At 31.9% G+C, this 62288-nt stretch overlaps 6 protein-coding genes across 8 annotated transcripts; 3 read left to right on the forward strand and 3 right to left on the reverse strand.

Moving 5' to 3' along the window:
• Window positions 1-751: 751 nt before the first annotated feature.
• On the reverse strand, window positions 752-8100 carry LOC108330742 (long chain acyl-CoA synthetase 9, chloroplastic). The gene is made up of 11 exons (XM_017565268.2): window positions 7369-8100; window positions 7216-7296; window positions 4629-4892; window positions 4331-4462; window positions 4046-4219; window positions 3687-3916; window positions 3218-3335; window positions 2997-3128; window positions 2430-2564; window positions 2161-2370; window positions 752-1107 (listed from the first exon to the last, which is right to left on the reverse strand). The coding sequence occupies exons 1-11, from the start codon at window positions 7807-7809 to the stop codon at window positions 937-939; spliced, it is 2088 nt and encodes a 695-aa protein (XP_017420757.1). The 5' UTR covers window positions 7810-8100; the 3' UTR covers window positions 752-936.
• Window positions 8101-19496: 11396 nt separating this feature from the next.
• Window positions 19497-24325, forward strand: LOC108331836 (UDP-galactose transporter 1). The gene is made up of 5 exons (XM_017566801.2): window positions 19497-19820; window positions 20997-21246; window positions 21355-21562; window positions 23224-23455; window positions 23937-24325. Exons 1-5 carry the CDS (start codon window positions 19710-19712, stop codon window positions 24171-24173), a joined length of 1038 nt encoding a protein of 345 aa, XP_017422290.1. The 5' UTR covers window positions 19497-19709; the 3' UTR covers window positions 24174-24325.
• Window positions 24326-24860: 535 nt separating this feature from the next.
• LOC108331009 (uncharacterized) lies at window positions 24861-26384 on the reverse strand. The gene is made up of 3 exons (XM_017565616.2): window positions 25813-26384; window positions 25302-25423; window positions 24861-25205 (listed from the first exon to the last, which is right to left on the reverse strand). The coding sequence occupies exons 1-3, from the start codon at window positions 26056-26058 to the stop codon at window positions 25046-25048; spliced, it is 528 nt and encodes a 175-aa protein (XP_017421105.1). The 5' UTR covers window positions 26059-26384; the 3' UTR covers window positions 24861-25045.
• A 5089-nt stretch (window positions 26385-31473) lies between these two features.
• Window positions 31474-41461, reverse strand: LOC108330450 (uncharacterized). 3 transcript variants are annotated; one of them, XM_052876647.1, is made up of 16 exons: window positions 40977-41461; window positions 40634-40765; window positions 40229-40396; window positions 39831-40076; window positions 39560-39657; window positions 38334-38418; window positions 38027-38254; window positions 37001-37060; window positions 36445-36521; window positions 34897-35198; window positions 34715-34806; window positions 34505-34634; window positions 32699-33849; window positions 32319-32611; window positions 32037-32204; window positions 31474-31947 (listed from the first exon to the last, which is right to left on the reverse strand). In XM_052876647.1, the coding sequence occupies exons 1-16, from the start codon at window positions 41277-41279 to the stop codon at window positions 31833-31835; spliced, it is 3648 nt and encodes a 1215-aa protein (XP_052732607.1). In that variant the 5' UTR covers window positions 41280-41461; the 3' UTR covers window positions 31474-31832. The 3 variants fall into 3 exon arrangements, with proteins under 3 accessions (XP_052732607.1, XP_052732606.1, XP_052732608.1); XM_052876646.1 differs by having other exon boundaries at window positions 40634-40768; XM_052876648.1 differs by lacking the exon at window positions 38027-38254 and having other exon boundaries at window positions 40634-40768.
• Window positions 41462-50037: 8576 nt separating this feature from the next.
• On the forward strand, window positions 50038-52627 carry LOC108329912 (lysM domain-containing GPI-anchored protein 1). Its single transcript, XM_017564293.2, has 5 exons — window positions 50038-50964; window positions 51080-51197; window positions 51366-51527; window positions 51640-51671; window positions 52205-52627. Exons 1-5 carry the CDS (start codon window positions 50313-50315, stop codon window positions 52486-52488), a joined length of 1248 nt encoding a protein of 415 aa, XP_017419782.1. The 5' UTR covers window positions 50038-50312; the 3' UTR covers window positions 52489-52627.
• An 887-nt stretch (window positions 52628-53514) lies between these two features.
• On the forward strand, window positions 53515-58873 carry LOC108332154 (general transcription and DNA repair factor IIH subunit TFB4). The gene is made up of 11 exons (XM_017567317.2): window positions 53515-53624; window positions 53689-53777; window positions 53851-54121; window positions 54240-54286; window positions 54769-54806; window positions 54891-54936; window positions 55118-55171; window positions 55270-55338; window positions 56847-56923; window positions 57424-57519; window positions 58567-58873. Exons 1-11 carry the CDS (start codon window positions 53594-53596, stop codon window positions 58625-58627), a joined length of 879 nt encoding a protein of 292 aa, XP_017422806.1. The 5' UTR covers window positions 53515-53593; the 3' UTR covers window positions 58628-58873.
• Window positions 58874-62288: the final 3415 nt, after the last annotated feature.

The following is a 62288-nucleotide window of genomic DNA, read 5'->3' on the forward strand; positions in this document are numbered from 1 at the left end:
GTATAGGAATATAAATGTAATATTCAAAATACGGAAACAATTTTAGGTTTTATGAAAAACACTAGTCAATTATTACAAAGTTTAATTAATTTAATCAAACCTACCTGCTACAAAAGTATAAATTAATTCAATTAAGCAAGGTTTTCATATATCATTAAAGAACCTAAATACAGTATAATAATTTACCGTCAAAGAAAAATTATTCATATTAATTGAGTAATTGAATTCATTAATTATCACTGTGATTATTGGCATTGATTTCCCAACCACGACTGTATACTTTTAAGTTTTCCACGTCCATCGGTAAGTACGATTTAGGTGTATCTCACAATTATGAGTATTAACTTTGTTTGCGTTTATCAATTATCATAAGATTATTGAAATATCAAATAATTATCAGGTTTGTATATCGTAATTATAAATAAATAAACATGATTATATCCAATTACAAGTATATAACTAATAATACAATATGATTGTTAAAATGTCAAATAATAATTAGCTCTAACTCGTACATTTCCAATGCAGAGATAATCATTATACTCAACTGGTTTAATCATGTGTGTAAGGTGTACAATTTTTTGTTTGCGATAATCTGTATTCGTGGGAGAATTAAGGCACATAGCCGGCTGGCCACCCAAAGAACAGGGATAACTCTGGTTTTGTCCAGATTTAAGAAATAGGGACGGCTATTGGCAAAAAATGAAGATTTTAAATTCTTAGCAGATAAATTAGAAAATTTTGTAAAATACAAGGTTTGATAAATTTCATCATTCGCTAAATTCATACTATTCAACTCGTGATAAGCCTCGCTATGCATGAGAAATATAATTTAAAATGGACATATGATTATAAATAAAAATATATATAAAGCCCTCCCTACAAAAGTGTTTCTAATTACTTTTATTGAGACTGGTAACCAGATCCAATTTTGGTCTAGACGGAGGCATATAACTTTGAAAGCTCCTCTTGAAAAGCCTTTCTAATTATCTCTCTCTTCAGCTTAAGAGCTGCAGTGACTAGGCCAGTTTCAGGAGTCCATGGGTCAGAAAGGCAAGTAATTTTTGCAGGAATCTCAAACTTTTCCAGACGACCCTTCTTTGCTTCCTGGAAATGGTTTATGATAGGAAGAAAGTGGAATGATACAGAATTAGCAACAATAAAGGCAATGAATATGATGTAAGTTGTACTCAATTAAATTACCCGATGATCTTTCTTTCATATAAATTCTGATTTACCACTTCCTTTTCTACATAATAGTGAAAATACATACGCATGTCTTTATTTTTTTTATGATAATAAAAAGTAATGAGATAATAATTAAATAAATAAATATAAATAATTTTTATAATTTAATTGTAGATAATTTTTATTTATTTTATAAATGATTTTATTTACTTAATTTAAAAAATCATTAAATTTAAGAAATGGTTAAATTTTATAAAAAAAAGTCTTGAAGAGTTCAAATGAAAAAAAAATGTGGGCACTTAAAAATAATCCTCTTTAACAATTTTTTATTGTAATATTATAATAGCAATATTTGATTTATTCAAATAATGTTTTGACAAGCTTAAAAATAAGTAGTTATTAACTAATTATATTACTAAAACAATAGATCAATATATGGATGCTCCTTTCTTAATGACCAAGAAAAAAAAAATCAATACAACAAGAAGCATACTTCATCATTTGTGTTACATTGGAGGGCACAAAATATTAGTTACTCACATGCAAAATACCTATTTCCCTATTCTTCCCCCATGCATGCCAAAAATTTGTATCAGAAAATAGGAAAAGTAGAAAATAGGCAGGGGAGAGAACTGGGATGGAAGAGTGCCAGGTTGGTAAAAAAATCACCTTCGGAATTGTTACTTAATTCATACTAAAATGGAAATGACTAGCATTTGTTGTACAAAGCAAATATGAAATCATTTCATTCCAACTTTCCCATCTCCCTATTGTCCAAATTCCAACTGCTCAAACAAGCATATTTTGGGACAATATTAGGTGAAAGAGCGCTGTTGACCTCAAAGCTAACTCAGTTAACCTTAATTGCAGATTTTACCGTTGATTTAGATAAATGTACTTTCTAAAACTGAAAACATTCTTTCAAAAACGTTACTAATAAGTTGTAAAAGAACTTCGATACAAAAGGCATACCTTTAAAAGTGATGCATGCACCTCCTTCACAGTTTCTTCTTTCCTGAACAGTTCTGAAAAATTATTAGAATAAGCAATTCCTTGCTGTGAAGCCCATTGCTCCAATGCCGGATGAGAAACTACGACGAGTGCCACACAATAGCTATGAAAAGGGTCAGCATGCAACATGATATTGTCGACGTAGGGACTGGTAGAAAGAGCTGCCTCCACCTGTATTAAATAAATTAGTCATTAAATATTGGAAGCAATCGACGAACTAATATCCATACCTTTCCCAAGGACACATATTCTCCATGCTGGAGTTTAACTATGTCCTTTTTCCGATCAATGATCTCAATGCAACCATCTTTATGAAATCTTCCGATATCACCAGTGTAGAACCACCTTACTCCTCTTTCATCAACCTTTATAACAAAAGAAAAGTAGATATATATGAGATAGGGAAGTGACAGTAAACCACAAATCTAAAGATGACTAAGCAAAATCGTAAAGGACCAAACTTCCAAAAGCTTAACAGTTACATGATGTTTCGTTAATGGTTCCTCACAGCACTGAAGGCTTAAAGCATGGATAGTACCCAGGCCCATGCACTGGTCCTAATCAGACCTCTATTTTGAAAAAATGGAGGCCCGTCAGGATCAAACACCTAATCTAATCATTTGGTCATATGGGCTTGCTTAATATGTTAAGGACCAAATCTCCTAAATGGTCCCAGGCTGTTAGGTAAAGATCTGGGAATGGTTGTGTCTAACAAGAAATATCATTAACACGACAATGGGGGAGAATCGTAAGTGATCCGCCACAAGAAGAAAGAAAGAAAACCTATATAGCATTACCTTGTAAGATTCTATTGTTTTTTCTTCATTTTTGAAGTAACCAAGACTGACATTTGGACCGCCAATCACAATTTCACCACGAGGCATGGGCGAGTCATTAGTTGAATATCCACCTTCGGGCCAGTCAATTAGCTGAGCCAAAAAAAACGAGTAGAGTTTATGTTTGTAAATATTCGTTGAGGTTAATGTATGGAGTTGGATTACATCTGATCAATTCCTACTTTAATATATGAGCAAGGAATAGGTGGCCCAACACGGCCCACAGACGTATCGTCGAAATCAGAGAATGTCCCACCAGCACAAGTCTCAGTGAGACCATATCCTTGACCAATTGGAGCACTGCAAATGACAACCAAATATCAGTTTGATAGGAAAAGACAGTACTGGAAAGTTGAAAAGCAATAAAAGAAAAGTACACGAAAAAGCTATACAATTTTAGAGTATTTATTTTAGAAGGCTATTCTGTAGAACTAGAATTTCCCATGAAAAACAGGCAAAATGCACAAAGTGAAAGTTGTTGTTAACATCAACTATCAACCGTTGATTTTTGTAGTTTACTTAGAACCTCTTCAGTGTTGGCTCCTTTTTTCGGTTTCTTTAAGAGATCGAATCCTCTATCATGTTTCCAACTTTTCTTCTGTAATGATATTTGTTTTATTTACAAAAACAATATAACAAGGCAATACTGACCCAAGACAAATGTTGATGAATCTTTGGGTGTCACCAGAAAGTGGAGCACCACCACATAGTATAAACCGAATGCGACCACCCAAAATTGCTTGAACCTTCTTGAACACAAGAAGATTCCATAGAGCTTTTTCCCAGCCCCAAGCACCAAACCAGCTACCATTAAGTGCAAGCAACCTTCGTGCAAAGGCTAAATAAAACAATTTCTTTGACAATCCTCCTTTTGCATTTACCTGCACGATCAGGGTTTAGCCTTACTACGCAAAGTAAAAGGTTTATTCAGCAAACTCACTAACACAGACACCAATGCATAATATTGATATGGAAAAGTACATTCTTCAATGGAATCACAAATTGAATACCTTATTGAGCACTCCTTCGCGTACACGATCAAGAATTGCTGGTACAGCTGCCATCACAGTTGGCATCAATGCAGTGGCATCCCCCCTTTTCCCCTTCATTATTTTGTTTGATGTATCAGTTAAAGTCAAAGGAGTTCCATATCCTATACTACCTCCAACAGCTGCAATCAAATTCTAAAACAAATACTATTGTCAAAACATGCAAGATAAGAGAAATATAATACAATCAAAATGTAGTTTGAACTGAAAGAATTATTCAACAATCACTGAAGTAGAAACCCATACCTCAGCTACTAATTCAAGGATGTGAGCCATCGGTAAGTAGGCAAGATAGACATCCTTTGGCCCAAGGTTAGGAACTATAATCATTATCGAAGAGACTGTTGCCAAGACATTGCCATGTGTCATCATTACACCCTGTCAAAATAATACAGCCGAAAAGTGCGGAAGTATAAGAAAAAGGATTAAAAATATAAGTAAAAAATGGTCCCATCAAGAATCTAGATTACTATTTAGGAAAGTCAATCCAGTGCAATGATACAATTATTGAAATTTAACTAAATATCTCAGATATGCTTTTAACCTTGGGCAATCCTGTACTTCCACTTGTGTACATTATAACTGCAACATCGGCTGAAAGGGGTAAATCAGCCTCAACAGGATTGTCTCTGCCAAGGCTCTCAACGTCAGCAAAGGAAGTGATTTTCCATCCAGTCTGAGCAAACAAATCAGATGAAATCTTGTCGTCGTCAATGCATATAACACGTTTCACAGAATCAAGTTGACCACTGATATGTACTAGTGACGTCAATTCTTTGCGCCCACATATCACTGTTGTGACATCTGTCTGGCATAGATTTTGCATGTTAGATTAGATTACAAAATAGAACAAACACATGAACTAAGAAACACATTAATTTTAGTAAACCGTTTGAAAGAACTGACAAGATCCCCCAAAAAATATATAAAAATACTGTGAAGAATAAAATGAAAAACTTGTTGAGGTTGAATTCTTAACCATTACATGAACTTCGAATACCAGAATTGTATGTTGAGCAGCTGAAACGAAAAGAAGGAAACTGAGGGTAGGAATAAAATGAAAAACTTCATCATGAGAAAAGGGAAAATAATTAATACCTTAGTTTACCTAAAAGAATCCTCCTCCACCGGAAGGTTTTCTGTTCCGATTCTTTTAGTTTAAAATAATTCATTAGGATTTCAAGAGTCTCGCTTGAGTAAACAAGAAAAAGAAAAAGAACCTACAAATACATAGTTTAAGTTTTGGATTGAAGGTGGTTTCTTGGTTCTGGTTTGCTCATGTCCATGTTACCTATCCCCTGTAGTTTTATGTGAGAATATACCAGGTGAGCTCACATCCCGCCTCATCCCGCGAGTCCTACCCCTCCTTTTTCAACCCTCCTCGCAGACCAGTCTAGTTGCATAAGTGTGTATATCTTTCTACTGTTAGTTATCACTTAATACAGTAAACAATATCATCATCGCCCCTTTTTCAACCTCTTCACAAACAAGTCTAGTTGCATAAGTGTGTATATCTTCCCACTGTTAGTTATTACTTAATGGGAAATGATAGTTTGGTACAAGTCCCCCGCCCCCCCCCCCAAAAGTAAAAACTGGAAATTCCTCCCTGGTGAACTTCTTCCCTGTTAGATCCAATACTTTGGCAGTCACGCCACCTTAAAAGTTGCCAATAGCATTTAATTGGTTTTTTTTGAAAAAATAGGTTACTTTGATCCATTTATTACAAAAACGGTACAATTAACCCAAAAATTACATAAGAGAGATAAGTCGTGCGGGCTCAGCATCTAAACTGAAATCATATGGCACGGAAACGACTTAGGTGAAGTCATTATCGGGAGTAATGACTTCTTTGAAAAACTTTTGATCTGAAGTCTTCGTGAAAGATAACGACTTCCAATTTTTGAATTTAACTAAATTCGTTCTCGATTATGACGACTTCGTGTGTACTCTTTTATTTATAAACAATAGTTATATCAACTTTCAATTGCAGTGTTGGTAAATGGCCAATGAGATGTAGGCAACATGAAGGGAGAAGCAAGGAGAAAATGACACTTGTAACTGTACTGTGGGTACGTGTTGGGTAGTCTCAAGAAGGAAGAGATGTGGAGACTGTACTGTGAAAGTGTGACCATGCATGGTGATTATATTGGTAAGGGTTGTAGTGTAGTGCAGTGAGCAATGGTAGAATGGGAAATAGAGTGAAAATTTGAAAGGTAAGAGATGCCCTCATTTAAGAAGAGGGAAGCTCAATGTGCAAGATCAATGAGGTGCATTTCTGGCTTATTTTACCAAAAGAAAAGGGTCTGTGATGATAAGGCGTGTGGTATAGAGTGCATGCACCTCTGTTTCTCTTCTCTCTTTTCCTGTTTTTCTTTCGTGTACCTGTAATGTTCATCAACTCCTTGTTTAACAAATTTGGGAATCAGATCACTTTTTCTTTCTGTGCTATACATAGGCTTGAGGTATATTGAGTGATTGAAAGTTGGTATAACTACGTATTGTTTATAAAAAAAAGAGTTCACACGGTGCACAACTAAAGTCGTCATAATCGTGAACGACTTTAGTTAAATTCAAAATTTGGAACTCGTTATCTTCTACGACTACTTCAGTTCAAAAGTTTTTCAAAGAATTCGTTACCTTGATAACGACTTCACCTTTTTTAATTTCATGAAGAAGTCGTACCGCACGACTTGTTCCCTACCATGTAACTTTTGGGTCAATTGTACCATTTTTGTAATAATTGGGTCAAAGTAAACCACTTTTGTAAAAAAAAAACAACCATTTAATTAGAGTGCATGGTCGGCGAGGAGAACATGCGGAATTTTAAGAAGCAGGTTACTGCAAGTGCTTTTTTTCTTTTTCATACCAGGAGGACGAGAGTATCTTATTCCAGGTTTAGGAATTTTACAGATTCTTCTCGTACCGTCAAAATTGTAATTCACTATATAGTTCAATGTTACAAAGAACCGATTCCACCTCATAATATTAAACCAACGAACCTCGTTAACACGGCACAGCATATGCAGCATAACCATAGAAACATATAACAGTTAGTCTACGATGATTAACATAATAGTACATGTCAGTAACAATTCACTCTCTGTAACGATTAAGATAAACAGAGAACGAACCTCATTCAACGAGTGACACAAAGCTTCCTCTCCCAATGACGAATATATGGTCACAACTGTCACATTCCTCCTGAAGCATCCCTGCATAAGAAACAAAACCATGAGAAACACAAATATCGAACGAAAACTCGTCCGAATCAGAGAAGCAAAAACCTGCAGTGCAATGAACCAACGATCTCTGGTTTCAGCGAATATAGCCACGCGCTCTTCCTTGCGATGACCGAGCAACGCCAAACCAGAAGCGAAACTCGTGACGGATTCGAAGACTCTCCCATAAGTAAGCCAGTGGTAGTCCCCCAGGTGAAGCTTCTCGAGTCTTCTACCATAAGAGTAGTCCACTTCACGCGCGATCTCCACGCGCGTGCCGAGCAGCACACGGTCATGATGCTCCCTGCATGCGCGCTCGAAGAGCTCCGCCAGCGTCGTGACGCCCTCCCAGGCAGAACTGAGTGGCGAAGTGAAGCGGTGGTTCCGCAGCGCGAGTCCGCGCTCGCCGCTAACGTCGGCTGGGAGGCCGCGGCGCTTGGTGGAACTGCGGCTGCGGAAGAGGATGACGAGGAGAGGAACGACGATACCGAAAATATAGGCATTCATTGTTCTCAATCCAGATAGGTAAATTCAATTGAAAGCAATGTGGTATTGTTCTGTGGCGGCGATCGGAGGAAACAGTGAGGCCCGAGAATGGCGTTTGGTGCAATCAATAATTGGGAGGATCGATTAGTTTCTGGTTTCAGTTTTAGATTGCGAGGGGTTGCATTGCCATCAAAGAACGAAGGAGTAAAAATGCATAGGAGATTTTTTAGAGTACTGTGATGGCCACTGAGGCGGAGAGACCAAAGGCTATTCTGGTTTGGAATTTCAGAACCTTTTATACAGCTTCCTTCTTCTTTTTCTTTTTTTTCACAATAAATGCAAATGCATTTACTTGTTTGAAATATATGCTGCAACATGCTATACATGTTCAATTAATAAATTATTCCAAATTTATGCCAAATTTGAAATAAAAAATATTATTATTAATAAATAGCACTATTAAATTATATAATTGCACTAGATTAATTTTTTAATCGCAAAACCTTATGCTTAGATTTTTTAACTAGTGATTTAAACATGTGTGGTGTATCTTTGAAGAAAATATTGAATGTGAAAGAGACGGGGTTGCCTTCCACAATAACCATGTGGACAAATTAGGTATCTACATTTGCCAAAATTAGCAAAACTGTGGCACTGACATTTAATGTGTAACTATAAACAGGGATATCGCCCTTAGTCAAATAAAACTGACATTGCCAGATTTATTATCAGTTTATATCATTTTATGGAATTTCTGTCTACAAATATTCGTATTCATATTTCACAAGGAATTACGATAAATTCTATAGGATAAAATATGAGTAGTTTCTATGCAGCTCTGAATTCCAATTTTCAAACATTGTTCCTTTAATTAACAATTAACGTAAACTGGTTAAAAATTTTATAAATTTTGAAAATAGTTAAAATTTTAATCAACTTTTGAAAATCGATGAAGTTTTAATCGATTTTCAAAATACGTTCTTAACCAATTTTTAAAAATTAGTTAAGATTTTTTTTTTTAAATTTTATTTTAGTTTAATAATTTAATAACAATAATAATATTAATAATATTAATAATATTAATAAAAGTAATAACATTAATGATAATAATAATATTAATAATAATAATAATAATAAATAATATTAAAAAATAAAATATATTAAACGAATTTTAAAAATCATAAAAACTTTAACTTGTTTCGAAATTAAGTTTATGAGTTTCGAAAACCTTTGTTTTTTTCTGTTTTTTTAATTTAAGTTTAAATTCTCCCTTTATCCTCGTTTTGTATTTTTGTATGAAAATTTTAGTTCGGTCTTCATTTTTTTTATCTGTTTCAATCGGATCATATTTTTTGTAAAAATAAACACATTTTACTCTAACCGTTAACTAATCTCAAACAACATCAAATTAAGGCCACGTGATACAGAGAGAATGTGTTGATGTGTGTTCCTCACGTGTAGAGAGAATGTGTCCCTAAAGTGAATATCCTTAAAGTCACATCACCATATTTTTTCTTCAATTTTTTATATTAAGATAATATATTAATTTAATTAATAATATATTAATAATCCAATTTAATTAATAATATATTAAAAATATATTAATTTAATTAATAATCTAATTTAATCATATTCACTAATCATTATTTTGAACTAAATTATTATAAATTTAATTTTTAATTTTAAAATTTTTATAAAATTATGTGTATTTTAATTGAATATTAATATACAAAATTGTTTATATTATATCAAATTATTATATAAAAATAATAATTTATTTAATATTTTTTAAATGACTTTAGAGAAAACATTTCTTTTTAAACTAAAATATGTTTATTATATTTTTTTAAAATTATTTTATTTTTAAATTTAAATAAATTCAACATATATATTATATTTTTAACTTTTCAAAGTAATAAAATTATATATATAATGATTACAATAAAAAAATTATTTTAAATAATTTTTATAAAAATTAATATTTATGTATTTATATTTAAAGAAAAAAGATAATATTAAAATATTATCGTAAAACTTGAAAATAAAAATATTCAATAAAAATTATCAAATAAACAAAATAAATAATTAAAAATAAACTAATTTAATTCTGAAGAATAATTTTGTTCTAATAGGTGGTGAAACTTAAAAAAAGAGAAGTAAATAATGTCACATCACCACTATTTATTTAATCAAAATACTCCAGTAAATAATGTCACATCACATATCAGCACATTCTCTCTGCACCACGTGGTCTTAATTTAACGTCGTCTGAGACCAGTTAATGGTTAGGGTAAAATGTGATCAGTTTTACAAAAAAATATGACCCAACTAAGACAGATGAAAAAATGAGGAACGAACTGAGATTTCCATACAAAAATGAGAACTAAGGAAGGGTTTAAACCTTTCATTTATTTATTTTATTTAATAATTATTATTTTTATTATTATTATTTAAAAAAGAAAATTAGAAAAATATTAAATTGAAAAATTCATTTGTTTTAATTTAATAATAAAAATTATTATTTTTATTTAATAAATATTTAAGTAATTTAATATTTTTTATATAATAAAATATATATTAATATTTTAATTTATAAAATATTATTTATTAAAATAAATAAATAAGACATATTAAAAAAATTAAAAGTAAAAACACTAAAACAATATGTTAATTCAGTTAACGAATATTCAAATTAAATATGTCAACAAAATTTCTAAATACGATTAATTTATTTTTTAAATTTTTTTGTTTTTAATTTTTTTAATATGTTTTATTTATTTGTTTTTTAAAATACAAATTAAAATATTAATGTATAGAAAATTATATAAAAATTAATTAAATATTTATTAAATTATAAAAAAGTAATTTTTTATTTATTAAATTAAAACAAACACTTTTTAATTTAATATTTTTTAAATTTCGCTTTTTATTTAAAATATTCAATTTTATTTTATTATTATTGTTATTAAATAAAAAACAAACATGTAAACTAAAAAAATTAGAAAAAAAAAATCTTAAAAGGAATTTACTTCGAAAGCCATTTAAAAATTTAATTAATCAGACGGCTTTCGAAAACCGATTAAGATTTTAACCATTTTTGAAATTTTTTTAATATATATATTTATTTTAATATTATTAATATTAATATTATTATCAAATTATTAATATAAATATTATTATTATTAAATAAAAACAAAAAAATAAACTAAAATAAAAAAATCTTAATAAGACTTCTAAAGTTGGTTAAGGAACTTATCTAACTCAAGTTGGTTAAGACTTTCTTCACTTTCGAAAGTTGATTAAGATTTTTCTGTCTTTCAAAAGTTAATTAAGACTTCATCGATTTTTGAATGTCGGTTAAAGTTTTAATGATTTTTGAAATTCGTAAAACTCTTAATTGATCTTCAAAATTCGTTGATTTTTAACTAAAGGGTAATGTAGGAATTTTTGAAGTGCAGGACAAAAATTGAGAGATATAGGAAAAACCATTCTAAAATATTATCTTCCTAACTTAAAACGACTACATGTGATCCTTATCGAGAGATATTACTATCTTAAATAATTAGGGAATTAGTCTAATATATAAGTTCTTAAAAAAGAATGGTGTATATTTATGTGGAGAACATATTTGTATCTATGTGTGATAAAGATTAAATGAATATATATTTCAAACTTTTTTATAAGATAAACTTATAAGGAAGACATATAAAACATATAATAAATAGATTTTTATTGGCTTAATTACCTACTTGGTCCCCATGTTCGGAGGTAATTTGCTGTTTAGTACCCGGTTTTAAAAATGTAGGCATTTGATACCTATGTTTTGAAATTTGTATCAATTGAATCCTACCCACTTAACGCCGTTATAAATCTAACGTTTTTCTGACTGTGTATGTGATTTGTGGACGAGCGGTTATGGACGAGCGTTCACTTCGTTGGACGAGCGTCCTCTTCTGCCTGACTGGGCGTACGCTTCGCTGGACGAGCGTCCTCTTCTGCCTGACTGGGCGTTCGCTTCGCTGGACGAGCGTCCTCTTCTGCCTGACTGGGCGTTCGCTTCGCTGGACGAGCGTCCTCTTCTGCCTGACTGGGCGTTCGCTTCGCTGGACGAGCGTCCTCTTCTGCCTGACGTACTTGCGTCCACAGGGCGAGCGTTATCAATTGCTCGTCCAGCGAAGCGAACGCCCAGTCAGGCAGAAGAGGACGCTCGTCCAACGAAGCGAACGCTCGTCCATAACCGCTCGTCCACAAATCACATACACAGTCAGAAAAACGTTAGATTTATAACGGCGTTAAGTGGGTAGGATTCAATTGATACAAATTTCAAAACATAGGTATCAAATGCCTACATTTTTAAAACCGGGTACTAAACAGCAAATTACCTCCGAACATGGGGACTAAGTAGGTAATTAAGCCATTTTTATTCAATAATCAATATCTTATAAAGGAGAGAAAGTCTCCCTTTTACATAGAGACTCATACATATATTCAAATTTAAACTTAATTACATACTCCAAATTTCCATAATTTGGATCTCAAAACATACTTAATACAACTTGAAATCCTAAAAAACTAAGAGTATTGCTCCCTCCACCACCATCAAATGCTCCCTGCTCCACCCCATACACAACTTACCTTTGATATCCGTTTCACCACCACATACCCAATTTTTTAATTAATTATATTTAACGGATGTACCACATCCGTTTAAGTATTTTTTTTTTTAGTTTTTTAAATATTATATTTTAATTAATTTATAAATTACTTTAATATTTTTATTTTTTATAATATATTACGAAAATTAATTTTATTTTATTTAATTAAATAATTATTATTAATTTAATTAAATAATATTTATATATTAATTTAAATATATAAATTAATAAACTAAAAAAACCTACGGATGTGGCACATCTGTTTAATTTATAATATTTATATATTATAATAATTAATTAAATAATAATATATAATTAAATTAATAATAAAATAAAATTAATTTACATATAATTGAATAATAAATTTAAAATAAAGTTAAATAATATTTATATATTAATTTAAAATATATAAATTAATAAACTAAAAATAAACCTACGGATGTGGTACATCCGTTTAATTAATAATATGGAAAATATTATAATAATTAATTAAGTAATAATATATAAATTAAATTGATAATAATTATTTTATTAAATAAACTAAAATTAATTTATATATAATTATGTAATAAATTTTTAAAAAAATTAAATAATATTTATATATTAATTTTAAATATAATAAACTAATAAACTAAAAAAATAAATTGAACGGTTGTAGTCACGTTAACGGATGTGACATATCTATTGAAGTATTTTTTCTTTAACAGATGTCGACATCTATTGAAGAAAAAATGTGGAATATAAGATATTTTAAAATATAAATAATAGTTTTGAAATTTTTAAAAAATATGGTAGTGCAGGAAGATATGCTGTAAGGAGTAACCTCAAAAACTAAAAGGATAAGACCATGTGCAAAGTAAGTACAAAACTAAAGAAACAACAAAATCATGTGAAAGTTGTCTACTCAGTTATATTTTCCTATATTACCATTTTGTATTTTAAAATGTATAATTCACAATATATATATTTTTTAAAATTTTATATTTTACAATATAAAATGGAAAATACATTTTGAAATGTACTTTTTAGAATACAAAATAAAAAATATATTTTAAATTATATATTTCAAAATATGAAATTTACATTTTAAATTGTATAATTCAAAATACAAAGATTTATGGAAATTAAGGTTGAAATTACGCAGGTGTAGGAAGAAATGTTGTTTCAACCTTCTTCATTTAGTTCTTTGGGTCAACATGCAAAGTCCAAATTGAAAATTAACTCTTAGCTGTAGAAGCCGGTGTGGGTCTTGGGAAACAGTTGGGTTGTCTTGCACGATCCACTGCTATCACTCTTTGTATCTCATGGTTTCTTTGTGCACATTGATAAGGTGTGTTAAATACAACAATACTCCTCCTATCTTATAAATTTTAATCTACTTTTCTCTCTTTCCATCTTCTTCATTGCATCAATAAGGTATCACATACCACTCACAAGTCCCTTGCAAATTCTTTCACTGTAATCATATGAATTATTCTTGTTTCTAGTATATGTTATTATTTAACCTTTCGAGTGAAATAAGCCCATCATCGAAGAGGAAAATGTATTCGAAGAAGGTTGCACATCTTAGAGCGAAGCAATGTAATACCTATTAAGAGTTACAAAATTTGAAAGATGTCGCTTGCGCAAAGTGACGATAGCTGTGCAAACACCTTATTTAATTAGGTGTTACAAGTGAGTCTGCATAATAGATTATATTATGTTGTCGTAATTGGCGTTGGTAACGGCTTAGCGTGGTCCCTAAGAAGAAGAAGTTTGGGACACCTTGCATTCATGAGTTAACTCCCCCTTCGCACACGCAGTTGACGCCGCACCTTATTTCACACTATGTCTATCTATCTCATAGCTTCTCCAAACAAATCACGTTACCACCACCATTACCTTTGCCAAACTTTTATCCCCACATTTCTTACCTTTTATAGTCACATCTCATGCCTATTAAAAATCAAATTAATTTAATTCTGGTAATTCTGTATATTAGTTATTACAATGTGATATTTTTAAGCAAACATTTAGCACATGTAGCAACGGAAAGACAGGGGAATGAGCATTGACGTAGACTTTGTGAAACGTTGCAGAAGCGGTGCTTTGAATCGATTTGCAGGCAAGGAAGGAAGTAGGAAGCTGATGTTTAATTTTGTCCTTTTACTTTTGTAGCAAGTTTGGGGATATACGTTTGGCTTATCCCACTTCGGAAACTCCACCCAACAAAACAATGCTACAAATGAACATTGTAGAACTGTGCTATGGCTTATTTGTAGCCATGTACCGAGGTTTTGCCCCCTTTTTGTATCACAAAGCGATCAGCTCAACTTCCCGTAAATATATTACTTTATTACGTATATATTAACTATAATAGTTATAATTATTTTATGCACCATAATATTTTAACAATTTTTTTTTATAACTTTTTTATAACAGAATAGTGCCATTATTTTATTATTTTATTGATCTGATTTGAAACAGACCAATTATAAGTTATCACATAAATTATTGTTAAAAGGTTGTAGAAAAATGTTGTTAAAGAGACATTTTTTATTTTATTACATATTTTTGAATCATTTAAAAATGGAGACTAACTGAAATGTTTATTATTTCTTCAATAATGTAAGGTGCCTTTTAAAATAAAATCAACAATAATTAATATCAAGAATATTATTCTTCCTAGTAATAATAAAACTATTATTATTTTAAACATCAATAGCAAATATAAAATGTCTGTTCTCACAAATAATCAATTAGACAACATGGAGATAATTGATTATTTTTTTAAAATGGTTTTTGGTTTTTGGGTTATGTGAAACAAATAAACACTTGCTTTCACTACCCTTAAATTCCCAAATCAGTAACACTTGCTTTCACTACCCCCACACTGCATTTTCCTTTCCATCTCTTCAACTTTTCAATCAAATTAACATTACTCGACAACTTTTAAATCACAAAATAACAATTAAACAATTTTTTTCCCAACAGATGATTTTTATTCAACAACATCCGTATTGTTTTCGCCATATTATAATTTTAAATGTTTTTTTTTAATTTGTATAACTTAGAAATATTTATCAAATGCATATTTTTTTACCGCTAACATGAGGAAGTACATTTGATGTTTTGACCTGCTTCTAGATATTTTATGAATACAGAATTAATAACAATTTGGTTTCAATTAATTTCATTCTATGTTGTCCTTTCTCTGAATGAAGTTAACTAGGGAAGGTCCTTCTGGTGATGGTAATTCTGTGCGGCATTGGTGTACACTTTCATTTATTTATTTACAAGTACAATGGTTAATATGTATATATTTCTAGTAATATTTTAATACTGATATATTATTAACATGTGGAGTGTTTCTCTCACGTGGGATGTCACTCTAGATAGTTTAAGAAAGATTTTTATTATATTAAAAAGTATATTATATTAGTAAATATTTTAAAGTGTTGTGTTCTCTAATCAAAATGTTATGCGAGAGAGAATATTCTGCCTTTCAATCATGTATCAATATTTTAATTTTTTTAAAGCATTTTAATAAAGATGTAATTTGTTAAGTTTAGTTCAAAACATGTGATAAAGTTCAAATCCCCATTGTCAGTAGTTGGGTGGCTATGTGAAACTGTAATTGAAATTGATCATATAGAGTAACTCGATGAATGTGGGACCCATTGTGTAACTAACAAATAACTTTAATTTTTTATTTTGTTGAATATTTTGATCATATATTAAAAAATTGTAAGAATTTATGAAAACAATAATGTTTTTTTTTTTTAAATTCTAGTTTCTTTTAAGTAGAAACCATCTATACTTCATAAGTTAGATAACAAATATTTTAAAAGTTTCTCAAACCGATAAAATACATATTACATTTGTTCATAATTTTTGTGATAATTAAAAATAGTTATAAAAGTATATTGCATTTATTTATCCATGATTGTAAATAAAATTAAATAATAACTTAAAATATAACATGTCAGCAAAATATCTTATTTTATCTATGTTGTAACTGTTTTTTTTTTATATTATTACAACTGTCAACTTGTACATTTCAATTTTATAAACATACATAGATTTTCCTTGAGAAGGGAAATGGAATTATATTATAATTGTCGATCATGTCGAGTTAAGGACAATGTCGCGTTAAATTATAGTCTTTTATTTAAACAGGAGTTACATAAAATTGGTAACATCGTTGTATGATGGAAAAGAATTGAAAAAAAAGATATTTTCTTTTTCAAAAATATTTGTGTTTCAATTAATTTTAAATTATTTATGAAATATTTTTATTAATATTAAAATGGATCATTCGAAGCTGATTAGTTAATGAATCATTTATTAAACTTTAAAAACAATTTAAATTTTAAAAAGTACAATGTAATAAAAAATCATTTTAATATCACTTATTTATCTAATATTAGAATTTTTAATGAATAAATTCAAAATATTTTACTCTTAAAGTATTTTTCTTGTTATTTTCATTTATAATACAATAAAAATAAAAAAAAAGTATTTTTTATTTCTATTTACAATATAATAAAAAATAATATTAATTAATAATATAAAAACATAAAATATCAAAATTTTAATTTTTTTTTCAACCCTAAACCCAAATCCATAGTATATCAAGTTGGCTTCGGTCACAACACTACATATGTATTAATAACTGTATCATGACTACTGGACTTTAGCTTATGAATTACATATGTTAAATAATTTATTATTTCATATAAGTATTTTATAACACTATGAATACATATAATATTTTTAAAATACAAATTATATAAAGTAGGTCAACCTGTAATTTAATAATTTAACCATTGATAGTATCAATGACGAAGTTGATTTTTTTTACTATAATAATATTATTGTTTAGATCCACGATGTTACGTGTGATTATCTCACTCTCTCGTTAATCTCCTATACTTTATATATCTCTGTAATTTATTAATCAAAGTGTGAGGTAGCATTTATCGTTTGTTTTTTATAAATATTTTAACCATGTTGTATTCAATTTGTAAGCTCGTCCAACTAAAACTTTTGAATGTGTCAAATTCGATTAAATTATATTTTTGTAATTCACATGATTGAATTTTAAATATGATGAACAAGACTCAACTACATAATAAATATATAAAAATGTTATTTGTTTAGTATTTTTATGCTTCTTGGTATAAATATTAGTCCTGTATTTGTCACAATTAATGCAGCTACCTTATAAAAATATAAACAACAATTAAAAGTAGTTATTTTAAGATATTATGTTCTCTTAAAAAATCAATTTAAGGTAACTTTCTGTAAAGGGTATGATAACAGTTTTTATATATCATCCAATTTAATGACAAATTCAACCAAATAAATTTAACTAGATTAGAAAAAAAGTTAGATTATATTTGATTCATCTTGGATTACTTAAAATTAGGTAAAATAAAAACACAAAGTAAAAATTCTTATCATTAAAAAAAAATCATGAATTGTTTCAGTAAGGAATGTAGTATTGATTTAACATGGATAGTATAATATTTTTTTCATTAAAATTTTATTTTAATTAAAAAATTATATTTTTATAGCAGTTTTTTTTGCCTGAGAATTTTGACTAAATTTATTTTTTTAAAAATTTGCTCATATAGGAGTGTTATTTCTGTACGAGACAATAAATCAAACATATTTTTCAATTTAAGATTTCTGAAAAAAACCATTTTTTTTCTTTTCTTTTTTTTATCAAAACACGTTTACTTTAGCATAAAGATGTTTTTAGTTAAACTTTATTTTTTTTAGAAAATGTAATTAAAAAGTAAAACTTACAAAATCAGTCTATAATGATGTTTGAAGTAATACAGAGAAAGATAAAACATCCTTAAAAAGACATATCACAGTCGTCATTTCCGTTCACGTTTCTTGTTTTAAATTGATTAAAATATATGATATATCCTTTTATTAAAATATCAAAATATAGTATATTCCATAATTAAGATCTTTTATTAATAGTTCAATAATATTACCATTTTTTAAAATAGCAGCATTAGTATTATTACTTTAACTACTATTTAAAGATGAGGTAATTTGCTATTATATTATAAAAGAAGTCTCAATTTTAATAATTACTAATTCGACCATGATCTTGGCTAAGATTTTGATTTGAATATAATGACAATGTAATTAATTTTTTGCCCTAACTATAGGTAGAAAGAACCAAACTCTTTTGGTCAATAGCAATTTTTTAAATAAAGTTTTACAATATAACTTATAACTTTATTTTAATATAATTAAATAAAACTTATTTTCTTAAAAATAAATTGTTCAAACATGAATCACGTTTGTACCGATTCAATTTTAATTAAAATGACAGTCTCTAATTCAAACATACACTGGAATTAAAATTAAAAATTTCAATTAATTATCCCTTGTTTTAATTCGAACACTGTCTAACTCAATCAGGGTTCAATATGAATTAGTTAATTAAATCACCGAACTTAATATTACTTAGATTAATATTTAAAACATCAATCTGAACCATGCATACACACAAGAATACTCGAATGCATTACAATACCGGGGAACAATTAATTAAGGAAACCTTTACACGATTTTGTTAAGCATGGCAAAATTTACCAGATTAATATTTAAAACACCATTGTAGCTATTAATGCAATGCAATACAAGGAAACAATTTCTAAAAATATTTTAAAATAGGTTTTTTTAAACATCTAACTTTAAAAGAAACATTAAGAGAATAATTTATTACAAAAGTAATATTAAATATTCCTCTCCTAAACAAGATTATCAAGTAAAACAAAACAATATGTCTCTTAAACTAAATTAATTTCGGCCATTCATTAAGTTAAAGCATTGATTAATAAAATCCGAATAAAAGGTATTGTAGGAAAAACCAAGACTTGAGGGTATAGGGAGGGAAAGAAAAACAAAGTGAGAACAAATGGAGTTTTGAAAAAGCGGGGAATGTTGATTTGTGACAAAATTGACCCTGAACCTCGGAGCTGGAATACCGTGGGACCCACATGCCCCACCAACCAAAGCAGAAAGAAACATAAAATTTCCATGGCGTGACAGGGAGAGAGCGAAATCGAACCGAAACGTTTCGAAAATTTCTCTGGCATAATAAAAGGGAGAGAGAGGGAAAGCAGATTGCAGAGAGCAGAAGAGGTGCCTCTTACTCGTTATACACCGTTACGAGTTCGACCCTCTTCATTCTCTTCGTTCTCTTCATTCATATTCTCGTAGCCACAACACGTAATAGCTGCGCCTCTGGAACCGTAGATGGAAGAGAGTTTCGTTTGCCAGTGGAGCGATATCAGATCTCTCTTGTCCATCCTTCAGTGGTGGGCTTTCAATGTCACCGTAATCATCGTCAACAAGTGGATCTTCCAGGTTCCCGCACTTTTCTTTCTCTCATTTCAATTTCCAAACACCCGCCGATTCGCTTCTTCTTTTCTAATTCATGAGATTTATTTTCTTTCATGTCGTCGATTTTCTTAGATTCCGCCGCTAGGTTGCTCCACACGGATGCCTCGCGTATCGTGAAACTATCTGAATGAAATTGCCATGGATTACTGTTTTTCTTAGTGTTTCTGTAGATTGCTATTTTCGGCGATGCGTTTTAATTTGTAGAGTTTCATATCTAAGTCGAAATCCATGCCGCGTGCCTGGATCGAGTTTTTGTGTGTGTTTGAAGCGCCTTTTAAAAATTAACCAAGATAGTGATTCTTCTCTCATAATTAAAAAATAAAATAAAAAGTACACGTGATCCTAGCCCATCCACCGAGTACGATTGTAATTCAAAAATCTTGTTTCGTTAATGATCTAGTTAATTGCCCGGTACTTCTACGTCCAAGGTGTAGGTTTCTCTTAATTTGTCGAGTTATTTGCCTGGGCTTTGTTTGATTTTATTTTCTCTGGTCGTGCTATGGATTTAATTTAACGCTAGATGTTTTGTTTATGGTGCAATAGACCTGAGATTATTGTTTGTTAATCATTGCAAAATTCGCCTGTTTTTGAATCTTGGAATCTGACATGTGTTATAACAGCTGAACCAAAATGTTAAAATTACTGTTACTGCAATGTGACTTTCCTACCCTGGAACATAGCTTAGTATGTTTTTAAAATAAAATAAAAAATTATTCTAACTGGTGGTATTTGTGGTTTAGTTTGTTAATAGAAGCAATTGTCTTTAAAGCATATAGAAAGTCTACCTTTTTTCCTTAGAGATTGGGCTTTCTATTGGTGTGTATATTCTACAAGATTCAGTTCTGTTTTTTGCTTGTCAGTAAAGGTCTTATGGTTTTCTTGGTTTCATCCATGGTTCTCAAAACTCCATCTGGAAGGGAGTTGTTTTAAAATAATCATTTCATGATGAAGTTGATCTGTAGATAAAGTTTTGTATCGAGGCCTAAATGATTGTGATCGCCGACCGTTTATATCTTTTATGCTTGTGTTCCATCTGTTAGCAATAAAAAATTATCAATATTGACCACTTAATTTCCACGATCCATGTGTATTTAGGATTCGAGGTATGGATTATAAACAGTTTACCTTTTTTTTTTTCAGAAATTGGATTTCAAGTTTCCCCTATCAGTTTCAAGCGTCCACTTTATCTGTTCAGCCATTGGGGGATATGTGGTAATAAAGGTGCTGAAACTTAAGCCACTGATAACTGTTGACCCTGAAGATCGCTGGCGAAGAATCTTTCCAATGTCATTTGTGTTCTGTATTAACATCGTGTTAGGGAATGTGAGCCTACGATACATTCCAGTTTCTTTTATGCAGACAATAAAGTCATTCACACCTGCCACCACAGGTGGGTTTAATAATCGGTGTTAACATTTCTGCCACATATTTGCTACCTGCTTTACATTCAGATTTGAGGATATTTACGATTACATCTAATCTTGGTAAACTGGTGCAGTTGTTTTGCAATGGCTAGTGTGGAGGAAGTATTTTGACTGGCGTATTTGGGCTTCTCTTGTACCCATTGTTGGAGGGATTCTTCTGACATCTGTAACAGAGCTTAGTTTTAACATGTTTGGATTTTGTGCTGCATTATTTGGCTGTCTGGCTACTTCTACAAAGACTATTCTTGCAGAATCTCTTCTGCATGGATACAAATTTGACAGGTACCATCTTTATGCTTGAATTCCCTTGTTGTTGATAACTCTGTATTTTGGTTTTCTTTCTTTCCCTTCTCTATTTTTTGCCATTTCTGGATTTTCCAGTATGTAGATTTTCCGCTTCAACGTTATTTCCATGTCCGTAATATTATTTATTATGAAAATGGCTTTTACCTCATTGATTGCGTTTTTTGTTAACCTTCTCATATGTAGAGCTAGGAAGTATTCTATATTGGAGCTACGAACATCTCTGGGTTCTGTTTAGTGCTTAGTTTGATTGCAACAAGTCAATCACTAAGAACTAGATACAAATAAGCCAAAGCAAAAAATTGCTGGGTGTCACCTTTTAGTTAATATAGAAGGCCCTTTATACGGTGATTTTATTTATTAATGATCAATATTTGTGTTATATAAGAATACTAAAACTTAAGAGTGCCATTCGAAGTATAGACACACATCTCCGTGTGCATCTTTATTGCTGTAGGCATGTAGCTAAGCAGTATGTCTTGGTATGTACAAACATTTCTGATCAGCATCTGTCGAGGTGCCAAGTTTACAACAATGTTTCATGAGTTCCTTTGTATTTGTTTGCTTCAAAAGAAACAGAATAGTGTTTTCACCGGTTATCTGGTGATATTTTACGTTTTTGGATACTTGAAAGTTTAGGAGGGGAGGCGTTACCTCATTCCAAGGTCAGGGGCATGAATCAAGCCTTAGTAAAAGTTTCATGTTAGATCTTAGATTGAGTAGGATGGGCTATGAACTTCAGTTTTGAGGTTTTCCCTCTAATGCCCTAGTCTTTTTGAGTTGAGTGACTCTTATGTTTTTTTGTCTTAACAATATATGCTCTTGTTGAGAGTTGGGTTAGGAAAGGGTTATTTATCGGCTGAATTAAGGAGCAAATAAAAACTGATAATTGAGTGAAACTGTCAAAGAAAAAGAACATTCCAAGGTCAGGGGCATGAATCAAGCCTTAGTAAAAGTTTCATGTTAGATCTTAGATTGAGTAGGATGGGCTATGAACTTCAGTTTTGAGGTTTTCCCTCTAATGCCCTAGTCTTTTTGAGTTGAGTGACTCTTATGTTTTTTTGTCTTAACAATATATGCTCTTGTTGAGAGTTGGGTTAGGAAAGGGTTATTTATCGGCTGAATTAAGGAGCAAATAAAAACTGATAATTGAGTGAAACTGTCAAAGAAAAAGAAGAGATATAATTGGGTCAATATTGGTAGAGTGATGTTGTGGAGGTCCGTCCTCCCTCAAAAAGGAGTAACAATGTCACGAGTTCTATATTTAGTAAAATGAACTACTTAATGTTGTTAAGAAAGGGTTATTTATAGACTGAATTAAGTAGCAAGTAGAAACTGATAGATGAGTGAAACTGTCAAAGAAAAGAAGAGTTACCATGGGATCGATATTGGTTGAGTGAATGTCTTCGCAACAATGTATAGCTCCGCAGCGAGTAAAGTGAAATACTTAACATTTTTCCGCAGAAATTGCACCGAAGACGTTTTTCTTTTGGCAATGACGATTGGCATATTGTTATTCTTGGTATTTGTCTTGGCTGTGCTATTTTATTCTACTCGGGTCATGACATGGTTTCTCTGAATAGCTTTGCCATGACTTTTCTGCAGCACACAGACTAACTTTTCTTTGCATGTATCTTTAGCATAAACACAGTTTATTACATGGCACCTTTTGCAACCATGATCTTGGCGCTTCCTGCACTGTTACTTGAAGGCAATGGAATCCTTGAATGGTTTGGTACCCATCCATATCCTTGGTCGGCTCTCATCATTATTTTTAGCTCCGGGGTGTTGGCTTTCTGTCTTAACTTCTCAATTTTTTACGTGATACACTCCACCACTGCTGTAACATTTAATGTTGCCGGAAATCTTAAGGTGAGATTTATTACGTATAAGTTCAAGCATCATGGTTTGCACTTAATGTGTTTTGAGAAATTGTGTATTATATCATCATTCCTGCACGAGATGCGTTTCTCTCCTTTTAGATTTTGTTTCATTCTAGCTTAACATTTACTCCCTTGTTTGGATTTATTAAATTAATCTTCATTCTTTGACTTTGCTTCATTAAGTGCATGCTAATGTGCTCGTGTTAAAGGATAATTAATGTCGGTGGATCTGAACCATATGTTAAATCTCACTTCCTCTATGACTCTTTTTCATTATGAGTTTTTGGAACATTTTAGTCTTGACTCTTTCCGAACTTTAAAATATAAAGAAAAAATAGTTTACTTTCCTACTAAGACCCTTATTTATTTTCACTTTTTGTTTTTGTTATGTACTAGAGCAAATAAAATGAGAGCGAAGTAAGAAGTATTTGACAATTTTCAAATTAATCAGAATCGTGTTTTTTGTGCAGGTTGCAGTCGCTGTCCTTGTTTCTTGGCTGATATTTAGAAACCCAATTTCATATTTAAATTCTGTTGGATGTGCCGTGACTCTTGTGGGCTGTACATTCTATGGTTATGTGAGGCACATGCTCTCCCAACAGCCAGCAGTCCCTGGAACTCCTCGGACCCCCAGGACTCCAAGGACCCCCCGGAATAAGATGGAGTTGCTTCCTCTTGTAAATGATAAATTAGAAGATAAGGTCTAGTAGTTTCTTTAGCTACGCATGAAAGTGGTGTTTCAGCCATTTTTTAAGGCAGTAATAGCAATAGGTACGAATACACTAAAGTGACTACCCGTTATTTATTGTTAGATTACCCAAAATTATTAATACAAGTTTCTTTCGTTTTTCTTCTACTATCCTACCTCTTCCATCTTTATCAATTCTCTCTTTTTCCCTTCCCCTCCTAGGGCTCACTTTGTTTTGTCTCCAGTAGGCCTTTCTATATTTCTCCCGTTTGATGCCGTGCACTGTAAAATCTTATTGTTATTTTCGAAAGTGAATACGTATTCATATAATAGCAATTTTGACAATCAACGTTTATTCACAAAAAAAATGCCTGTTTCTTTTAGCTTAATCGCGAAGAGTGGGTGAACTGCATGTGATTGACAATACAGATAACTTAAACGATAAATTGAAATGTGCTACTTTTTATAATACTAGTATTTTTACCCTTACAATTTATTATGTAAATTTTAATTTATGAAAGTATAATTAAAATTTAATGTAAACATTTTATTATTTAAAATCGAAAAATAGTTTAAGTTATTTTAATAAATATGGTACACTTCTCAATAAATGGTACTGCAAAAATTAGTGGCTCCTTGACGATGACTTTTTTCTACCAGCTCTAAACACCGAAGAACATAGTCACAAAACATATGTTCACAAGCATGGACAATTAAAATTAAATTATTTTTATTAAAAGTCAGATTTCTTGGTCACTCGACAAGATATAGTTAGAACTAGTTACAGGGTGATATAGATTATAGATGACGATGCAGATACAAAGGTTGCTCTAACCACTTACCCCTTTTATCCCTTCTAGGATCTGAACTAGCGGCATCTAAATTTTCAATCTAAGCCAAAAGCCAGAAGTTCTTCTGCCACCTAGTGCTAATGAAGTATCCATTTGTGCCCTGGCTTCTCTTCCTCACTCCAATTGTCAAGCACTCTGCTTTATTGATGCAATGATTCACAAAATCCTCCGTATAACCGCTTCCGCTGCTTCCACATATACTGCAGAAATAATTCTTAACTTATAAACTGCATACACTGAATCGCTTAAAACTCAAACTGAGTGACAGGAAGTTTAAAATTTGGTATAGAACTCACCAACTTAAAAGAGAAGATGACTTCTTTTGGCCCAGTACCAGGACAGAGACTTCCAACTTCTTTACTTGGCTCATTACTGTGGCCAGTTTTGGTCCTTGGATAACGAGCGCTTCCACTTCAACCTATGTCAGACCATAACCTTATCAGTAACTCTTTATTCAATAAGGGTGGGAACAACATAGGAAGAACTGTCAAAAGAAAAGCTGAAACATCTGAAAACTTCTCATGGTTTCTCTCTGAAAAGTGAAAACAAAAGAAGAGGGTAATGCAAGAAGCCAACACCCTTTGCCATCTAAAGAAAAGAAAAGTTGGAAAAGAAACAATGGCAAAAGAGGTGATATGAAAAAAAAACAAAAGATCGAAGAAGGGACTTCCTAATCCACTGTTATTGAACAGCACTGAAAAACAAAAGAACAACTTGAATCAAGATAAACACTATCCCTTGCCTCTGTATTTGAACACAGTATATGAAATGAAAGAAGTAACAAACAAAGAAACACAACGAACTTACCCCCGGTTTGCAATCTCTGCAAAGAGAGCCGAGATAATTGACGAGATAGGTGGAAGAAGAAGGTTCAGGACCCTTGTGAGGAGGTACAATATGAAGAAGAGTCAAGGAATCACCCTTATTAGTTACATGAGTAAGTGCCCACATCATCGCATGCTTGGAATGTGAAGTTCCATCAACCACCACCATCACCCTCTTCTTCCCCATCACCCCACCCTCCTCGTTTCCGTGCATGTCAAACCCTTCCATTCGATTCACGCTTCCCTCACCCTCAAAAACGAAGCCGAAGAACTGAACATTGATCTCTAGAACACACGCGACACTTGATTTATGCAACCGCAAGTGTGGCACGGTACTATCATTACCAGATAAAGAGGGTGTAGGTGCTAGAGTGTTGCAGGAGTTTTGTTTGACAGATTACTATAGTTGGGAAAACACACTTGCACTTGCTAGTTCCTAGAGAGAGAGAGAGAGGTGCAGAGTAGGTAGAGAGGGTGATGCAGGAGGGTAAAATGTGATGCCAATTGCCAAGGCTTGGCCTTTTATTAAAGTGTCACGGGAATCTGAGGTCTGTATTATGCATGATGCATAACAGGATCTTTTCGGAAATCTTTTTCATCTCTTCCAGAATCTTTTCTACCATTCTAGTAATACTGTTTTTGTCTAAATAAACAATTATCGTTAAGCCATAACAATAACAATATAAACCAATTTTCCCATAACACATGATGTGTTACCTCATTCCGCATGATGTTTAGTGGTCCATCAGTAGTCAGATCAGTAATGTATATATGATGGATCCAAAATTCTTGTATTGGACCCAAAATGCAATTTTTGAATCATATCAGGTTGCATTCTAATAATCTCATAATGAAAAATGCGTTATTTAGAAATGGTTTAAAAAAGTCATGAACTTTTAATTAAGTTGATGGGATTAAGAATTACCCACAACAGGAACAAAGGTTTTGAAATGTTTGAATGAAGCATACACAGTGGATCTCTGCATATTACTGTTTGGAGGTGAACTTAAATGCAAGCCACTTTCACCAAAACAGTGTATCCAACTGGGTTTGCCTGGGGAATCGTTTGTGCCTATTTAGATTAACTTCTTTATTTCTTCCAAAGTAGATCGATTAAACTTTTCTTTAAAAACGATTACAGAATCAGTATTTCCATAACTGTCATTAGCTGCGTTGCTTTAACTCTATCGTACCAGTAGCTTTTCAAATTGAATATTGGGTGAAAGCTTGAGTTGGATAACCTCACCTTCCAAAATAAAATCAATTCATGATGGTCTCAGTGATCAGAGCAAAGGGCATAGGAAAAGACTAATAAAAACAAATAAATTTTGGCATGAAGAATTATATAATTAGAAACATATAAAAATACCGACATATAACTAGTAATAAATCTAGGATTTCAAATGTGATTGTGTTTCTCGTCCAACACAATAAAAATAGAATCTTGAAATCAGGGTTTTGGCATCAGTTACCAGTGGCACTAATTAAACCTAAATGAGGAGAGTTTATATTTTTTGAATAAAATAAGAGTTGCTTTACTTCTCATTCACTCGTCAGTGGTCAGACAGCAGAGCTGACAGACTATAATAATAACACATTTGAAAAGAATAAAATAATAATAAAAGGGTTTTGTTTAGTTGTTAATTAATTAATGTGATGATTATTTATTTATGCAGAGAAAGGAAAGGGTGTCAGAAATATATAGGGAGCCTCGTGAATTGGGTTTTGTTTTGTTTGGTAATGGAAGCACAGAAATTGGTACCTTCAAATTATTGCTCCCGTAGCCCTCGCTGAACCAACTCAAGTACTTCACTATACATCAAAACTACCATTTTACCCTTTTTCACTTTTCTCACTTACCCCCTCTTAACTCCTAAACCTAATTAATTGTCGGAAGGGTGCTCTGGTAATTTGGTGTATTAGATTCGTTCATAGACTGATTGGAATCACAGTAGTTGTTGTTGCACCATCTACATCATTCATATCATTAATATTAATATTTATTTTTACATGGAAAATAATTTCTCCTTGAGTTTGATGTAATTTTGTATTAAATATGAATTTAAGATGGAACACTAAACATGACTAGAGTCCAACATCCATCCTTTTAATATGGATAATTTCAACTTACATGGAATTATCTAATATAAACAGTGGAAGTTATTCTTGCTTTTATGAAATTTATTAGATAAGATAAAAGATAAATATTGATTGTTTAGTCTTAAAATAATATTGTTAAATCAATTATTATATTTAAGTTATATATCCCTATCGCGATTTTATTTTTAGAAATCGTTTCCATAAGTTGAAAGAAAAAGATACATGTAATAACTTTTAATCTCAATTTCTTCCGAACACATAAGACTTTCTAACATACACAATTTTACTTAGTTTTTATACCTTTGAACCAAAGTCACATTTCAATCCAAGAAGACAGGCCGAAGAAATAAAAAATAAAAATGAGACGATTTTAAAGATGCATAGAATTTGTCTTTCAAAACTCTTATAACAAATGCATGCCATTCAAAATTTGGACATTAATTATTTAAAATGTTCGCGATTATTCAAATATCTCTACTAAGTATATAGGCGAAATTAAACAATTAAGGTATAAAGAAAAAAACAAAATAATTATTATTAATTATATTCTATTCACATTTAATAATTTATATCACTTTCATCGTGTTCATTTGTAAGGAATGTCTTATTCATGGTAATTAATGAGAAGTGATTTGTAAGATTTATCCCATTTGTTTTGGATGATTTAAAAACAAGTAATGAAACGAATTTGGAGGATTGAAGAGATTTTGAATCCTCGCATCTTAGCTTGGATTTGCGGTGATTGTTAATGAAATGATCAAATGTCTCTGATATATAAACAAATTTACTTCACAGATGCTAAGCTATTAAGCTTGTAACCGATAACAAGCATGAAACCGTTTCCATTAAACACATTGCTTTAAATGCTTTGCTATATTCAATTTCGCATACGTGTATTCGGTTCCAACAAAAAGTTCCACAAGGGTTGTATTTGATCACAATCCATTCATTCAATTCCAATAAAGTGTATTCGAATACATCATATATTATTCAATTTCACATGTGCTTAGCCCCTTATTAGATTACATAAAGGTGTATTCAAATACACATTTTGTTATTCGATTCCCATATTCGATTATCGTGTACTTAAATAATAATAATAGTTTATTTTTTAAAGTTAAAAATTAATTTTTATTTTTTTCTTACAATTATATTTAATATTAATAATTATCATTTTATATTATTTATAATACTAAGGGTATTTTGGTAATCTTTAATTTTCATCAATTAAACCATTTTTTTATCTGTGAAATCCTACCTAATTTTCGCAGACTTTATTTCCAAATTCATTTTCACTCACTTCTTAATCTCTTCCAAAAACAACAATACACTCACTCTTAAATCTCCTTAAATCCATTAACTTCATTCCTCCCAAATCCATCTTTCAAAACAAACATACCTTAAGAATCCAAGTTTAATATAATTTCAATATTTTGTTTTCTTTTTTATTTTTTAATAATTTTTAAAAATAAAATCATGATAGAATTTCATGTTTCGAAACAAATAATATATTGAAGGATGTTATTTGACAACTTTGAGATTAAAACAAATTATCATACTATTTTATATCCTAACGTTCTGTTTTTGGTTTTCTTCAAAGAAACGTAAACTAACATGTTTTATAGGTAGATGAGAAAGTTACAACTTACAATGCATTATTGGTTGACGAGCATAAAGAGTTTTGATTGAGCAATGTAAATAACCTTAAATGGGAGAAGCATGTCATTCATTCACCTTAACATTGAAATCCGCAACAAAGAGAGTAGAGACGAAATAGCGTTCAGCATCTCGTGAAGTACTGAAATAAAAATGCCATCGATATTCTTTCATCATGCACAATACCACACTCTCTAAATTTAAAACATTATTAACAATCATCCTTAATGCTCCCTTTTCTTTTTACAATTCCATTTTATAAAGTCAAATACCCACTATCTATCTTCTTTTTATAAACAGACTATGCTTTATAAGATGAGGACTATTTTTCTATATGTTGAATTTATTCGTCATGGTTAAAAAAAATTAAAACATGAAATTCATTCATGAAATAACAAAAATCAGAAAAAAAAATATTTATCCTTAATTGATATTTATCCTTTTATTTTTATTTTTATTGCAACATATAACTTCGCTTTTATTATATTTCTCTCTTTTGATGCTGTTATATGTGTCCTGGATTTGAAAAAGAAAATATAAAGATGAAAACAGAGAAATAAGTAAGAAACAATTAAAAGAATAAAAATCATATAGTTTTATTACTTTAATACAAATAAAGAATAGATTCCACTACAATTTTAAAATTAAAATTTTATATTCATCCTTTGTCAAAGCAATAAAATTAAGAGTAAAATATCTTAGACTCAAATTCATACAACTAGTTCATATTCCCTATTTAGTCATTCCACATGCTTTCTATTAAGAATAATGATAAATTTATCCTTAAAAAGTAGCTTGTGAAGTGGTTCTTTAGGTGTCAAACTACTAGTTTTTTAAAAAAATAACTTCTTTTTCTGTCTTGTATATAAAACCAGTGACGAAATGGTGTTGGGGATACAGTGGGTTGTGAGATTTGGAAAGGGAAAGGAAAACGAAAAGTAAAAAGCAGTGATGGCAATTATGGCTGTCTATGCCACCAAAGTTCTGTGGAGAGACTGAACAGAGTGAAGCCAGGAAAGTGGCAGGTTTGCTATGCCAAAAGCAATGGAACAGAAATATAAAATAAACAACAGAATCATAGTGCTCTATCACCACACACCAACACTTTTTAAGACCTTATAATCATTATTTCGTTACTATCAAATTTGTATTTATGGCCTTTCTAACCAAAACACTCCAGTATTACCATTTTTCAAGGATCTGTCTGTGAAAAAGAAATAGTAGAATTTTCGCTTTTACTAAGGAAAAATCCACAATCCAATACAAAAGTATAAGTCGTATCTTTAATTTTTCATAAATATTTTGATGAAGTAAAGTAAATATATAAATCAATGTACCAAAAAAAACTTATAAATCTGTAATGAGAAAAACATTTCATTAACATTTACTTTAATAAATAAAAAAAAAAGAGTGCCCATGCGTGATGTTGATGTTTCGGCCGTTGTATATTATGAAAGTAGGAATATGTATGGCTATTCTTGATCCATACATGTCTTCGTTTTAATAGTGAGCAGTACTTTATATACAAAGAATACTTGTTTCTATATAAATTATGATAGAAAAAAATTGGTGAACACCTATTGAGTTTCTAGTCCTATTTGAGACCTACTAAAAGTGTATCATTTTTATTCTTTTAGGTGATTTATTTTAAATTATTTATATTTTAAGGTAAAAATATTATTTTAGGTGTGATATAGATAGGAGCTGAATTAAAATTTGGGTGTTTTCTATCATAAAGCATGCGCCTTTTCAATATACTATTTTTAATTTTATCTTATTTTCTTCATTTTTATATTTTCTAAATTCCTATATGTGACTATTGAATCTTATAAGGTTGAATACAGATTAGACATCTTTACTTTTAACTTCAAATATTCTAAAAGAATGATGAAACCAAAAATGCAAGATTCTCTAGGAATCTAGTTCTCGTATACAAAAACTTGTACTGAATTAATAAACATGGGATGTAAATACGTATCTCTAATACAAAACTACATCCTAACCGTATGCACTTTTTCCCTCGTACAGAAACTAATTTATGCTTTGCAAAGATGAAAAATCAATTTTCATAAATGGGTTAACCCATCCTTCCTCTTCTGCTGCTCTTGTCACTCAAGTTCAATTTACAACCTCAGCCCCTAAAAATAATCGTAGGCAAGAATAAATTGCATGAACCTATCCTATGTCAAACGTCAAAACGCTCTTCTATCCTATGCATAAACCTATACAGAAGTTATAAATTGCCTCCTATGTTGTATGTTGGGAAGAAATTTTTCTGTAGGGATCAGCATCGGTCACCAAAGATATTTCGTCTGGAGACAACTTGGTATTTGTGCTCAAGTAATGGTGAACGCCCCGTACCCTGCATTGAAAACGTAGTTGAGCAACTATTCAAGGAAACCTTGTTCTTGGATCAAATCGAAAGGCTAAACTGAAATGCTCAACATTTACCTTCCTCCTCTCTTCTTTTCGACCACTTGTGAAATACGGAAAGCTTCAGACCTACAAATTTGGCGTAGTGAAGATAGATATTCGTTGAATGCATAACCTTTTAATGCCAAGGATGTTCTTGGAGGAGCGACGGATTGGATGATCTCGATTAGAGATCTTTTCTTTTCACTGGTATTAAAGGTTCCCAGAGTAAGGTTTGATATCGCAGAAAAAATATTTTAAACAATAACGAGAAAATTTGCACAAGAGGAACTGAACATTACTAAAGGCAAGGTGAAATACCTCTTTTGCATATTTATTTGGGTGTTCCACACTACTTCATTTCCAGTACGGAAAGCCTTCATTTTCGAGAGATCCTGTCGGGATAGTTTCCCCAATGCCATAATATCAGTGGAGGAAGCCAACATCTCAGAAGTAATATCAGCACAATTTGCACAACCCAACTTTGATCCTTCATCTGCTATAAGCTTAGCGTAAAAGCAAAACCCATGCTCAGCCACAGTGGACATCATTTGTTCACAATAATCATGTGATGCAGCTTCGTAAGAAAGGAACATTGAAGGTTCCATTCTATCCTGCATATGCATATATTATCATAGTTTAGTGCCAAATACAAAAAGAAAAACTTCAAAGTTTTATTTTCAGTTGAAAAAGACACTCACCCATTTAGGAAACAAGTCAACATCTGAAATTAGATTGCACAGTCCACTAGCAAGCTTAACAACATGAAAAGCACCAAGCTCTTCTGAGATAGAATGCTGTCTTAAATCCACTCGGCGATCACGGAGATCTCTCCACACGTTTTGTATCTTTTCTGTCTCGTCTAATGGATTGGACTGCGACAATGTTGGCTTTGGTTTGAAATCCATTCGACTGCATTCATCCATCACTTTAATAAGTGTCTCCGTATGTTCATCTTGAACATCAGGCAGAACCCCTTGAAAAGAATGATCTGGAATTTCAGTATCCGCCAACAAATCTGGATTCTGTGACAATTTTGTTAAGCGCCTACGAACATTGACATTGAATAGTTTCAACTCATTATTTACAGATACTTCTGGAAGACTAACAAAAGGGAGAGCAGGACCAGAAGACACGGCTCCAGACAATGTCTCTGTTCCGTTTTCAATTTCAGTTTCAGGAACAAACGTTGATTCTGGCACACATGATACATCTAGTGATTTACAAGTTTCATTCAAGTATGCACCATCAGCCATTTCTGAATATTTAAAATCTTCGTCCTCTGAGTGCTCCAAATAGGAACAAACTAGTCTGTCAATTGATGTGCCCGGGTAGTTTCCATTTAATTGAAATTCTGATGGACAACCATTATTTTCTTTCATCGGTTGCCTCGTATTAGCTTCATCGTGGAAGTCTACAGGATATCCACAATTTGAATTGTCATCCTCAGAGTCAGAGGACATCACTACAAGTTTCCTTCGACCATTATGCCTAGAGGATGCAAGTGGGGAACCAGAAGAATTGGAAAACTCAGAAATAGTGCTACGTTGAATTTCAAGCTCACAGTAATCCGTCAACAATCCATTTCTATTAATCATCTCCGCCTTCATGGCCTCTATATCATCAGTCTCCGTATAATTCACTTTTAAATCTTTTTGCCGTTCACTTATGTGAAGCTTTTCTGTAAACCCTTTGGAGTTTTCTTCCATTATATTTGTTTGTTTAGCTATTTTGTTCTCAATTAGATCGGAAATCACAGAGGGGAAATCCCAGGACATTATCTTCGGAAGAATCTCATGGGCAAGCTCAAGATCAAATGGAAGTGAGCCATAACCTGTTTGTGCCTTTTCATCTGTACAGCAAAGGGGGAAATCATAAGGTTTTGTAAATCAATACAATGGCAAGAAGATAAATGGGAACTTCAAACTACATCATATTCCAATATTAATTCCTAAGCACAAATATAATAACAAAAAACAGCTTTTAGGGTGGGGAGGGATCTATCAACATGTCAAAATAGTTAAAGATACAGGGAGTGAATCGCAAGATTAAAAACAGATTATTATTGTGCTGAAATACTAGATGACATCAACAGACATTCTTAAGTACTCTACACTTCTTATAATCGCTTCCTAAACACTTTTAAATCATGTTAACTAAAAAGCAACTTCCCCAACGGCAAAAGAAACATAAAGATGAAAAGAAGGCGGCGGTGAATAATGATCACGTGATGGTCATGATTTGAAAACAAAGTTCGTGATGACTACACCAGAGAAGACAAATCAATCAATAATTAAACAAACAAAATCAATCGGTCTTGGTAATAAATAGTGTTCAATTAATTTCACTGCTTTTCCTAGTCCATTTTACCCTTGAATGTAGCTTCCAAAGTCAATAAATACATATAGCAAATATTTGCTTTGCTTTAACATGTACATGCTACAACCTACCACCAACGAACTAATATGGTCTAGAAACACAGAAATGAACCAAATGCTGAGGCATACCTTTTTTAAATGTTTTACTCTGAAACCAGAATTGAAGATGCATAATGATTTTTCGGATATCTCCATCACAAGAATGTATAAACTTCTCTAGTAAAAGAGGATGGATGTTGACTCCTTCAGTGAGACAAACCTACAGGTAATTCACATAACATTAATATAAATTTGGACAAATTTCTTTTATTACCTGAGAACATAAACTGAAAAACATACACTGTACAAATGGCAAAGCAATTCCTTTGGTGATGGCAACACGAATGGAACATGGAGCATGTCAAACTTATGTCGCAGACCAGGATTATCACCTAATTTACATCAATATGTCTCCATAAATATGAATATCTGAGAAAACCTGCTTTAAGTAAAAATGCATCATTCTAACCAAGTTGTCTTACTATTACTGGTCAATATAATTGGCCCCTTTGATGTCTCAGCAATCTGTTGTATGGCAGCAATACATCCACGATCTTCGGCAAAAAGGATGTCCGCATCCTCAACTAGAACTAAACGATGGATTTTATATTTTTCAGTATCATTATTTTCACCGTGTATCTTTAATGTTGATCCACTATGGCTACGGGCTTCATCATCGGATATGGTTACCAGTTCATCCACTCCATTCGCCTCATCAGCAGCTTTACCACTGAGCATAGCCAGAGCTGAGGTCTTATGTGAACTTGCAGTGCTTCCTGATTGGCTGAAATATATACACATCAAATATCATAAAATAGTTCATAGAAGCTTCTATGATGGAATAACTTGATTTTACTTGAATGCAATTGAATCAAGGCAAATCATGTAATAGTGAATTTCAATAAATATCAGGAAGAGGTTTTAGCTTGAAGGGAAGAACCAGTTTTTGTATATGAACGCAGAGAATGACAAGTGATTGAAGAATGAAGCAAAAACTATAAGTCTTCAAGAATTGTCTTGGCTTCTCACAGCGCCAAACTTGAAGACTATGTTGAGGTAGCTTACAACAAGGAAATTTTGAAAAGACTTTATTAAGATCAAGGAAGAAATTTTAGGGTCTTTTGGACAAACTTATGCACAGGAACTTCCAAGAGAAACAAAAAGAAAAAATTGACTTTCAAAAGTTAAAATTAGCTTATGCACAAGGTAATTTATAACGACTCTCGTAGCTTCTTCTTCTTTCCATTTTTAACTTGCACATAAGCTAACTTTTTAAGATGATAAAGTCAATTTCACTTTACTCCACATATTTTTCTTTCCCATAAGTTTTTATCGAGAGGTTTGTCCACACATACCCTTAAAATCAATACAGTCGTTTCTGTAAATAAAGAAATTATTTCGTGGCTAAGAGATGATTTTAAAATATGTTCATGGGTTAAACAGATTTTATAAACACTTACATGAGGTTTTTTTTAATAAGATTAACTTTACGTTGTAATTGATTACAGAACATGTTCTAGGCTTCTGGAAAACAAATGTCTCCATTGTAATCATTTACATTGGGTTACATGAAAATAATTCGGTGAGCATGTTATTTTACACAAATCTAGTCCCCACATCAAAAGCCTAGAACCTCAGATCTCTAGGGACTCCAAAACGACTATCCCATGCTTAGTTCATAGTTGTTTGACAATTCTACTCACTTCTTTAACCTCAAAATTTTACTCTGACCCTCACTGGATCACACTACTATACTCTTGAATCCTAACTAATGACAGACTTCTTTTTGCAACGTGGCATACAGTATTGTTTATCAATAACAGTTGAAGGAAGGCATCCATATTCCCATGTTCAATAGGCTATCGAATTCTAAGAAATTTGAAATGCTACTAAAAATTATAACACTCAACTAATCCAACGATATTGCACAAAAGTGAAAGCAACTCTAAGACATTTACAGTTAGTTAAAATTGAATAGCTCCGGAAGATTGGAAGTTATCAGCTAGCATTGTTAGAATAAATTAGCAAACCTTTTGAACCCAAGTGAATTAAGAGAATGTTCCAAGTTCCTGATAGCAGTCCCATTTGTAGAATGTGATGAGTTGAACTGTTAAGACAACATGAACCGTAATTAAGTTTGGCCATATTCATGGTTGAAAAGACAGATATATGACAAGGAGAATGAATCTTTATTTAGAAGTTTTAAGGGGAATAAATATATCGGGCACATCTGTTTCTCAATAACTAGATATGAAGCCTAGACTTGCAACTGGCAATACAAGAAATTGTTTCCACCATTTCTTCTCATTGTTTTGAACCAAAAATTGCCATCTTGAGACAATCATTCTTCCCATTGGGCAGGAAAGACAAAGCTCAAATTCAAACTTCAGAGAAGACAGCAAACTTTAATCAGGCTAAATTCAAATCTGGGTAAATAGTTACTGTACATGATATTAAGTATTGCTTATAAGAAAATTTTAAGGTGGCTATTTACAAGACCATGGGATCCATCAATGAATATTATTACCACCACGTATATCAGTTTAAAAGCATAAATTAACTAAATGTGTTAAAAAACTGAGATACCTCTAAAATAACAAACCCTTGCTCTTTGGCACAAGCATGGACTGCTGAAGACTTGCCACTCTGCAACATCAAACTTATATTTAGCTAACAACTTGAACAGGAAGTGTTTATGCAGGAAATGAGCCTGGTTCTAGATAGAGTGAAATAATGATAATGCATTGCAACTATGATAAAGTTATCCACAGAAAGAAGCATGTACAAGGCTGGATAGTAACGTTTTAGACGTTATGCAAATAACTTGTGTTGAATTACCATGAAAAATAAAGATCAACATTCCTGAGTCCACGATACTATTAATAGAACTCAGAAAATTAATATTAATAATTTTTTTCTAACTATTATGACCATACACAAGTTCAAAAATAGAGACGGAGAAATTAATTGCTAAAAAGGCAAAATAGAGACAGAGGTTCAAAAATCAATAACTAAAAAAAAAATAGGGACTTGGTTATTGACAGATTAACCTTGGCGAGGTAAAAGATCATTAGTAAGTAATAACCGTAACATAACACTAGTCGTAGAAATGGTACAAGTGCGTGCAGAGAGTTGTGACTTAGCAATCAATAAGGCACAGAGAAATTCACAAGCTTCTATTCATTCCTGAAATTTTGAACAGAATATAAAACGAGCCACATCTAGTTTGCTCTGGTGGCTTACAAGTAAGAGGAATAAAAAAATTGTCAGTCTCTATTCTGTTCAGAATAACATTTTTCAACCATGTTATCAAATAGCTTAGGATTAATGTACTCATGGTTGTTATTACCTTTCAGTTTTATTATCATCTAAACTCCACTTTCCCATGGTTCTATATTGAGTTCAATAATCAATAGTGCATTAGCATCTTGATTTGAAAAATCCATAAGTCCAAGTACTTATCCTAAATTCATATTTCAAAATTTTAATATTAATTTCAGAAACTGGCCATTGTATTACAGAATAATAGTCGCCAGTAGGGTATGCATAAATGAGGTCATAGGTGACAATCCATATAAATTAAATGAGAACTTTTGATGTAGATTTGCATACCCCAATTGGTCCTGTAATTAAAAGAACATTTTGCAGGGAATCCTTCTCATTCATATCTTCTGAGTCACAGTCACTATAAGAACATTTATAATCATCATCTTCATCTTCAACATCTTGCATGCCACTTTTATCAGTGTCAGTATTATCATTCCTGCTTTTATATTGCCTTTCATGCCAACAATGTAGCCAATCACTCAAGAAATTAACAGATTCATCATTCCCGCATACCTAAATTCACAACAAAAAGTGCAGAAATTCAGATCATAAAATTGAAAAGGCATGCAACCTTAACATTTTTAAAAGTTACCTCAACAGCCTTCGTTGGCTTATATTTGTGTGTCCATAAGTTGGACTCCTCTATATCTAAACAGCTACGGTAGTATGATCTCATACTGCAATGCAGATGGCAGAATACAAGGTCAAACTCACTAAAAGGAATAAACTTCCTATATATGTCTTAAACATGTTGAACTGAAAAATGAAATCAGTTTTTTTTTAAAAAAAAAAAAAGCAAGAGTATAATTATTTTATCAATTACATTTGATAAATCCCAGAGCTTAACGGCCCAAAGATCACAAGTATACAAGACAGTAGGCTAGGAGAAACAGAGCCAAGAGTGCAGAAATAATTGCTGTCATCAGGAAACCCTGACTATCAGAATGGATACCCAAACCTATCAGAAACCATTTTGCCTTAAGCCACAATATAATCCCAAATAAGACAATCAATCAGTTAGGACAAGTAACTTCCTAGACATAAGATTCTCTTGATTGGAACCAAAAAACAGTCATAGCCTCACCGGTGGAAAAGATAAAGACATAGGGAGACAATTGTAAAACTTTCCATTGTATCAAAATCAAACAACTTTGACAGAATGGATCTTTCATAACTTAGCATTAGTCAGGAGTTTATTTCAACATAAGGGGAAAAAACATCAGCTGGGAGACTCCTTTTATATCATGATCATCAATTGAAAAAATATAGTTTATGAAATAAGTTACTTCTCTAGCAATTTGGGGTTTATACGGAACAAGCAATTTTCTGACTCTCATTATGTGAGCTTCTGGCAACTACTTTGATTCAATAATAAAGATGGCCTTTTAGCTCTGACAGAGATAGAGAAATATTAGGCTTAAATTTAGACAAATTTGACAAAACAAATGACCAACTGTATACATGACTATCAACCATTAAATTTCTTACGATTCTCAGTCATTATATATATATATATATATATATACACACACACACACATCTTTACATTTACCTTATACTTCATCTCACTACTCAACATAAAATCAGATGAACAGGAGGTGATACACTAGTATACAATAAATGAATTTTCCCTCAAATTTTTTCAACCTTCAAACATTTATTTAGTAAAATATATCTTTACTATATTGTTTTGAAGCACTTTATACATATTTTATCCAAAAACTATTCCAGCTTTTATTTAGTGCTGGAGATAAAGTGCAGCAAGAGGAATTACTTAGAATTTACAAATGTACAGTCATGTGTCATGCCTCTGCTAACCTTTCTTGAAGAAATCTATTCAGTGGTTCGGTATCTTTAGACTTTCTAAAAATGCCAGCTTGCACAGTTGGAGTAACAGATTCATCCACCTTCATGTCCTTAACAATTTTTTGCCAACAGTCAACAACAAATTTAGACAAAGAAGAAAGTACCTTTCCTCCTCTAAACTAGTTTTAGTGGATTACCAACATACTACAGCTATGCATAGAGTATGTAACTAGTGACAAAGCTACAGAAGTGATTCACTAAAAATAAAGAAGAAATGATATACCAGTTCAGCATTTCCACACGTCAGACATGCTGATTGCTCTGCTAGTGAAGATGGGTTTGATGGTGATAAGGCATTCTGAGAAATTGAAATGCCTGATGGATTCAAAAAACTGTGAAGCTTATCAAAATTTAAGGATTCAACAGAACCCTCGAAAACAGATGAATTTACACTCTCTTGACCATAGTTCATGGAGGTGATATTCTCCATAAACATCCAGTTTCTCCAGTCAACTGATGACGTATCATCCTGCATGAACAAATTTTACACCTAACTCAATAATATGATGCTAGAGAATTCAAAACCAAAACAAGATACATAAATACATATATGTAACACTCTTTTTATCACGTCAAACCAAAGCAATAGCAACTCCAGGCTCCCAGACAAAAGTAACATACCTTAACATTTTCAAATACGTGAATAGGGCCGCAAGTAGTCCTTTTATGCTTACTCTTTGTTGTTGGTAAATTACTTCCTGATTCACTCACATCATGAACTTTTTTTCCCTCCTTCCATAATGAAAAAAATGGATGTACCTGACGTCCTGCATATATCCTCGAATCTTCCTGGTTAAACAAAAGTGTCAAATAACACAAATATCAAAGATTGTACTGTTACAGTTTATTGGCAATGAAAATGTGAAACTGAAGTTAAAGCAACAATTCAAGGAAAGTTTCTGGCCAGTGTCTTTTATATTTAGAGCATTCACATGTTTCTCCTAATTTTGTAATTTCAAACAATTTAAAGCACACGAGAGCGAAGGATTAAACTATTTCAGACAGAGCAAAACCAAACACACTAACCTCAGCAGCCAATTTTGCCTCTAGAAACAAATCATACACAGGTGCCTTAACCTGATCGGAATTAGCCAACACCTGCTGCGAAGTTGACCCCTTAGTGCCATTAGCAGTTGTTTTTTTCTTTGGCGTGGGACGCTGCTTGTAGAGGAAAAATAACAACACCAAAAACCACAATCAGAAATTGAAGCCCTCGATTCTCTGCCCTCAATGCATGTCAACGTGTCCAGAAACACTTTAATTTCACCATGACATTATTAAGCACGAGAGATAAAGCTTATAGATTTCACAAGTAAAGCTTTTAAAGAAAAATAAATTAAAGCTTTAAAATGAGAAAATAAGGAACTACCTTAGAAGAACCTTTTTTCGGAGGAGTGGCTTTTGCCTTGGACCTCGTCCTCTTCTTGTTATTCTCAGCCTCAGAGTAATCCTCGTCGATCGGAGGAGTGGCTTTTGCCTTGGACCTCTTTCTCTTCTTGTTATTCTTAGCCTCAGAGTAATCCTCGTCGGGTTCGTCCTCTTTGTCCTTCTTCTCAACGGGCTCCGGTGGCTTGAGAGGGAAGAGCGTCGATTGAACCAGCTTCCGGCGACCACTGCGGCGGGGCGGGGCGGCACTGGAGGAAGGACTGCAGTCCATGACGGTGGACTCCATCTGGATGGAATCGAGTTGAGTTGGTGAGATCTATTGGATAGGGTTTTGGGAATTGGGGATAAAGGAAACGGGGCGCATTACTGCCAATTGAAATTTTGCGCGATAAAGATTTGGGGGGAAATCAGTTTCTATCTCATGGATCTGGAGGGAACATATAGAATATGTTTCTTTTCAGTTTTCCGTTTTTTACTGAAAACAGTATGAGATACGAAGTAAGTTACACCCATAACAATACATAAACTATTCTTCCTTTGGGTATATATTTTATTTTATTCTTAATTTTATTTTAAAATTAAAATATAAATTTATGATAATATATGAAGAAGATATATATTTAATGGTTCTATTTTACTTTAATTATATTTTACCATTAAATAAATATCTAAATATCGGTAATTATTTATTAATCTTTATGCGTAGCTATTATTATTAACATTTTTTCTTTAAATATACATAGACGAAATGCCTATTTTACACTAATATAAAGAGAATGGATATACTACTCCCTAATTTCCTTTTACATCATTTTTAAATCGAAAATTGTATTCTTTAATAAATAAAAAGATAATCTATTCAGTTATTTAATAAAATAATAATTAAATATTTTTTTAAGAAAAATAGTCACCGCGTAATGTTTTTAATACTATTCTCATAAAATTATACATTTTTTAAATTATATTACTTTCATTTTTTTAATTGATTACTCGTAAAAATAATGAAATCATATAATTATATAATTACATAAATAGTAAAGTTATATAAATAACAAAATTTAAATTATATTTTTCGAATCGTAGTATTTTAATGTAATAAAAATGTAATGATGTATACATGGAAAAACACGTGATTTAAATGTAATTCAATAACTGCTTCTTTAAAAGTTGCATACACCACTTTAGTTTCCTTTCTCTAAGGAATCAATGTATTTTGACTTTTAATTTTTACCTTTTACGATATTTAAATAGTGAAGTAGCTATTCAAACGAAATAATGAATTCAGTTAAATTTTTAATTAAAATCATAATATAAATAACAACTTCTGTTTTTTAAAATAAATTATGAATAGTAATCTCGAACATGTTTTTTCTGTTAAATATGTAACAAAAGTAAATAGTGTTTTTATAGGTTCTTACTTAGCCATAATTTATTTTGAAATCTCCTTTTTGACTCTGAAAACGTTAAAGTCCTTCCGTTTCCATTGTTTTCAGATTCTGTTGGGTGACATTTTTAAGTTTGTGTTCGCGTGACGTGTCGAACTGGACAAGAATTTAGGCTAATCCTTCGGTGAAGTTTGGCTCAATCCAAAAGCTTAAGGATATTTGGTAGAGATGTGTTTGGAATTTGAAAAATATTTTTATATATGGAGATTATTCTTTAAAATTGTGTTGTGTAATTGGTCAAAAAATAGTTATAAATATTTAAATAAAAATTATAAAAATATTTTATTTTATAAATTATCACGCTAAATAGTTTAATAAAAATAACAAGATATTTTTACAGTGAAACCTTTTTTTTAACTTAGAATATGTTATCGAGATCTTCTGCAAATAATTTCAAGAAAATTGTTTCTACTAATGTTGTTTTTTTATCAAACGGCTTCTAAAGAAATATGAATTGGATTTCCTTATTTTTGAGTTATACATTAAAAATCTATTATAATATATATATATCAAATTTACCTTTTAAATAAAAAGTTTTTTAACAAATTTATCATTTTTTAAATTTATCCGTTTTTTAAACTTAATCATTTTTTAATTATAAAATTACCTTTAAAATAAATATAAATTATTTATAATAAAATTATAAAAATTATTTATATTTAATTTCCTAATAATAATAATGACAATAATCTTAATTTTTTTATTATTGGAAAAAAAATAATAAATAACACATGCATGTAATGTAAAATCCCATATTTTTAGAACTGGTGGTAGTCTAAAAATAATGAGACTCGATTATTTTAATATTAAACGATGTTACTATAAATAGTTTTGTTATAAACGAGTTTTATTGTTTTAAAATGTACTATCTCTTTAGAAATCACTTTTCTAGAGTTCTCTACCTTCTCTTTAAGACTTCTAACTCCTGAGTCATCTCTTTGACATCAAGAAGTGTCTAAATGATCATGACGTCAAGGTCTACAAATTCAACCGATCAATTTTTATTTTAGAGCAAGAAAGTTTCTACTCATTTTTCTGTCCTCTTTGCTTCGGTCAATGATCATGCAAAACATTGTTATGCATGTATCATTTGGTTCTCTTTTCTTGCTCTTGGTGAATTTAGAGTTTTAAGAACTCTGTCCGTTTCAATTTCGGTGTCTCATAGGTCTGTTTAGGAATTTCTTATGTTTCAAGCGACCAGTGGGACACTTCTGTGAGTTGAAATGTTATTTTGAGGTAAGGGAAGTTAAACCTTGTCTTAATTGTGTATGTAGAGTAAATTTAGTAATTATATAAATTTTAGACATTTTAGTAAAAATTGGTATGTCTAGGTAAATTTGACATATGTTAAATTGGTGTTTTGTTGATATGGTGTTATTGTAATTGGTATGATGATATGATTGTTGTTGTATATTGTTTTAAATGTGTGTGATAATGATATTTTATTGTTTGAAACAAAATTCAAGTGGTTGTGAGAGTATTAATCAAGTTACTTAGATTTTTAGCTTAAAAAGAGGGGTTTTAGGTAGTGAAATTTAGAAATAGGTATGTGAATGTTGTGATAATTGTTTTGGTATTGTCATAAGGTAATTTGAAACTTTTTAGGAGGGTTAAATGGTTAAAAACCGTGTGAATTAAAAAGGGTGTTATAGAGAGATTGTTTTCAAGTGTTTTTTGTGTAAAAAGAGGGTGTTGAGTAGTGAAATGTTAAGGTAAGTGTGTTTCATTATTTTGGAAGGTTAAAGGTATGTTATCACACTTATTAGGACTTTTCTAAGTGCTTAAACCAGTAAAATCTGATAAGAAATGGTAAATGACTTCATGTGTTGAGATTTTAGCCCATTTTATAGGCTTTCAGGGGTGAAAATGAGAAGTAATGTAACTGGGAAAAATATGAGATTTTAGAGAGTGCTAACAAGTATATTTGGACTGGTTTATGCAGGTTATAAATTTGATTTGGAAGTTTAAAGGAGTAAAATTGAAATTTAGTAGCTTGTAGGAGTGAAAAGTGAGTTTTCGAGTGTCAAATTGAGGGACAACAGGGTTCTCTAAGTTTTCTAAAGTTCTAGAGGGTTCTAGAGGTCTTTAGAAGTTGAGGGTAGGGTCTCTAAGGTCCAATTCAAAGTGGTTTTGCTACTGTGGGGGCGTTGGGCGCCCCTTGGTTGAACTGCAACATTTTTTGGGGAGTTTTCAGGATTCTGGATGTCCGTTTTGAACGTTCTTTAGGTCATTCTATAGGTCGTTTGGGAGGTTTTGGACCCTTCAGGAGCTGTTGGTGAGGGTTTCAGAGCTATTTTTTTTACCTAAATATGAGTATCAAGATGTCATGAATAAATTATGTTATTGGGTGATTTTTGATGACTTGTATGAGTGTTTCTATTTCTTTAATGTATGATCAGTAGTCTCATGTATTGGTGTACTGTGGAATGTAAAGTGATATCAATGGTTTTAAAGGTATGGAAGAGACTTCCCAAGAGGAACTTCTTAGTGGTGGTTTCTAGTGTGTTAGTATGAATGCATGGAGCTCAATATTGAGGGTTATCCTAACACTCTAATGGTCATACATTCTCAAATATAGAGGTTTGACGCATGTGGTGAGAGTAGCAGGAGGTCCGAGCCTGAGGGGCCTTTCTCCATTTGGCAAAAAGGCGTTTGAGGACTAACCTTGTGATGTGTGGTAGGGTGAAACCCAATTGACAAGGCCACCACAAGTGCACAACCCGCCATAGCTCGACATTCATTATAAGTCTGAACATTCCATTCATAATAAGTGTCATGCATAAGGTGTTTGATGATTGTGTAATGATATGTTTGTTGTGTGTAACATGTTTAAATGAGTTTATATATATATATATATATATATATATATATATATATATATATATATATATATATATATATATCATGCTTCAATTGTAAACTAGTTTACCCTTACATTTGTGTTTGTATGTATGTGTGTTGTTTTCTCTTTTGCAATGTTCACCTCAATCGGTGTGAGCTCAAGGAGGACATCTTTCAGGGGATTCAACGTTTGGTTGAGAAAGAAAATCAACAGGATAGATAATCTTTGTTTTGTCAAGGATAGGATCTCTTGTTATAGTAGCTTCAAATTATTCCTTGTAAGTTCTTATCTATGTACGTCTTATTTTAGTAGTTTTATACCATTAAAATGGGATGTTACATGCAATACATGTATTTTCACAAGTTATAGATATTTGTTGTTTAATTTTAATATGATAGATAATGAAGACCAAATGTGTGTTATTTAACTAACTAGTATTTTAGCAAGTAAAATACAAATGTTTATTTTGTATGATATTGTAATTAATACAAAATCTAAATTATTATGTCTCTTTTTCTTTCTCAAGAATATTTTAACATGCAAATTAGTTTGTTGAGATGAGTATGTATGATAAATTTATCATTGCATAGTTTGTCAAACTCATTTCTATTTAAAAAATATTATATATTGATTATATATGGATATGGTTAATATCCTATTTTCTAAGTTAGGTGCAAGAATAAAAATAAATATATACATATTTATCACATACATAATTAATTTCTTTAGTAACCCTCCATTTTTCTCTTTGGTTCATTTGTTTCGTTTCATTAAAAAAAAATATTTTGTTACATAAATATTTGTTTTCTTCTCAATTTTTTTACTCATTCAATATTGTCAAATTCACTCAAATTCTTACAACTTCAATTACATAATTTTTTCACGCGGTTTTCTTCAAACGATTTAACTATAGAAGTATTTTTTGTACAAAATTTTATATTTTTTTAACATTTAATATATATCGAATTTATTTAATCATTTTTCCTTCAACATTTTGTAAAAACTATTAAATGTTACATTTGTAACGAAAGTTCAATTACGTGTAATTGTTTTTCAATGTCTTATTTTGTTTGTTGTGATATTTCTTTTGAGAAAAATATTTGATTAACATGTGAGATAGTGAAAAAATAAATATGGACATGAGTATAAACATATTCACTACTTGAAGGGAATACTAATAAAAAACAGTATATAACATCACGCGTTCAACGTTCAACCACTGAATAACCAACCTTAAAAATGAGCGGTGACATTTTTGTAAATAAATGCAATTATTAAACGTCATTTAGAATTGTAATTCGACGTAAAAGGATATAAAACGTCGAATGACTTTTAAATTCAACGTGAAAAGGTTAGTGAATTCAATAAAAATTTGAGCGGAAGACTGAAAATTCATTTACTTTATCTTAGTGCGCGATACCTTCTTCTATTCTCAAACTTTTCTCGAACGAAGTTTGACGAGCATCACATGCAATTTTTCTTTCATTTAATACATATATATATATATTAATTAATTTCTTTAGGTATGATTTTTCTTTGTTTTAACTCATTATTTTTGTGTTTTTGTCCTTCATAGGCGCATTATGCTTTCTCTCTCATTGTGACAAAACTTTATTCCGACGAACCCACATTTTGAAGGTTAGTTTTCATTTTCGTTTTGAAAAACTTTGTTGAACTTGTTTGTTGTTTTTTTGTTGAACTTGTTTGTTGTTTTTTTGTTGAACTTGTTTGTTGTTGTTGTTTAGTTGAACTCGTTTGTTGTTGTTTGATTGAACTTGTTTGTTGTTGTTTCATTGAACTTGTTTGTTGTTGGTTATTATTGTTTGTTGTTGATACTACACTACTCATAGTTCATGCTTTATAAAATACCAAAAACTTAAATTTGTTATTTTTTTGCTTTTCAGGTCTCGTAGAGTTGTAAAAATTGATCACAATTAATTAAAAAAAACTAAAAAAATTGATTAACGTTGAATACTGACAAAATTCGATGTTAAGTTTAACGTCGAATTTTTTAAATTCGACGTAAATTCAACGTCTCATGATATGACGTCATTTGCAAATTCACCGTTAAAAGCTCAAAATATTCGACGTTGTACACAGTTTTTGTACTAGTGAATGAAGATAAAACACAAATATCATATTTGACATAGATAAAGATGATAATGGAATCAATTTTTAGTTTTATTTTGCATTGTTAACTTAATGTTGTAAGTATGAGATACGCTTATTAGGTCTTGAGAGAGAAAGAGTAAAAACACTAGTGTTTAGAGAGAAGGAAGAGAGAAAATGAGCACTCGTCCTAGGGCTTCAAGAAGAAAGAAGACCCTCTTCACTCACACACACAAATCTGAGAGAGAAAGCATTGGGAAACGTTGGAGGTGAAAAACAGAGAAACAAGAAAAACACACACACACTCAAAGGTACTGTTATGAACTTCTGTTATTTTTTGTCTACAATAGCTTCCTCAAACTCAATGGGTTCAACCTCTACTGTTAGAGCATAGTGTATAAAGTTTTCTTTTGTAGCGATAGTAGCATCATAGAACAATTCATAGTCTCTCAGATAAGGTGGCAGTTGGGGTTATTCTTGATGACCTTCTACCACTATCATTTCTTTTGCACACATCTGGATCAATTGCTGCAAATTCATCCTCCAAAATAATGATCGATGCACCCTGCTCTGTTGCTTCCCACTGCCAAACTTCAGCCTCATCTACTATCACATCCATGTTGATAGAAGTTGTTCCAGATGTTGGATCATACAACTTATATCTTCTAGTAACATTGTATCCCACCAAAATTAGAGACCCCCTTTATCATTTAATTTCTTTCTCAATTGATCTGACACATGTTTGTATATAAAACCAAAATATCTTCAAATGTTTAATATTTGGTTCTATAAATTAGTTATACTTAATTGTTGGGCGTTTTGTTTCTAAGTTTTTATATGTTTTCTTTGTTTTGGATTCTTTATTTGGGTGAGTTAGTTTTATAAATCAATTATACTTAATTGATTTGAATAAATAAATATTTATGGGTTGTGAACATCTTTATGTGTATTTTTATGGTTGATGAATATGATTGTATGATAACGATAATTGGCGTGATTTCATAAACCTCATGGTGAGATTCATGTTGGTATTTCAATGGTTATGGGGTAGCTCATAGGGTGGAGTTTAACAATATGATGTATGGATGTAGGGACAAACTAAGGAATTGTCTTGGTTGGATCCAAAAACAAAAATAATTATCTTCTTTTCTTATTTTAGTTATGGAGAAAGATAAAATTTTAAAAACCACATTAATTTTGCACATCTAATTAGAATATCGCTTTCAGACGAACACGATAGATGCAAACATCTTTCTTATGTATAACCAACTCCTTGATTTAACGTTCAGTTTTGTGAACCTTGTATTTATTTTTATGATTTTTCATGGTTTCTCCAAAAAAAATTATGATAACAATTCCAAAATCTTTTTTCAACTTGTTTCACAATTTTAATTGTCACATTAACAAAGAATGATAAAAGAAATTGTCCATATAAATACTAATATATCATTTTATAATATTTATTTTCCCATATTATTAATATTTTTATATTATTTCAAAATTATATAAATAATTTAGTCTTATTCTAATAAAATTTCTAATTATTCATTCTATTGATATAAATAACTATAGTAAATGAAATTAATTAAAATTTTATAAACTAAAAAAAATAAAATTATGATAAAATATTTAATAAAAACCGCCATCCGATTATAAAAAAAAACAATATTCAAATGACATTTGTATTTGTAAATATAACTTCAGCTATAACACCAAGAAAAAAAAATTATCCTATTTGAAGTTGTACAATATATGATAACTTCACTTAAAAAAAATAGAAAAATAGAATTAAAGTCACGCTACTTCATACAACTTCAATTATAACAGAAAAAAATAATTTATTCTGTAATAACTTCACTATAAAAAACCCATCCAAAATCGTGGTAACACATACAACTTTAAATAGGATAAAACTACCTCGTTACCACGTCTGAATAAAGTTATTATCAATAATACAACTTTACACTTACAAAATCATGCGTCATAAGACTTCACCAATCCGGTAATATTTAAAATATCATAATTACATAATTATGAAAGCAGATGTACCCCTAAGCCTTAAATTCCACTCACTTTACATTATGCAAGGTTAAATGGCAGACGTACCTAAAATAGCTGAAAATAATGGATGATAATCTGCAAGATGTAGTAAAGAAATAATAATGACATTGACTGCAATCAATAAACACGTCGAAACGTAGATGAACTTCCCAAATTTACTTTATTATTTTAAAAAAGAATTTAGTTTTGCTTCCATGACGGGACTCTCACTTAGCCAAGGTATCGTTTTGGATTGGCATAGAGAAAGACAGCAAGAAAACTAAAATTCCTTGCCCAAACGCCTGAAAAAGCAAACTATATACCAACCAATATAAACTTGAATGCGGGCCACACCACCCTCTCCTCAAACAACTAAATTACCCAAACATCCCCATCCTTCGTTGCTCCCATCCCGAGACAAGTCGTGCCGTCCAAAGGACAAAACCATAATAATTCACTAACATATCTCACCATTTAAATTTTTGAATCTGACATTCCAGTAAGTAAAAATTAAAAAAAAAAAACAATTCAATGAATTTTTGGGTTTTGGAGAGAGAAGGACAAAAATGTCCAGCGAAGCCAGTAAAAGGTTGAAATCTCTATGATGAGAGTATGACCAGTGAGAAACAGTGTCCTTGTGGCTCTATGGAACACACCTGTCTTCTACTCTAAACTCCCTTTCGCTTTTCAAAGTGAAACTTTTCCCCTCCCCAACACAACACAACACAACACTCTTCTCTCTGCGCCTTCACTTCCCAGAGAGGGAGAACACTCCTCACAAAAACCCTAAACTCCTTCCTCTTCCTACACTCCGACATCCTAGAATCACTTTCCCACATTGTACCCTGTTGCCGGAAAACTTAAACCTCTTTCTATTTTCAGAATGCCAAACCCAAAGCACCTTCTGCAGGGTACACTGTTCCTCTTGTTAGTTCTTCAGGTCGCGTGCAAATCCACCATCGAGCCATGCTCCAACTCCGACTCATGCAACGCGCTTCTGGGATACACCCTTTACACTGACCTCAAAGTCTCCGAAGTGGCCTCGCTTTTCCAAATCGACCCCATCGCGCTTCTCACCGCGAATGCCATCGACATCTCCTACCCCGACGTCGAGCACCACATCCTCCCTTCCAAGCTCTTCCTCAAGATCCCCATCTCCTGCTCCTGCGTCGACGGCATTCGCAAGTCCGTCGCCACCAACTACAAGACGCGCCCCTCCGACTCTCTGCCCTCTATCGCGGACTCCGTCTACGGCGGCCTCGTCTCCTCCGACCAGCTACGCGAGGCCAATTCCATTCCCGACCCCTCCGTCCTCGATGTGGGACAGAACCTCGTCGTGCCTCTCCCCTGCACCTGCTTTAACGGCTCCGACAACTCTCTCCCCGCCATTTACCTCTCTTACGTCGTTCGACCCGTTGATTCACTCGCTGCCATTGCTGCCAGGTACTTCACCACGCTTACAGATTTGATGAATGTCAATGCCATGGGAAGCACTGCCATTAACGACGGAGATATCCTTGCTGTTCCAATACCCGGTAATAAGCTAATGCTTGCTTTTCTTTCTTTTTCCTTTTTTTACTGCAATTTATAATTTTCTGTTCAATTTCTAAGTCTCTCTCTCTCTCTCTCTCTCTCTCTCTCGTGTTGCAGCCTGTGCTTCGAATTTTCCTAAATCCGCGTCTGATTTTGGCTTGCTTGTCCCTAATGGGAGCTACGCCATTACCGCGGGGCACTGTGTTCAGTGTAGCTGTGGACCAACAAACTTGAAGTACTAACTAAGCAATTGTTTGTTTTCTCTTCTTAATTTATTTTTTCCTTTTCCACTACTGCATAAACCCAAAATCTCTTTTTGGGTGTGAAGTAAAAAATGATCTCTGTAGTGTTTGAGGAGGTGCTGTTTCTGGTGTTTAATGGTTTGCTACTTTTTTTTTTGTAGTCTGTACTGTATGCCGGCTTCTCTAGCTGTTTCTTGCTCCAGCATGCAATGCAAAGGCAGCAACCTTATGCTTGGGAATGTTACAGTGCAGCAGACTAGTGGTGGTTGCAATGTTACTTCTTGCAATTATGATGGCATTGTTAATGGCACCATAGCAACAATGTATGCTTACACTCTGTGTACATGTGGTTCTAACCACGTTGTTCAACGTTGTGTATTTTGCTGTGCCATTCTTTGAGTTTAAGCTTGTTTAACTTTTGTTCTCGTCTTGCAGGTTGTCCCCTTCTCTTCAGCCTCGATGTCCAGGTTAGTGTTACATAAACACAGCTCAAATGCATAATGCATTGTTTTGATGTTATTTTGGATGATTTATTTACCGAGATGGGTTGGAGGAAAGGGAATTCCTTCCTCTTGAGGTTTCTTGTTGGAGTTAAAATGTAAACTCAAATTATAAGAAGACTAAAGAGCACTGCATCTCCTATTTAGCTACTTGGCCAAACATGCCTTATTTCTGAATAGATAACAACTTTAAATATCTGAAATTCCTAATTTGCTTTGATGTTCTATCCGTGCAAATTGAGTTTATAATAGACTTTATTTGCAGAACTAAAATTTAGTTAGGTTTGATGTTGTGTAGCATTTTTATGCGGACTAAACTGATGCCAGGAAACGTAGCAGTCTGTATCTGGCTCTATCCCCTGGATCATCAGGGATGTTCCAGTTGCAGTTCCTAATTTAACATACTCCAATGAAACTCACCCCCAAAAGAGAACTTGGTGGCACAAGAGACCTTGTATTCCCTGAAATGTCTTATAAACATATTTCAAATGATGTTGCAGGTCCACAGGAATTTCCTCCTCTTGTTGCCCCACCTACCACCGTTGCAAAAGACACGGTGTTTGGACCAGCACCAGCACCACTATTCGATGGAGCAGGTCCTATGTCGCCTATATCCTCAGTGGTTCCTTCAACGGGGCTTCCAGGATTCTCTCCTGCAAATGGTCCTATTAGCGGCATTTCTTCTGGTGCTTCTGCTGCATGCTCCTTGGTGAAACCATTACCCACGTTGACGTATGCACTTGTGTTATTGCTTGTCAAGTTCATGATACCCGTGGCATTGTAATCTAATCAATTTTGTGGTGGGTTTAGTTTGCCTGCCACTTTCATTGTCACGGGTGCTCATTGTAGTTGCTGATATTCTTCTGTACTCTTGTACTCATTCGTGAATCTGGAAAACTATGGAATTTCGGGTTTCATCACAAGCTTAGCCATTTATTTTTTCTGTTTTGCTTAATTATCTTGTTTAACTAGTGTCAGTGATTCTTGGTATAATCTGTATAGAAGCTCTGAATTTGACGGTGACGCCATTCAGTGATTAACATTTTAATGTAACGCCAAGCCCCGATCTTAAATACCTTTGGATATTTTATAACATTTTTCTGTAGCATGGTCCAGTTCAGGAGAGTAACCTTGTAATGCAATTAAGAACGAAAACACATGTCACTGAAATAGTAATAATATTTCAGCAAACAAATCTAATAACCATCGGAGATTTTTGAACTTCACACTGTCAAAGGAAAAAGAACATAATTTACTTTTTGGGTAAGAAAGAACACGCATTTTTTTTTTAAATTTCAACACATTGATATTAAAAGCTTAAAATTTACTTTATATTTTTATTTTGACTTAACTAGTTGTATCATAAACTCACATACCTAAGCTCACTTGATGAAAAGTAAGACTTAGGATTTAACATAAATTAAATCCAGTTTTATAACCTACCACCGAATTCAAAAAAGCTTATAAAATCAATACACGGGTTAAACTTCAGATTTGATTCATGATCCAATATGGAACTAATGCTTAACAACTTTTTCTTTTCTTTTCCTATTTTGTTCTACTATCATTATGTCTCTTTTGCATAGTCTCACATGAAGAGTTTGGTATCATTTTAATAACATTCTTCATAAAGACCATAAGATCAAAACATTTTATAGAATTAAAATAATAAAAAAATAGAATCTAAATATAATCCATAATTTTAAAAACTCTTGACCAAACCAAAATTAGTCCCATAATTTAATTTGTTATTATTTTATTAGGAAAATGGCAGTTGGGCCTGAAGCCCGGGAAGTTTTATTGTATGCGCTCGAATAAAACATGAGGTGCGAAGAAATGAATTGAAAGTGAAAGCAGAAGCAGTTGAAGGGACAGAGCACAAGCACACCATGCCTTCTGCACCTTCGAAAATCTACGCAGGTTCTGGACACTCTCTCAATCTCCTATTCTCTTATTCTCTCCACTCACCATGGTTTCGTTGCAGACGATGTGAGCCTTCTGGTTGTGACGCTAGACACCAATCCTTTCTTCTGGGCCACTTTCCCCTTCCCCTTCGCCGAGTTCCTCTCCCAAGTAATTTCCGTTCCCAAACCACTTCACCACTCCCGTTCCGTTCCAATCTCAATGTTCTTGTTTCCTTTCTCAGGTACTCGCCTTTCTCAACTCGATCCTGCTCCTCGGCCAGCTCAACCAGGTCATCGTCATCGCCACTGGATGCAACTCCTGCGCCTATGTGTACGATTCCTCTTCCGAACGGAACCACGGTGCCACCACCGGCACAATGCCCGCGCTTTATTCCAACCTACTCCACAATATCAACGAGTTTCTCGCTAGGGACCGGCAATTAGACGCTATTAGAAAACCAGGAACCGTGCCTTCTTCGCTCCTATCGGGCTCCTTGTCCATGGCGCTTTGTTGTATCCTTATCGCCGATTCACTTTTCAAGTTCTTTCGATTCACGCTAATGAATTTAAAAACACCTTATCTTGCCAATAGGCTTTGCCTTTTATTTGTTTTACCTGATTGGATTGTCAGATATACAGAGAGCTTTTCGCTTAGAACCTATGCCTCCGCAGCCTCGGGTATGTGTATATGCGTCAATTTGATATTGCATCGAGTTTTGTAGTTACTTGAATGTGGCCATGAGTTGCAACTGCCACTGGAACTGTTAGCCAACTACGATTGACTTTCGCCTTTTATTGTATTAATGAGGATCCCTACGAGTTTGATGTTAGACTTTGCAAATGATAAGCGTATTTTTTCTGTCATCTAATGTTGGTATTGCGGGGCTTACACTTTGTTACACTCTTCTTTTTGGTATTGGATGTTTGATTGAACTAATTCATGCTAAATATGTCATTTACTTTTTGTTTTTGCTTGTTTGTAATATGTGAAGGCTTTAAGGTTTACATGTCTGGTCTTATCTTTGGCTGTTTCTGTTTCAGGAATCTTGTATTTTTCTGCCAATCTCCATTTTTGTTGTTTTTCTTTAATTTTGGCATTTGTTTCCAATTTTTCGATTTTAATTAATTGCTATTTTACTTACTTACTGATTTATGAACAGATTTTATGTTTGCAAGGCGCTGCCGATGGACCAGAACAGTGTGTTTCTCACAATCTTTACCTTCTATATATTTAATATTGCATTAACCTTTCACTTCAAATGACACCTTCTATCCTTTTCAGGTATGTGGCAATCATGAATGCAATATTCTCTGCACAGCGTTCTATGGTATGTACTGAATCTTTGCCTTTAATTTTCGTTCTTCTTTCAACTATGGCTTTTTTTTTTGCCAAGAGACGGTTAAGTAGTCAGGCATCTTTCACCAATATATTTGTTACTAACACATGAAGATTGCTTGTATTTTTATTTGAAACTAGTATTTTTTTCTAAGTAACATTTTATATTGTAGGTTCCTATAGATTCTTGTTATATTGGCTCCAACAACTCTGCATTCCTCCAGCAGGTAGTAAAGTGCACAAACACATATTGAACGAGTTGATGTTGCAGTTGGAGAATACGTTTAACTGAATATGGTCATTTTTTGTCTGTTATGAATGACAGGCTTCATACATCACTAGTGGAATATATTACAAGCCTCCCCAATTGGACGGACTTTATCAATATCTTTCAGTAAGCTTGTGTTTAATTGTCTGTTTTTAAGCATTGGTGTGTCTTGCAATATAGTTCTTTTGCTAGTCGGTGAATGCTGTAAATTTTATCGTTGAGAAAACCATGGTCACCAAATATTAGTGGCTCTGGCCTCTCCTCACCAAAATCCTAACTCATCTACCTTGTTTTCGTAATGCCAAAACAGTCCTCCCTTTTACCTTTTTGTTGAAGCTTGAATTCAACTATGATTTATGGGGATATAATACTTTTCTTCTGATCCTGGAAGAGAGGGGAAATAAGCCATAAATTGAGATTCATAGAAGCATGTCACTTCCCGAAAGTCCATACACAGACTTGAATGCAATTGTTAAAACTTGTTTTGCAACCATGTATCATATACAATTTAAAAGATTTATTTGTGGTATGGAGACATCTGTGATCGCGAGACACAATATATATATTGCTGATACTGGTGTCTTGCTTTAATCTGTCAATAAAACAGGGACTGAAATCATGGCTGTGTCACCTTCATTCTTTGCTTTAGGGTTGATGAAAATTTTTTTCTCACATTAGGATTGGCATCTTTATGAAATAAGTTACTAACCTCGATGACTTTAGAAGACCTGCAAGAGAACTGACTGGCATGCTCTTATGTTTGTGTTGTATTTCTACTTTCTGGTGAGGAAGTAGTTTTACAGACAGAATCATTTTAAAATTTGATGACACAGCTATTGCTACTCAACGAATATGTCCTTAAATTTATTGCCAAAAATCTATTTGATAATACGAGTTATAAATTTCTTTATATTTCCGGTGTGTGGGATTGAAGCTCTTTCTTTCATGGTTGCTCCTCAAGATAGGTGGTTACTTCATATGGTATACTACAAACTACTTAGTGGTGGTGAGGTCCTTTTTGGGTCAGCATAAATGTTGGGAAATCTTTCAAAATCAGGTATTTGGGTTGTTGTGTGCAAACTGGTCCAACACAGACGTAGTTACTTCACTTACAGTGGAATGGGTATTGCTGCTACCACAGAGCTAAACTCCTACAAAGGGCTTATGCACGCTGCATATCAAACTCAATGATTATCTTCATACGTTCTCCCTTCTCTGTCCCAACACGTTACACAATCAGCTCATTCTCCTTTCTCTGTCATGTCAACATTCTCTCCCTACGCCTTCTTAACAAATCTCTCTTTGCTATGGACGTGGGTAGCAGATGTGCTAAATTTGGGCCTATACTTTCTTTTAGGGTCCTAACTGGTCAAGTTTAGGCTTTGTTTTATTGAGTATGTAATTCCTAAACAGAATGAAGCAATTAACTCATTATTTTCTTCCAGAGAAGCAAATCAACCAAATAATGTAGTAAAAGTGATAAACTAATGAAATAAATCATTACTTGAAACTTAATGATTGGCTTCTGAAAGGGAATAAACAAATTATCATTCTTTTTCAAATCATGTTTGAATTATGTTTTTTCAATTTTACCTTTGTTTTACTTCTACACTAATCTAACCTTGTGTATGCAGACAGTATTTGCAACTGATTTACATTCTCGTACATTTTTAAGGCTTCCTAAATCTGTGGGTGTGGATTTTCGTGCATCGTAAGTTTTTCTTAGTTAAATCTTTTCCACTTAAGTTTTTGTATTTTCATTTTCTTTCTCTCTCTGTTTCTCCTCTCTTCTGTAACTACAAACATTTGGACAAGTTATCTTTGAACTTGTTTTTTTCTCCAATTGTTCTTTTTTTTTCCTTCCCCTTTGATACACAGCTATTTATGACTCTGTTCTTGTAAACAAAACCACAATTTATGCAATCAATAGCCCAGCTTTTAAAGCCTAAATTCATTTAATATCAACACATAACCAAGGGCATTTGTAGTTTACGTCCTTGATATGGATTAGTACATGTTAAAATGAATCGCACCAAACATTGGATTTCTTTGGATGGATGATATATTTAATGTAATTTTAGTGGATTTATACAAGTGTGTTAAAGTCCTTAGCCTTGCATTTTAATCATGGCAAGCTTCTTCGTTTACTGTAGAACTAGCTATCTACAAGTTGTGTGTAAGTCCTACTTCCAAATTGTATGAATTGTGCAGGTGCTTCTGCCATAAGCGAACAATTGACATGGGCTTCGTATGTTCTGTATGCTTGTCCATATTCTGTGAGCATCATGATAAGTGTTCAACCTGTGGGTAAGTGTTTATTTCCTCAACTTAGCCTTTGTCATTCTGTTTCCATATAGATCAAATGGGTGCAGATATTCATTATTTAGTTAGCAGAGAGTAGCAATTGGTTCAACTTTTATAGAAATCTTTCTTTTTCAATTGTATTACTTTACTAGTTTATTATCAGACTGTTGTTACTTTTTAGATATTAGATAATTTGATACAATTATCAGTTTCTCTCTTTAGCTGATTTTTATAGCCATAGGGAAAAGACGGTCTCATAATAGGAACAGCTATGAGACGAGGAAGACAATCCCAGCTGTTTAATTGAAGTTTTCAGCCCTGTATTTGAATGATCTCATGATAATACCTCACAGCCCCAATGTTCTCTTGAAGCAAACAATCGGCATGTGCTATGTATATTTTGTATGATTATGTTCAAGCAAATGCATTTTTGAAGAAAGTTAAAATTTAGTCCATGGACCCTCTTTGTTACTGAATGATAAAAATTTTCATCACATAAAAACTTGTCAATGAATTCAATTGTAGTTTTTAGCATATAAAGTTTAGCCATGTACTAGTTTGCCGTCGGATCTCTATTGCTAGATGAATGTCCTGGTATACTTGCTTTTCTTCATGTTCAAGTTTTTCAATACAAAATTGTATATGCTCGTTGTTTCTAATCTCTAAAGCAAATTATATATAGAATGTGAGATCTGAAATGAAACTTTTGACATGCTTGAGAGTTTAAACGGAAAAATGAGTTCCTTGTGAATTTATTATCCAGAAGGATGTAATTTAAATGAGTATATATAGAAAGACTAGTCAAAAGCAGCAGTCTTGCAATGTGATAAATTGTTGTATTGTCTGGTAATTTGAAAATAAAATATCAAGTTCTGTTAATCATGAGTTGAAGTTTCACAGTTGGTTATACTAGAATGTTAAAAGAAATAGAAAAGAGAAGCACAAATGTGAATGAAATAACATTCAGGATGTTGAATGGAAGCTTGATCAGTTGACACTGCATTTTTTTTATCATTTTCCTCTTATGTTTTGTTTTTTCACTTTCTGCAGGTCTGTATTTGGTCAAGCTCAACCAGATGCTTCAGCAGCCAACAGGAAAAGAAAGGCGTGAATTGAGTGCGCAACGTACTTTGTCACACCATGAGAGCTGATCGATTTAAGTTCTCTTTGTACACGTAGCATAATGAAATTTTGGCGAAGAATATATCTCCCGTCTGTCTTGGTGGGAAACTGAAGTTCGTTGTGTAATTATTGCAGGCCTATAAAAGTGATAATCGATCTGAAAGTTTCATTATTGCTTAACAGGTTATATGATAATTTCATTTGCTGTTGAAATCGATGATTTGGATTATGTTCAGTATGTTGGCTGAGCTATTTTCTTTCAGAGCATCCTATCCTTCATGATGAGCTATCGTAAATTTTTGTTGTACTGTAGGTCTACAAGGCTATATTAAAAGGTATAGAAGACATCGTAATAAATAAAGTGGATTTAGATGTCGAGTCTCCAAGGCTAGTTGATTTATTGGTTTCTTGATGCTTGACACAAGGAAGTATTCAACCAAGTCTTGTTTTAGTAGAGAATAATTTAATGGTTTTGGTTTTCAATACCAATTCATGAAATTACTACTAAAAGTTGTGGGATTTTACGAATTTGTGTCTGTTAACTAAATTTTGCAGCAAATTATATATCATATGATCTATAAAACACCAATGTTATATTTTTTTTAATGATAAAACAGTGGCTATATTAAGTCCTCATAAATGAAACTCTAGTTTCCATTTACCCAAACTTGAAGTTCACCATCCTTTCTCCGTTTATTTCTCGTCCAAATCCCTCAACCTTGCAACCACAGGAATATATTCCCTACTTCCTTGATAACTTCCTCTTTGAGTAAATTCTGAGATCATAAAAGATCTCAACACTGACTCGCCTCTTGTAATGACTATCTGTCCAACACCTTAAGGTAGAGAGACACTCATAACATGCAATGACTGTTGTTGGTTTTATCAACAATGATAAGGGAAGCACTTGTCGTGCGTTAGGCAGTAGAGGGAAACAATATCCACGGCTCCCATGCATGATATTTGAATTCCTATGTGGGTGAATGATGTTGTGGCTGTTGAAAAAAAAAATGTCAAATTAAGGAGAGGATATAAAAATCCAAAGTTTCACCTGTCTGAGCAATTATAGTATGTTATCTTTCTTTTAAGGACGAGTATCACTGATTACCCATATAAACTCATGATCCATATTTACAACAACATTGGTGTTTTAAATTAAAACTCCATTCTTCTTTTGTTTAATCTTTTGTGCGTTGTTTATTTTTGGGGTTCAATATCTTCTTTATTGAATATAAATATTCTAAATCTACATCTTTAACTAATTTCCAAGTGGAGGTAACAGTAGATGGTTGTTGGAAAAGAATATATAAAGAAAAAAAATTATAAATATGGAAATTTTAATTTAATAATTGCTAACAATTAATCCAAACTAGTGAATCTTTTATCAATTTGTTTATGGATAAAAAATTTGTGCTACATCATCAGTTATATAACCCTCTTGTCCACTTAACCTTGACCATCCATCGTATATACTTCAATAGTCATTTTCCTAAATATCTGGAAAAATTGGTTGAGGCTTTTTAATCCTCCCAGACTCTTTGTAATGTAAGCACAGACTTATATATTCATGGTTAATCTTAGAGCTGCCAAAATAGGTCACAATCCGCGGGTCAATCTGGCTCACCACGAGTTTGAACCGAGTTGGATTTGAAAAAATTGTATTTTTTTTACGCAGGTCAGATTTCAACCCGGGCTCATTCAAACCCGGCTCATGCGAGTTGAATCCGTGGTGGGCTGGGTTAGCCCATCAATCCATCTACCTAATTTTATTTTATTAAAATTTAATTTTATAAAAAAATATTTATTAATTTGTTTTTGTTTGAAAAAATTATTTAAGTTCCTTATTTTCAAAATTAATTAAACTTTTGAGAGTGAAATTTGTTTAGATTTGAATTATAGAAAGTTTGTAATTTTTTTTTATTTAAAAAAGAAATTGTAATTAAGTGAGCCACTAAGCCAACCCGTTTACCTACTAACCCGTGGTGGGTCGGACCGAGTTCAAATTTTTCTGTCGTTAATAAATGAGTCGGGTTGGGTTGACTCATTAAGTGACCAACCCGTGATGGGTCGGGTCGGATTGGACCGAGTAACCCGTTTTGACAACTCTAGTTAATTTGTGTGTATCACATACATATTTTAAAAGTAAATAAAATTCCGCAAGTGTATGTTGTTATAAAAGTCTAATGTTATAAAAGAAGTATTTAAATTTAACTTGTGTAAAACATGAAAAATATACAATAATATTACAAAAAGTCGCTTTTTAAAAGTTTAATAAAGAATTCAAGAATAAACATATATTCCTTTTTTTATACATATTTTGTCTCTAATTTTATTCACAAGTAACTTTTTTTTCACTTTTTATAATAAAAATAATAAATTTTTTATTATAATTATAAAAATATAAATAAATAATTTTTGTAATTTTTAATAGATAGTTTTTATTTATTTTGTAAGTAATTTAAGTTATTATAAGTAGTTATTTTAGTTTTAAAAATTTGTTAAGTTTAAAAAAGAATCAAATAAAATAAATATTTAATTTAAAAAAATTCATGTAAAGGATCACATTGTTAATATATTTTAATTTAAAAAATGGTTATTTGAAAAATAAAATGGAAAAGAAAATATATACTCAATCTCTTTATATAATGTTGATTTGAAAAACCGTTATTTAAAGAGTAAAATGGAAAAGAAAATATATATACACCAGAGACAATATTCTTTGTATAATGATGATGACTAGGGAAAATATGCCTTGTGTGTATTTTGTATCGATTTATTTTTTGATAACAAAATGTAATAAAATTATTATTGTTATAATTATAAAAGTAAATATAAATAAAATTTACAATTTTATTATAGATAACTATTTTAATTTTTAAAAATGTTAAATTAAAAAAAACATTTAAAAGTAAAATTGATCAAATAAATATTTTAATTTAATAAAACAATTATTTAAAGAGTAAAAATAGAAAAAAAATATACAGAGAAAAGAAAAATCTTATATAAAAGATACGATTTAATGTGTATTTAATTTTTTTATAATAAATATAATACATTTTTTATTATAATTATAAAAAAAAAATTTCACAATTTTATTATATATAGTTTTTATTTATTTTGTAAGTAATTTGTTTTATAGGATAGTTATTTTAGTTTTGAACAGTGATTAAGTTTAAAAAAAATAAAACAAAATATATTTAAATTTAATGAAAAATTGTAACACTCAAAATATATAGTATTAAATTATAAAGAAACTATCATATTATCAATAAAGTATATGAGTTAACATATAAGAAATAAAGTTATTTTACAATCATTTAATTCAATTATAAAAACCAACTTTATATACAACATACAAATATTAAAGCGATGTACAATAATGATTTTTTAGTCTAACCAAGCAAAACATAACTAAAAGTAATATGAAATTATTGTATATCCGAACCCTCTCCACCTATAGCTTTTTTTACAATCACATAATCTCCCTCGGATCACACTTACCAGATGATCATTGCTAACATAACAAACCACAAGAACAAAGAGAGACATAAACAGAAAGGTAAACTAGTGATACAAAACACATCATAATATCTATCTCTCTCTCTCTCTCTCTCTCTATATATATATATATATATATATATATATATATA

This window comes from Vigna angularis, chromosome 4 (assembly GCF_016808095.1).
Source record: "Vigna angularis cultivar LongXiaoDou No.4 chromosome 4, ASM1680809v1, whole genome shotgun sequence".
Lineage (NCBI taxonomy): Eukaryota > Viridiplantae > Streptophyta > Magnoliopsida > Fabales > Fabaceae > Vigna > Vigna angularis.

Excerpts from the sequence above, each read along its gene's own strand:
- LOC108330742 (XM_017565268.2), bottom strand. The coding sequence starts at position 7,809 with ATGAATGCCTATATTTTCGGTATCGTCGTTCCTCTCCTCGTCATCCTC. Across the intron at positions 4,463-4,628 it reads GAAGTACAGGATTGCCCAAG|GGTGTAATGATGACACATGG; the intron begins GTTAAAAGCATA and ends TTATTTTGACAG. Across the intron at positions 3,129-3,217 it reads TTCCTTGCTCATATATTAAA|CTAATTGACTGGCCCGAAGG; the intron begins GTAGGAATTGAT and ends TTTTTGGCTCAG.
- LOC108331836 (XM_017566801.2), top strand. The coding sequence starts at position 19,710 with ATGGAAGAGAGTTTCGTTTGCCAGTGGAGCGATATCAGATCTCTCTTG. Across the intron at positions 21,563-23,223 it reads CATGGATACAAATTTGACAG|CATAAACACAGTTTATTACA; the intron begins GTACCATCTTTA and ends ATGTATCTTTAG. Across the intron at positions 23,456-23,936 it reads ATGTTGCCGGAAATCTTAAG|GTTGCAGTCGCTGTCCTTGT; the intron begins GTGAGATTTATT and ends TTTTTTGTGCAG.
- LOC108331009 (XM_017565616.2), bottom strand. The coding sequence starts at position 26,058 with ATGGAAGGGTTTGACATGCACGGAAACGAGGAGGGTGGGGTGATGGGG. Across the intron at positions 25,424-25,812 it reads GCAGAGATTGCAAACCGGGG|GTTGAAGTGGAAGCGCTCGT; the intron begins GTAAGTTCGTTG and ends GGTCTGACATAG. Across the intron at positions 25,206-25,301 it reads TCATCTTCTCTTTTAAGTTG|TATATGTGGAAGCAGCGGAA; the intron begins GTGAGTTCTATA and ends TTATTTCTGCAG.
- LOC108330450 (XM_052876646.1), bottom strand. The coding sequence starts at position 41,279 with ATGGAGTCCACCGTCATGGACTGCAGTCCTTCCTCCAGTGCCGCCCCG. Across the intron at positions 40,397-40,633 it reads AGGCAAAATTGGCTGCTGAG|GAAGATTCGAGGATATATGC; the intron begins GTTAGTGTGTTT and ends TTGTTTAACCAG. Across the intron at positions 38,255-38,333 it reads AGCCAACGAAGGCTGTTGAG|GTATGCGGGAATGATGAATC; the intron begins GTAACTTTTAAA and ends TTGTGAATTTAG.
- LOC108329912 (XM_017564293.2), top strand. The coding sequence starts at position 50,313 with ATGCCAAACCCAAAGCACCTTCTGCAGGGTACACTGTTCCTCTTGTTA. Across the intron at positions 51,198-51,365 it reads TGTGGACCAACAAACTTGAA|TCTGTACTGTATGCCGGCTT; the intron begins GTACTAACTAAG and ends TTTTTTTTGTAG. Across the intron at positions 51,672-52,204 it reads TCTTCAGCCTCGATGTCCAG|GTCCACAGGAATTTCCTCCT; the intron begins GTTAGTGTTACA and ends ATGATGTTGCAG.
- LOC108332154 (XM_017567317.2), top strand. The coding sequence starts at position 53,594 with ATGCCTTCTGCACCTTCGAAAATCTACGCAG. Across the intron at positions 53,625-53,688 it reads ACCTTCGAAAATCTACGCAG|ACGATGTGAGCCTTCTGGTT; the intron begins GTTCTGGACACT and ends GTTTCGTTGCAG. Across the intron at positions 54,807-54,890 it reads GCTGCCGATGGACCAGAACA|GTATGTGGCAATCATGAATG; the intron begins GTGTGTTTCTCA and ends TATCCTTTTCAG.